This window comes from Eucalyptus grandis, chromosome 5 (assembly GCF_016545825.1).
Source record: "Eucalyptus grandis isolate ANBG69807.140 chromosome 5, ASM1654582v1, whole genome shotgun sequence".
NCBI classification, from domain to species: domain Eukaryota; kingdom Viridiplantae; phylum Streptophyta; class Magnoliopsida; order Myrtales; family Myrtaceae; genus Eucalyptus; species Eucalyptus grandis.
Genome location: NC_052616.1, coordinates 42,513,674 through 42,585,762, shown reverse-complemented (window position 1 = coordinate 42,585,762; position 72,089 = coordinate 42,513,674). Strand labels below are relative to the sequence as shown.

General features: G+C 37.4%; 3 protein-coding genes across 3 annotated transcripts; 1 reads left to right on the top strand and 2 right to left on the bottom strand.

Annotated features, from left to right (window-relative positions):
* Window positions 1-16,224: 16,224 nt before the first annotated feature.
* LOC104428999 (ervatamin-B) lies at window positions 16,225-17,606 on the bottom strand. The gene is made up of 2 exons (XM_010041905.3): window positions 17,144-17,606; window positions 16,225-16,962 (listed from the first exon to the last, which is right to left on the bottom strand). Exons 1-2 carry the CDS (start codon window positions 17,460-17,462, stop codon window positions 16,376-16,378), a joined length of 906 nt encoding a protein of 301 aa, XP_010040207.2. The 5' UTR covers window positions 17,463-17,606; the 3' UTR covers window positions 16,225-16,375.
* Window positions 17,607-37,422: 19,816 nt separating this feature from the next.
* On the bottom strand, window positions 37,423-42,121 carry LOC104428995 (ervatamin-B). The gene is made up of 3 exons (XM_010041901.3): window positions 41,836-42,121; window positions 38,409-38,699; window positions 37,423-38,255 (listed from the first exon to the last, which is right to left on the bottom strand). Exons 1-3 carry the CDS (start codon window positions 42,119-42,121, stop codon window positions 37,669-37,671), a joined length of 1,164 nt encoding a protein of 387 aa, XP_010040203.2. The 3' UTR covers window positions 37,423-37,668.
* Window positions 42,122-67,115: 24,994 nt separating this feature from the next.
* LOC104428994 (zingipain-2) lies at window positions 67,116-68,656 on the top strand. Its single transcript, XM_010041900.3, has 2 exons — window positions 67,116-67,596; window positions 67,825-68,656. Exons 1-2 carry the CDS (start codon window positions 67,149-67,151, stop codon window positions 68,409-68,411), a joined length of 1,035 nt encoding a protein of 344 aa, XP_010040202.2. The 5' UTR covers window positions 67,116-67,148; the 3' UTR covers window positions 68,412-68,656.
* The last annotated feature ends 3,433 nt before the right edge of the window (window positions 68,657-72,089 follow it).

The window sequence follows — 72,089 nt, the reverse complement described above, 5'->3', positions numbered from 1 at the left end:
GATCCGACGACACCGGAGCCCCGCTGCTCCCGATCCGCGCAACCCGACGCCGGCAACCCACTAGTACCGGCTATGACGCCTCTACCCACCAGTCTGCTCACCGCCGATTCCCCTCACCAGCCCGGAGCTCCGATTGCGACGCCCTCCGACGATCAGAACCCGCTGCCCAAAGATCAGCCGCACGAGCAAGCCATGGGTGAAGAAAGCAGGAAAAGAAAAAAAAAAAGAAAAGAAAGGGAAATTAGGTAGTTTTTTTTTTTTTTTTTTTTTATCTATTTCTTTTAAGTTTAGTTGTTATTGTGTAAATTTGAAGTGATATTCATTTCATGAATTTTGTAGGCATTATCCGGGGTTTTCCCTAAAATTATTATAATTATTAATTTGACCCGTAAGATTTCGGGTCATTTTTTTAATTATATTAATTCTTGGGATTTGTTGTAGTATTTTAAGTGTTGAATCAATGTAACTATTAATTTGATCCGTAAGAATTCGGATCAGATTTTTAGTTATTTTGATCTTTTTGTCGTGATAATTAGGGTTAGGATAATCATTAATTTGACCTGTGAGACAACAGGTTATTTTTTCGATTATTTTAATCCTTTATTTGATTGAATATCTTGATTGTTTAGATTTAATGTTTAGTTGATAATTGCTTATTTTTTGAAAACCTAGAAAAAAATCTAAAAATATTTGAATTAGGATTCATTTTGTTTTGGAATATTCCTTGTTATCTTGCGTATCTAGAATAGGGATTTTATTCCGAATTTAGAAAAAAAAAAGTGCATTCATTTAGGTTGTTAGTTTTATCATTATTTGAATTGCATGTGAAATTTTAATTTCGAAATTAATATAAAAACACAAAAAAATCATCATGCATATATCATGTTGAATTAGGGCATTCTTTGCGCGTCATTGCATATTAGATAAATTGCATGTTAGATTAAGATAATATCTTAGTTTAAATTAGGATTTAATGTGACTTGATCCTTAGTTTAAATTAGATAGAATTTTAATCTAGCTAGATCATTTTTGCATAGAAATATCAAATGCACGTCATTTAGTTTTTATTAGGTTCATTTAATTAGAACTTCCTCGTCATTAGACTAAGTCATTTAATAAATGTCGCATGACATATAACCCGCATACTAAATTGAATGTTGCGTGTCATCTAGTTTAAATAATTTTGTATGTCATCGCATCGCATTGCATGTCATTAGAATTAGGTCATTTAGACTGCATTTAATTATTGCATTTCTTCATGTCATATAGTTTAGGTCATGCTGCCATGTCATATTGGATTATTAGCATGCATCGCATGATTTTCATTAAATAAAGGGAAAACAACAAAAAAAAAATTGAAATTGCGTGTTAATTAGAAACCATATCTAGGGTTGTTGATGTGGATTTTAATTTAATACTGCAGATGCTTGCTTTTGTTGCTTTGAGGTAAGTCATGCATTATTTAAGTGATTTCTTGAGTGTTAAATTGGTGGTATGCGCACATGTATGATCACCTCACATGTTAGGAAGATAAATTAAAATCAATTCAATTGCCAAACATTTCTTTGAAAATGAAATAAAAAGGTACCGAAATGGCACTAGGATAGTCTGGTGTAATCAAGTCCCCGAACTCATAAATCTCTGGTTCGTAGGAGTAAAGTAAATCTCCTGTTACTTTACTTGGGTTTCTAATTGACCCACCAAAAATAGATTAGTGGCGACTCCTGATTGAAAATCATTTGCATGTTAAGAATTCAAACCTAAGTCGCGAATTGGTATGGGCTTGGGAGAGCCCGAGCTAAGCTTAAAGACTTAGTAATCCATTAACCTAGTTTTAGGTGGTGAACCCGAAAAAATTTGGTCGCGACAACCTTTCTGCATTTCAACGCCTTTATTAACCTAGACTTATAAAAATAAGCAAAAGCAACGCGCGCGTGTGTAAGGAATAGAGACGATTGCGTGCATAAGGAAGAGAGATGATTGAGAGAGAGAGAGAGAGAGAGAGAGAGAGAGAGAGAGAGAGATAGAGAGAGAGAATTAAGTGAATGATTAATATTGATCAAAAGTTTTATGTGCCTCAACTGACATTTATCTAACAGAAAACTCCATAAGCTTTACAAAATTATGAATATTGACAACTAGATTTGCAAACGATTTTTTTCTTTCTATTCTAAACTTTAATAGAATTTTGAATTTCAATAGAAAAGTAATTAGGTAATATGTTTCACTTAATATAAGCCAAAACACATAACAAATACCAGACTAATCAACGGTACTAACAATATCTCCACATTTAGCTAAAATGGAGGCCTATCATGTTCCATGTTGAGATTGTATCAATTAGAGGGTCATGTTTTACTCCAATCCCAATTAATTGAAAGTTCATCTAACTAATTTTTAATTGATGGGTTATAAATGTAGATACATATATGTATGTGTGTGTATGTTTGGTCAAGTTCGCATATGATTAATATATACAATTATTTTAATTTTCTAATCGGAGAGTTCAACTTCCTCTAACGAGGGATGGATGGCAAATGTGACCCTATACCCCCTCCACTTTGGTCGCTTTGAAAATCTTTTAAAAACACAATGCATGGATATTTATTATCAAAACCTCATAAACCCTAATAGATCCTAACATTTTTCTTCACTTTTTGTCACGCCCTAAACCCCGAGCACGCAACAACCCTTTCCCTTGGTCGATAGAAAGTGACGTCCCAGGACTTGTCGACAATGATTCATTTTAATTTTTCATTAAGCGGAAAGCGAACCATCCCCCAGTCAAACAGACAATCAAATAATCAAATAGGGATAGAGGGATGAATAGCAAGAACAACAACTACTACTTGCATATATACATTTTCATTGGATTAACCAATGGAGAAGGATCATTTCTGATTTACAAGCCCACCAGAGGGGCTGATCCATCCTCTAAGCCAAACCACAAAGAAGCTAGGCTAAGCTAATCCAACTATACAAAAAGAACCCTCGGGTTCGACACCACTATAACTCAAACCCATTGGATTCAAACTCGGGTCAATCACTGGTGGAGCGGGGGCAGGATTCTCCACTGCACCGTCAGGAGGGTTCAGCTCCATAGGATCCCAATTGGCGTCCTTGGGGCTCCTACCAAGCGGCCCATCAAAACCTCATAGAGGAACAATCAGCATATTGTCCTCCCGGATGTACCACGCTAGAAACCGATGGGGTATCCATTGCCCTGACCTTGCATTCACCCAGATGGTGGAGAGATACTTCTCATAAAGATGCACCCGACCCGGGAAGTGGTGACACGTCACGACAATCTCCCAATCCTTAGGGATCCCAAATCGCACCGGCGGATGCGCCATTCTAAGGGCCTGAAAGTGGTTATACAATAACCGGTGAGATAAAATCTCAATGAGTCCTCTCCAGAACCACCCAACAAGCAAACCAATAACCAATAACCAACAATCAACAAATAACAACAGCCAGGGCCAACCAACAATCAAATAGTCAGTTCACATGCAACCTTACTAGTATGCCATACCTTGCACTTTATATCTTAGTACAATACACACAATGCACATGACCATTAGATGATGTAATTCATCAATCACATACAAGTCGCATCATAAGTAATCTCACCTGGCCATTGCCACACCCTGCACATTATCGATTCATGCGCGCGTGCCATAAACAACGTGATCAACTCATGCACAATCGGAACCCATGATGCCATGTTTCTCATACACTCTTGCATCCACATGTGTTCTAATTATTACTGCCCCTCAGGGCTACAACCAAACCTTTGCTAGTGTCTACTAGCATAACTAGGCATCGCCCTACCCCGTGAGGCATTGCGACATCGTGGGTCCCCCCCAAAGACGGCATTCCCGAAGGAGCATGGGCCCGGCCTCTATCGCTGTCATGCCCAATCCTCAAGCTCGTACCTATCCATCAATGGTCGATTATATTGTGACATCTCAAGACGTGTCGCCGACCCATTTTATTCATTTTAATGCGCATGCAGAAGCGTATAAATAAATCTCCAGACAACATAAAGATGGGATAAAAAAGCAGAGCCACAAATGCATAATCAAACCACACACCTTTATACACAACTAACTAGTTTATTTACAATACTAGTCTATACACAAAGGTCTACAAAAGCATAAGGTCTACGAGAGATTGGTTCTCAAAACGAAGCTATCCTAAGACTAGCTAGTTAGACTCATTCGCCGATTCTTCTGTCTCCACAGGCTCCGAGGGCTTCGGGTCCTCCACCACACCATCAGAAGGGTCAGTTGCATCATCGTCTAGAGTAGCATCAACTACCGTAACGGGGATTTCAAAACTCCTAAGGGGACCCACCTGAATCCATTAGATCCGTAGCGAAACCACCCTCTAAATCGATGAGGTACCCCATGAGGTAGGTCATCTTCGACCTACACGGTGGTCACTACCAGTTCATAGACCCAATGACTTCCGGGATCGGGGTAACTAAAAACCCGCTCGGTAACCCTCATGGGCCGGCCAAAACGCTCTGGAGGAGTAGCCATCTAAGGACCTGAAAAGGTTGAACCCACTACGGGGTGAAATAATATCTCAACAAGTTCACCCCTTAAACTCCGACTAGAAATGAAATACGCCTAAAGGTAGTCTATGCACACACAAGACAGATGACTTACCTTGCCTCAGTTCCTTCCTGCAAGTTAGTATAATTCATATACTCAACCAATCAATTCAACTCAAATCATCGATCAGCTAGTCAATTGACTTAATTCGATACAATTGATTTAGTCCATACTATCTATCAATTCAATACGACCACTGCTCACACAAGCTAAAATAGGTGGTCATAGCTCTCACAAGCTGATATAGATAGATAGTAGCTCACACAAGCTAATATATATAGATCGTGCTCTCACAAGCTAATAATAAATCATAGCTCACACAAGTTGATAAGGTATACTGCTCTCACAAGCTGACGTGCAAAAGGACTCTCACAAGCTGATAAAGTATATTGCTCTCATAAGCTAATATATCAAGCGCACATAGGTGGGTATAATATACTGCTCTCACAAGTTGACGTGCAAAAGAGCTCTCACAAGTTGACGTGCAATATCTTTCTTTTAGAAAATCTCACTATTCATATAGTCCACAAACATATTTTCGGTGTTAAAAACTGACGCCCAATATTTTCTAATTAAAATACCGAAATTCCCTATTTTTGAATAATTAACCAAAATTACCAATTTCACTCAATTTGCACAAATTAGCACTCAATTAAATAAACCAAGCATACCATTGCAATTAGCACAAAATTCCGATCACCGACTATCCTGGTATAATTTCTGGAAAATAATAAATAATTAAATAAATACAATTAAATGCAAAAAAATAGAAACTTAGGCCGGAAATGCCTAATTAAATATCGAAATTGGCACGAAAAATTTCCGAACCAATCTAGATAAATAATACGATCTATCTAGTCTCTAATTAAGCCGTTCTAACTACCTAACATGCATAAACGAATAATTAAATTGCTAATCCATTCTAACTAACCACCTAAACTATACTTAGCCTAAACTAATCAACCCTTAAGCATCATTAACTTTCCAAGCAGAGTTTAGTGAGTAAACTCGCCAGTTTAGCAGTGATCCGGAGAGTCCACAGCGACGGCGTCGCGAAGACAAGCAACAAACCTCCTAGCGGCGAAGCCAAGTGAGGCCTAGAAGAGGTCTGAAATGGGCCTTGAAGCTCATGATTGAGCTGGACTACTCAATTTTGCTTTTGCTAGACGAAGCTACTACGGGTGACGGTCGAGGCAAAAATAGGCTAGGTAGGCGGCTAAGTGGGCAGGCGAAGGTTTTTGACGGTTGGACAGGATGACAACAACCAAGGCGATAGTGGAGGAGGCTCAAACACGAGCTAGGGTTGTGGGACAGCAAGCTGGGGTCACATCTAGAGCAGGACGAGTGGGCTGGCATGCGGAGCTCACGGGCGGCGAGCAAGTGATCCTGGCGGCTCGGTGGTGACTTGGGACAGCAGGGGGAAGACTGGAGGCTTCTCTGTAACTTTGGAAGCTCCAAAACACTAAAAATGGAGAAAGCAAGCTTCAAAGAAGAAGAAGAAGCCATCTGCACAATTAAGGGACCCTTTGGCCACAAATATCCCCCTCTTGATCATTACATGGCCCCCCACCATGTTTTCCCAATCCTCAGCCAAATAGCAACCAACAATCTTCTCTAGCAAGCCAATGAAGTGGTCCAAATGTGGTGGAGGCCATGGCCAACGAATTTTGGGATAAATTCTCCCAAATTGAGTTCAATTGGATTCAATTTGGTCCCCATAAATTCCACCAAGGTGTCCTTGACCAAATTGACATTTTTCCTTATGAATAGAACCAACTTGCATCGTAAAAATGCGATAAAAAATTGTTCCCTAAATTTTCCAGACAAAAACGACCATATATTGAATTTTCGCTAAAAATCTCGGTTTGCAGAAAAATCTTTAAAGGATGAGTCAACGATCCTAAAATAAATTGTGACATGATAGAACTTTCAATTTCTGAAATCGGATTCAAATTCGTAGTTAACTTTTTGTGCAATTGACCCGTGGTCGATTATTTTCAAGCCACATTGTACATTTTCAACATATTGGTGACTCTCGATTGTCGTGAAAATCTCAAAGTTTCAAATGTGGACACAGGGTACCAAAACAACAACAAAAATCAGTTTAGTGCCGATACGAAAATTTTGTAATCCTGTGGAATCACCCACACTTTGATTGCGTATCTTAGTCAAATTGACCTATCTTTGATCTCGGTCGATTTTTAACTGCGCCGTAATGACCCTTGCAGACAAGCACGGTCAAGCAGTCGATTTCTAGTCGAATTCTCAAATCTATTGAGTTAAAATCCCTTAACAGCTTCCCCAGATAGACTAGTTATTTCGTGAGTAATCAGCTCGGAGAATAGAACTATAGGCGTGTCGATGAAATGCCCAATTTATTCAATTGAAAACAGAACCTAAAATTCAGGATATCACAACCGTGACTCCACATCCAAACCTCACCGAAATCGGACCATCACCCCCCCAAACTATGGTTGGGGCGGCAGGTCCAACTTAGTGATCACGCAAGCACACCCCTAGAACCCACTTTTTTTTATCTTTGAGCATTAGTCAATGCACTCATGCTTGCATATACAACTTCAAATCATTTTCTCATAAAAGCAGTCCATTTCCGATGTCCCTCAGACAAATCATTTTCCCCTTTTTGTAAAAGCCATATGATTCATGTGGATGTTCATGCAATGACATATCTCATTCACATCATAGGACCAAAGTACATGAAACAAGGCAATTTTTCACTTTCTGATGAATAGTACACGTGAACAAGAATTTGTGAACAATGCAATATGAACAGTATAATTTTAGAATTCAATCAGTTAATTAAGGCTAATTATGCTTAATTAATCAAAAACCACAATTAATTAACAAAAAGCAAGATTAACCTAAACTAATCTTAACCATTTATCTAACCACCTATCTTAGGGCTAATACAACTTAATTAAACCCCATAAACTAGAATTAGCCCTAACTAAACCAATCCTAAGCGAGTTTAGGCACTAAACGAAGGATTATAGGCTAAACTCACTCGACGATGAATCCGACGACACGAGCACGATTGCGGCGGTGAGGGCTACGCATGGTTACATCCAAAATGTCATGGAGGTGGTTTCCGACAGAGGTGAAAACTGCGAGGGAGAGAGAGAGAGGCGCGGCTTGGGTGGCCCCGGACGGGTGGCACCACTGTAGCACGGCAACTCCAAAACAGCAGCAAGACGGCCAAGATGCCGGGTGAGGGTGGTCCAGTTGGTCAAAGGGGCATCCAAGGGGAAGAACCATGGAGAAAACAAGAGGAAAAGAGAGAAAATGAGAAGAAAAAGTGAGGAAGAGAATGAGAAACGAGGAAATGGGCTGCAAAATGGGGAGGGAGAGAAATGAGAGAGAGAAAGAGAGCAACAAGCCAAGTCCAATTTTTCTTTCTTTACATCATTTGCCTTCGTAAATTTCCTTCGACTTTTCGCTCTCTTTGTCCTTCAACAATAAATGCCACTTCTAGAATGAGTAAAATGGTAATTTCTCAAAGTATAGTATATCGTACTATATGTGTATACAGGCCAAGATTTTATACGGGTTTGAATAAAATTGGTTTGGACTCAAATTGTGGAGAAATGAGCTAGAAAATGCAATTGGACTCAAAGGCTTGAAATTGGACTCACTTGGGCTTGGTGGGCTTGGCTTGGGGCCCACTCAGCTGAACCTTAATGGGCACAAGGCCCATTGGGCCTTCGGTTGGCCCATCTCCTCTTGGTTCCAATTTTTCGGCCCATTAAATCATTTTCCGATAAATTTCGGGCTTACCGATAAATTCGAGAATCAATTAGGTAACGTCCAATATTTTAGTCTCGACATCCTTGAAAATTCAATACCCGAAATCGGATTGAAATCCATGGTTAAAATCGATCACTCGCAACTTTAGTACAACCTAACTATCGGGCGGTGTTTAGGGGTTCTTGCGCGTTTGACCTGTGGTTGATAGCTTTTCAATCCATGATCGTGCCTATTCAAATCAGGGCGATCCTCGATTGTCATGTAATCATGAGAGGTTAATTGCTCACGCTGAGTACAGAGCCAAAAAGGAAATCGGTTTAACATCATTCGCAGTCAATATCGAAGTCGTGCGAAATCACCCGCAATCTGACCTTGTATTTTTGCCAAATCAATTTATTTCCATTCGATAATTGGACTGCAACAATGTGGTATCATCCCCCTTCGATCCTTATGGTCGAGTGGCCTATCCCTGATTGAATTCACTAGTCGTACGTGTATCGATCCTTTGTTGCCTTTCTGACTAGTCAGTTAACTCATGAGGGGCCAGCTCAGAGTAAACGTAACTAATAGCGCATTGATAAAATAACCATTTCACATATCCCGAGATGGGTTAAAACTCAGGATGTCACACTTATTGTAGTGATAAAGATGGGTAGACGTCGGAGATGGGCAAGAATCATCGCGTGTGTCAAGCAATCACGGGACCCACGGATTCAAATCACTTCCCTTTTTCACTTTCGTGTGGTTTAAGCGACTCCACAACTTGATATAACATCATCTAGAAGTTTGTCAATATCAAAACCCTTTTCAAGTGTCCAATGCACGGATTCTCTTCCCTTTCACGTCCACAAGTTGTCATAGTTTTTTTTTTTTCAGATAGATGTTCAAAACTTTTTATGGGTTCGAATTTCACTGAGATAAACTTTTGAAATCCATTTAATTATAATTTTGTTTTGTTAGGATGTTAGCCCCAAAACGATTGTGATATGGCTTAAAGTAAAGAAGTTGGGACTTCTCAGCTCAAGCCCATCCTCTCGGGAAAAAAATAAATATAAAATTAATAAATCAAGCCCATAGTGTTGATTTTGATTCTTCTCTTTAGGGAAAAAAAAAGTCATATGGAATGCTTGGTTCAAAGGAAAACCTTTTGTAAATTTCAGAGTTTTCAAGTTTTATACCGTAAGGTTATTTGTTTTAGATACAAAAATTCGCTTGCCAAGCGGATGTATGGGTGCGTTTTTGTGTAGATGTCATACGGAATAGATCATGGCAACGTGTTCGGTTTCCGATCTCAAGTTGACCACTTCATTCCATATGCACACAAGAGTTATTTTAAAACTGTAATTTCGAAGCATATTGATTTCGGTGGTTTAAAGTCGTTTCAATTCTAATGTTTGAATTATTTAAATGAACAAAAGAAAAGAGACCATCATGTCTTCTCTTTTTTTTTTTCTTTTGTCTTTTTTTTTTTATCGTGCCCGAATACAAAGATAGAAATACCGGTTCCTCTCCATTTTCCATTTCCCATTTTATTCCATGACCAACTTCATCCTGTCGGTTCAAATGTAGGCCTTTCTTTAAAAACAATGAATTTACCCATTGAATTTCTAAATCAACACATATTTTGGTTTTAAATGCTTGATTTAAATACTAATTTATTATAATTGATCATAACCCTTTGCAAACTCATTTTGTAATTCCTGCTACTCGAGTTGACAAAAGTATCTATGAACTTTTAGCATACAACTTATTCCACAAAACATCATAGGTTGGCCAATGACCTATATATCTATGGTTGAAAAAGAAGAAATTCACCATACCACAATTAAATCCACAATAACTCACAATGACCCTTCTAGCAAGGGAACATTGAATCGGCCACGGTAGAGTTTGGACACAACACTTGGCCTTTCAAAGTCAAAGTCAACGTGGGTCGCCCCTCTTGCTCCTACAATCACGGGGTAGACGGTTTGAAATAGAGCAGTGCCAAGCATATTAAAACTAGTCTCTATGAATTGGGGATTCTTATTCAGTACCCTAATGGTGTACAAAAGATTAATTACCCAAGTAATCTATAAACGGTATTTTATTTTGGCAAATGAATTCATTCCATTAATAAATGCAAATTTCGATCTATGTAATCAATATTTTACATTGATGATGTACTTGATATAAATCTATATAATCTATACATTCAGTAATGTAATAAACTGTACAAGTGGATATTTAAGTATAGCACGTCACAAGTCCCATGTTATTGAATAGAGTATACCCTCAAATTCAAAGTCTAAAGGTCAGTCCACACGCATGAACTAGAAATTGTTGAATAAAAACAAGAAATGAGAGATAAAAAGAGAGAGAGAGAGAGAGAGAGAGAGAGCTTTAGTAGTATGCGAATGCCTGAACAAGACTTAGGTGTGGAACCTAAAGTTTTAAAGTTTTAGGTGTGGAACCGACTTTCATTTTTAACTTTTACACTTTATTTAACTTGTCATTCAGGCAAGTTGACATTTATCTAAAGATACCTGAACAAGACATATGAATAATGACAACTAGATTTTGTTCATAATTTTTTTTTTTTGTAATTATAAAATTTGATAGAAAAGTCATTAAGTAATATCTTGCTTAAAATAAGCCAAAACGCTTGATAAAACACAAACCAATTAGGTCCTATTATGTTGTTCTCATGGAATGATTTCGCAAAAACTTATGAGAATATCAATTAGCAAATAAATAAGTAAAATTCGTGGATCTTCAAACAATCATCGAGTATTAAAAAGAAGTAATTTCTTGAGATGAACTTGATAAGCTTTGTTTAAATATTTGAGATTAGGCGAAGAAAAAGGTGATGAGTTTATTCTGTGTCAATGCAACTCGCCCGTCAAGCAAAGACTATGTTAGCATAATAAGTCCATAGAGCTTATTACTCAAGTTGGACATTATAGGGAGATAGGAACAATTAATTAGCATCCATATCAAGTACCATAAAATATCATCAACATAGACCAATATTGGTTTATACAAATTAAAACTGTAGGGATTCTACGAGGACAATCTACCTTTTACTTATTTTCGAGGACTTCGTGAAACTGTTGATCTATTAAATTACAACATCTCTTGTTTAGAATGATCTTGAAGGTCACACCCATCGAGTCTCACCTAATGTACTCAAATATAATATAATCATGACCTACCTTTTCTGTTCGGAGGGAAAAAGATAAAAAAAATTAGTGGTGTTGCCTAAAAGGCAGGCCTATGACCCTCAATTAGGCACAGGCCCTCCCAAACTCATCTCTCGCGCAATGTTGAGGTATTCAATTTTAGCTTCAATCAACACTGAGGATTTTTTAATGAGAAATCACTACTAGCCTATTACGAGATCGGCTAGAAACCAAGTGAGGCATGGGAACATACCTCACATCCTATGCAACTAGAGATGTAGGGTCAAAGAATTGATTACATTAATTAATCAACTAATGCCCTCTCGACACTTAGTCTCGTTCATTTCGAGAAGATGTTTGTCGGACAGTTTGGATTGATTTTAAATCTATTCACTAACATGTGAGGCGATTATGTGAGTGCGCAATTATTGAAATAACAATTAGCAATTAATGAAACATTAAATAAATTGCAAGGCAAAGTGAGAATCAAATGCTAAGAAATAAGAAAAAATGACATTCCTAACTAGACTAAAGGGAAACCATGATCAATATATTGATGATGCGTGATCAAGTGATAATCAAAAAAAGATTTGTGTTGTTTTTAAGAACATTCAACCTTTGGCAAAGCAAAGCTTGTTCAATTTTGAGCATAATTTTTTGCTCACCCTTTTTCCACCCGTTTTTTTGGCTTCTTACATCCCCTTTCCACCTTGAATCAACTAAATTATCCCTCATCAATCTTAGTGTTAAGATTGTTTCTTACCTATTTTTTTCTTTTCTTTCTTTGGAAATTCTTACACATTTAGAATTGACAAGACATATGAACTTGCAAATGGTTCGAATGGTTTGTCTTATAATGCAATTAAAATTGTAATAATTCTATTGTCAATAACTAATTATTTCATGTAATCAAGGCAATGATAATATTTCACATAACTTTTTAAGATAATAATGGATGTTTAGAATTTTTTTATGGAGTTAATATTTTCATATTTTGAAATCTTTTGAAAATATCTTTTAAAAAGTTGTGCAATGTTGGTAAGAATAATAATAAAAGCTGGAATATCAGATTCACCAAATTCATTCTTTAAAACTAGTCGATGATTTTTTATTTTTTTTTTTACTTTTACTTGTACTTTGATTATTTTTAGAATAATGGTTTACTAGTTTAAAAAAAAAAAAAACTATACAACTGATTAACACAACAACTTGTTAGTTATCTACCAAATAATTTTTTTTTGGAAAAAAAAAAGGACACCAATTTCGACCCAAATGAGAGAAAAAGAATATCAAAAAAGAAGAAAAAAATGTAAGAAATAATCTTAAATCAAGAGTAAGCCTCGTATTCAACCTTAATCTTTATTGTTTGAGTTGAACATGGTAGATTTGTCATTTAGTAAATTTCAAATCAAACAAAAAGAAGAAAAAATGTAAGAAATAATCTTAAATCAAGAGCAAACCCATAATGGATAATTTGTTCAATTCAAGGGGTGTCAAAAGCCAAAAAAGGGTGGGAAAGTGCAAGCCATCACTATTTCTACCACTCATTGACTTACGACACCCTAATTTACGTTAATTGGCTACACTATTCCTTATGGCCACGTTTGGCACTCAGGATAAAATTTGGCATAGAATAAAATTTATCATATCCTGTATTTAGTGCTTACTTAAGACGAGATGAAGTCGAATGTAAGAGGGATATGGGTTGCATAAATTTATCCCATGGAGGAGGTGGAATAAAGATAAATAAGATCTCTAGTATCCATAATGAAAAGTTATTTATCTCAAATAAAACTTATTATATTAACAATAATGAAATTATATTTTAATATAAATAATATTTGAATTATAATTTAAGAAATTCAAAATGACAAAAAATAAAATTTATTTTTAATTTAATATTATTTTTATTTATGCATTCATCTTTAATTCTATCTTAAAATATAAATTCAATATATGAATATAAGTATGTAATTACATTTATTACATATTTTAGGTATTTTTGTATTTTAGATATATTAGTACAGTTTACTATTTAATAAAATTTTATTAGAGAATGATGGAAGGGGAAAAAAAGAGATAATAAACAAAATGATTAAAAAAGAGGGGAAAATAAAATAAAAATAAATTAGGGAATAGTGCTGTGAGAGATTTTTACCATCTTTATTTGTGAACTTTTAGGTTCCTTTATACTAATATGATATTTATACCAAAAAATGTGCTTAATATAATATAAATATATTTGACTTCATTATTACGATTCACCAAAAAGTAGATAGGATATAGCAAAATCCCATTATTTCATATCATATACTATCCAATTATATCTTGCTTAAAAATCCGGATGACCAAACATAACCTAAGGGTCCCAACTGATTTAAGATTATTTCTTACATTCTTTCTTTTTCTTTTATTTCAATTTTACTAGAGAGAAAACTACTCATGCTTCTCTCAAGCAACATTTACTAAAGTTAAATGTGGGGTCACTTTTGATTTAAGAATAATGTTTGCCTTTTTTTTTTTTTTCCCTTTTTGGCTTTTTTTTCCTTTTCTTTATCCATTTGGAACAAGACTAATGTATCTCTTTTCAAAAAAAAAAGTTTATTTGGTAGATAGCTAACTAATTATTATGTTTCCAGCCAAAAAAAAAAAAACTAATTATTTTATGGGAAGATTTCAAAAAGGGCTTGAAATGCTTTAGTTTTTTCAAATAATGACTCAAAATGGACATTATTTTAAATAAGGGTTTGGAGTGGGAAAATCATCTTAAATAAGGTCCATTGGTTGACGATGACTTTTTCTGCCATCAAAGAAGGGATATCTTGGTCAAAAAAATTGTAATTATATTTTTAAAAGTTTTTTATTTGTTAACCTTTTTCTTTTTTCTTTTTATTTTCTTTTCTTTTTTCCTCATTCCTTCCATGGAAATGGTCGTCAACGGCTAGCAGAGGTCACCCTCACCTGGCCCTTGCTTGAGTCGAGTGAGGGCGTCCCTCGCCAAATCTAGGGAGGGCAACCCTCGCCTGGGCTTGCGAGGGCAAGGGTGGCCCTCGCCAACATCAGGCGAGGGTTGCCCCCACCTAGGCGAGCAAGGGCCGCCCTCGTTTGAGTCAAACGAGGGTAGCCTTGCTAGATCTGGCGAGGGCAACCCTCTCTTGGGTTGGCAAGGGTGAGGGGTGCCCTCACCAACGTCGAACGAGAGTCGCCTTCGTTGGTGCTGGTCGAAGGCAGCCCTTGGCGAGGTTGGGCAAAGGTGTCCCTCGCTTGATCCTCGCCCTCACCTGAGTCTGACTTTGCTCCGCCATGGCCGGCGGAGGGAAAAGGGAAAAAAATTAAAAAGATAAAAGACAAAAATGCTCTTCAACCAAAGAGGTTATGCCCTTTTTTGAAAATTTTATGCTCACTTCAAGCTTTATTCAAAACAAGTTACATTTCATGTCCTTATTTAAGACAATTTGGTCATTTCATGCCCTTATCTGAAACAACATCAACTTTGGACCCTTATTTGAGAAAATGAGAGAACTTGAGGCTCTTATTTTGAATTTTCCCTTATTTTATTAATGATTTGTATATTTCTATTAATGATTTGTATATTTCTTTCTTTTTTCGATACCATGAGACTATTATTCAAAAAATAACATAAGCATAAGTAAGAGGATAATCTTGAGGAAATTGCATATAATGCCTACATCAACCACAATATTCAAATTTTAAATAAATTCTTATAAATTTGTACCAAAAATCAAAGTAAAAAATCCACGTTCATGAGGATACTCTATGGAAATGAACCAAACAATTTGCACCTAAAATTAACATTTCTTTACTCTAATATATAATTAGGGCTTGCTTAAAGTATAATAATGGAGAATAAGTTCATAACAAACATCAATGATAGATTAACATGTAAATGGGTCAAGAAGAAGCGGTTAGGATAAATAAAAAAGTATTTTGGAAGGGACCTTGCTAAGTTTTTCCTTTAGTGAAATTGAAAAACTAAGAAGAAAAAAGGTGAGTAATAATGTGGGGTTTACAAGAGATGATGTAGTCAATTCAATATGACAATAGGTATTGAGAACCAATAAATGGATGGAAATAGGGTGAGCCTATAAAGAAATTGGCAAATTTTAGCCTCTGCCTAAAAAAGTACACAAAAGTTTATAAAAGGTAAGATTTATAGAGATGAGATAAGTTAGTGAGTCAAAAAGCCAAATAAATGTTAGCCACCGTTCCAAATAAGTGATGATAATATAGAATTGACAAGTCACTCAATCAGAAAAAAGTTGATAAGACTTGGTAAACAAAAACAAGTAGGCAATTTAATAGGAGAAAAGCAGATAACTCACCAGACTGAATATTGGTAAATTCATAGCAATTGATAGATTTAATGCGCTTAAAAAAAAAAAGAAAAAAAAAACATGACAAATGATACTCTGACAAAATATGTTAATAAATTTAAATGAACCAAGTAAATTTTGTCAAGTAACCCAGATGAGAGTCGGAAGCATCAGGTATTGAGGACCACCCATACACATGGTTCAAAGTCTCAAAGAATGCTACGATGTGTTTGCTAACAACAAAAACTTCAAGGACCGTCTTCAAATCCTCTTCATTCTCATTATCATAAACACGCACAAGAAACTTTAGTATAAGAAACCCGGCAAAGGTCGCGGGGATCCAACTGAAATTTAAACAGTAAATAGACGAGATTAACTATAGTAATTAACCCGAGATATTTCGACTTATACTAAGCTCAGTTCATATCGACCGATTTTGCCCTACTAACGCACATGAACCACATGAACTCGAAGCCGTAATCTCTCAGACGAATACTTATGCGACGGGATAAGAAACTTTGGAGGCAATTCCACAAAGGCCACCTTCGACCCCAGAATCCCTCTGAATTCTCATGTACCCGCTCTCCCCCCAGGAGACATCCCAAGAGTTCCTTATCAACCAGTACTTCATCCCATCCGTATCCGTCCCGTACCCGACGACCGTCACCGCATGGTCCAGATCGGTCCCGCATGGGCCAGTAAAGACACCGCCTGCATAATTCTGGAACGCGGCCCCACTCGAGTCGAGTGCTACCGACACCGGCTGCATTGCCACGGCCTTCAGCATGTCGTCCTCGTTCGGGGGGACGTCCCTGTATTCTGATATTTTGGCCTCGGCAACAGATGAGGCCTGCACATCGCAGGTACTGTCGACCCCAACGTACGGGTAGTTCGTCTCGGAGCTGATGCCATTGTTGTTGATGATGTACTCGAAGCCATTGTCCATCCAGCCGCCTTGACAGCCCTGGTTCCCGTCAGTGGCGCAGTCTATGAGTTGCTGCTCGGACAGGTTTGGTAGCACGCCAGTGGTGATCTGTGTGATTGCTTCGACCGCCGCCACCACGGAGAACGACCAGCAAGATCCTGTACACATAAGGTAGAGAGTTCTGCAGTGATTATAATTCAATGATGAAAACTTCTCAGAAAAATTAATTTGTTTAGTGTTTCACAGTGTAATATTTTATGACAAGTGGATTTAAACTGGGCAATGCAATTGCTCGCATATCTTAGTATAGGCTTCAATAGTTAGCAGTAAATTTCTTACCACATTGGCCTTGGTTCTTTATAGGGTTGACAGCACCTTGTTTTACCCAATCGACGCTCTCCGGGATGCTATTCGAACCTTGGTACTTAAAAGAATTGACTTGGGACGAGTTCCTGCGTGTTGATGATGGCAATTTGTATCCGGTATATGCTGCCACAAATTCCTCGTTGGTCAAGTCCGAGAACTTGTTCAATCCAACCTTGTAAGTCCGGTTCACCGCGCCGTTGAACTCCTCGATGAACCGCAGGTTTTCCAAGAAAATATTCAAACGCTTCGCCTTCTCGGCGACATCTTTATAGTCGCGTTCGTGCCGACTCATCCACTCCTCAAACTTTTTAGTCGCAGATGGAATGTCGTAGGCACGAGACGCAGCACTTGACGCACATGCACATGCACACAAGACAAGTATCAACCATATGGAGAAATTTTTGCAAGCTTCAAACCCATTTTCTAATGAATAGATATGTTTGTGGTGCAGAGATTGAGTGAATCCGTTAGGTGTATTTATAGAAGGAAAAACTACACGAGTGAACCCTAAGTTTTCGCCTAATGTGCAATATTGTCCCTAAATTTTTAATTTGTTCAATGCGGTGCCTGAATTTTTTGTACATGTTTAATTTAGTCTCTAAATTATATGAAAATGTTCACGTTATCCTTCTATTAATTCAAGTTATTGAAAATTGCATTTGGCTTCCAATTTGGTATGTTTGAATATGGACTAAAAATAATGTTACATCAGGATTATCCACATAAGATATTCTACTCAAATTAGAATATAATAATCATTTTAAGTTGTTTAACTTGTTCAACTTGGACAAATGATTTTTCATTTGATTTGTAGGTACAAATTATTATATCTTGAGTTGAATATCTCATATGAATAATCCACATGTAACATTATTTTTTCAACCACGACTCAAACTTACTAAATGGGAAGCCAAATTAGCAAATTCCGTTAAATGAATAAATGGAAGGAAAACATTGGAAAGTTCTGTGTATCTAGAGACCAAATTAAATAGTTACCAAAAGTTTAGGGATGATATGTATATTGGGTCAACGTCCAGAGTCCATTTGTGTAGTTGCCTCCGTATAGAAGTGAATATGAAATTAATCTATTTGAGCAATTTAAGGGCAAAGAAAGTCGGAGACAGAGCATGGTCAATGTCATTGTTTACTCAATTAGTGCGTGTTGCACATGATGTCCAAAGCTAAAGAGAAAGATGCTTGTATGGTCCTTGATCTTTCTCTGGCTTCACTTAGGTTTCTGTAACCATGGTGTACACAGCTTTAGGGTTTCTGTAACCATGGTGTACACAGCTTGAGGATTTACTCGGTAGGTTCTTTTAAAGCTAAGCAGAACTAGATTGGTTTGAAAATGTCCCTAACTATATTTTACTTTTCTTCGTGCACCTTTCTACATTTCAATGCCTTTATTGACCTAGACTGATAAAAATAAGCAAAAGTAACGTGTGAGGAAGAGAGATGATTGTGCGCATGTGTGTAAGGAAGGGAGACGACTGAGAGAGAAACAACGGTAAGTGAATGATCAATATTGATCAAAAGTTTTCCGTGCCTCAATAGACATTTATCTAACGAAAAACTTCCGAAACTTTATAAAATTACGAAAATTGACAACTAGATTTGCGTATGATTTTTTTTTTTTTTTTGTTATTCTAAACTTTAATAGTATTTTGAATTTTGATAATAGAGTACGCCAAAACGCACAATATATGACAAACTAACCAATAGTATCAATAATTAGCTCAATTGGATGCCTATGGTGTTCCATTTCCAAGATGGTATTAATTATAGGATCGTCTTTTACTCCAACCTCTATTAATTGAAAGTTCATCTTACTAATCTTTAATTGATGGGTTTCAATCGTTGACAACACACACATATTTTGGTCAAAGTTTCCATATGATTAATACACATGATTACTTTAACCCGCCAATCGGAGAGTTCAACTTTCTCCAATGAGGGATGGGGGGCAAATGTGGCCCTATACGTCCTCCACTTTGGTTGCTTTGAAAATCTTTTCAAAAGACCGTGCATGGATATTTATTATCAAAACCTCATATACCCTAATTGATCCCCATATTTTCCTTCACTTATTGTAGTGATTAAGATAGATAGACGTGGGACAAAGGCAAGAATCATCCCGTGTGTCAAGCTGACATGGGACCCACAAATTAAAAGCCACTTCCCCTTTCACATTCCTAGAGTTTAAGTAACTCCACAACATGATGTAACATCATCTAGAAGCTCGTCAATATTGAAACTCGTTTCAATTTCCAAACGTCCGTTGCACGGAATCTCTTCCCTTTCATACTCTCTTTTCTTTTAGATTGGCAGAATTTTATCCGGACTCATAAGGACCTTTCTAGCAAAGGAACATTGAATCAGGCATGGGTATAATTTGGACACAAAGCTTGGCTTTTCAAAGTCAAGTCGACAGGGTCGTCTCTCTTGCTTCTACAATCACGGGGTGGATTCTTGCTTCTACAATCACGGAGTATGCCGTCAAATTTAAAGTGTAAAGGTCAGTCAACCCATTTGGTTAGTCCACATGCTTGAACTTTATCGGGAATTGTTGGAAAAAAAATGGTCAGAGAGAGAGAGATCTAATTGTAAGAGAATGCTCAATATTGACAGAAAGTTATAGGTGTGGAACCGACTTTCATTTTTAACTTTTATTATTTTTTCTACTTGTTATTCACGACATACCAAAAATAAAAACTTGTTATTCACGTAAATTGACTTTTATCTAAGGGGAAATGCCTAAACAAGACGTATGAATATTGACAACTGGATTTTCTTCATATTTATTTTTTGCAATTCTAAAATTTGATCTTTTTTTAAATTTTGAGAGAAATGTCATTATGTAATTTCTTGCTTAATATAGGCCAAAATGCATGATAAATCACAGATTAATTAAATAGCTATCATGGTCTATGCTCGTGGAATGATTCTGCAAAAACTTATGAGAATATCAGTTAGCAAAAACTCACGGGTCATCAAACAATTATCGAGTATTAAAAAGAAGTAATTTCTTGAGATGAACTTGATAAACTTGGTTTAAATATTTGAGATTAGACAAAGAACAAGGGGATGAGTCTATTCTACGTCAATGCATCTTGTCATCAAGCAAAAACCGTGTTTGCTACCCAATTTGCCACTTGATTGGATTCTCAAGGAGAGTGGGCTATGGTCACTTTTCTAAGTTGGGCTAGAAGGGCGTTACATTCTTCGAATTGATGACTGAAGGCCCATGGTATGCTATCAACAACTGATAAGCATGAGATAATCGATGTGCTATCAGTTAGCAAGTCCACTTGCAGATTGTGGTGTAATCGGAATTCAGGTTCCTCCCTCAAAGTCAACAATGCTCTCTTTGCAACAAGGGTTTCCCGCTCAAGTACAAACAACGCTTGTTCCTTTAGGGCAAAGCCCATGATTATAGATCCCCAAGAGTCTCGACAAACTCTTGCCACCAATCTCTCTTGCTCGCCTTCGATCCAAGAGCAATCGACATTGAATTTCCAGTCCCCAAGTTTCAAAAGCATCCATTGCCTAGGTAAAGCATTCCTTTTTCCTTGCCTAAACTTCTCACTAGGGAGCCATTGATTATGATTATTACTTACCAGAACAGCTTTGTCAACAATTAACTCCAGTCTTGGCTGCCATTGTTGATATACAAAGCCATTTCGCCCATTGCATATCAACCATAGTACATTCACAATCAACTCTTGAGGGGGGAAATTCGAACCCGGGGTGAGTACTTTCAACACCCATTTGTTTATTGTCTATATGTTCACTAGAGATACCGATAATTTAACTCGGTCTACCCAAATATTTTTGGACCAATCACATAGTAAGAAGAGGTGTTCCATGGTCTCTGGGATTTTTTCGGCTGAACAAACAAAGCGGATCAAGTACCATTTTCCTTTTGTATAGATTTTATTTCGATGGTAAAGCATTTTGGCTCACACTCTGTCACGCCCCGATCTTTGAGCGCGCACCCATCCCTCACTGGTCGATTAAATAGCGACATTCCATGACGCATCGCCAACCCATTCATTTTAAATACACATGCAAAAGTATAATAAAATCCCCAGACAATAAAATAATGAGATAGGAAAGTAGGGCCATAAAATTTCAAACTACACCAACCACACTCATATATATAACACCACTAGTCATATATGATACAAGCCAAACCAAACTTTGTTTATCCAAATACTTAAGGTTTAACAAACAGGGGTGGAGGTTTAACAACCACGGCTACTCATCATCGCTAAACTCCTCTTGCTCCACATCATCGTCCCTATTTGAGTCATCTGCCGAGTACACCGGGGACTCTGACTCTTCGAGCTTTGGATCCTTCGCATCCTCTACCGCTCCACCCTCAAGGTCTGCTGTACATTTACCAAAGGCAACCTCCAAAACGTACAGAGGTACATTAGATTCCAGCACAAGGCCCTCCCTTCGCCCATCATGATAGTGATAATACCATGACCGGTACTTATGGGGTACCTTTTCGGGTTCACCCACATCAACCTAGATGATGGATTTCACCAGTACATACTCAAATCCTTTAGGGTGGGGGTGTATCGAAATGTGATAACTTATCTCAGTGAGTTCCTCTGGTATACCAAAATGCTCGGGAGGAGGTGGAGGTGCTGCCTTCTAAGGACCTGAAATGTTGTTCCACAACGGGGTGAGACTATGTCTCAGCAAGTTCTACCCTCCTAAGACCTAATTAGGAAACAAATACGCCATAAGGGCTGCATAAGCACAACACGGGTCAAAGGACTTACCTTGGCTTCAGTTCCATCTTGCAAATCATTATCATTTACAGATGCCTCAAATCACATCAATCAATCAATTCATAACATCATATCAAATCATTGATCAATCAACCTAGTCGATTACATGCTATCACGACCTCTCTCCAGTCGACCAAATCAATATTATCTAATAAGTTCGATCATATCAGGACTGCTCACTTTAAGCTGATATATCTTCTTCTTTTTTTTGGTAAGGACTAAGCTGATATACCGATAATATAGCTCTCGCTAAGCTGATAAATAGTGTATTACTCTCACTAAGCGGACATATCAAACCCTTGAGTTGATATAGCACACTAATAATGCTCTCGCTAAGCTGATTAGGTATACTGCTCTCGCTAAACTGACATATCAAAATACATAGGTTGATATAATATACCGTTATACTGATCACAATCTAAGCTAACATATCACATGTACGTTGATATAGTATACCACCCCAACCATTTAACCAATTTATCGTTTTTATTATATCCGATAAAAATAGCCGTGTGTGGGTACACGGTCGGCCTTAGCCAAAATACCGTAATTTCACTTTTGATCTTCCCACTACTTTCAATAGTCCAAAATTAGATTTTTGGCGATGTATACTGACGCCCAGTAATTTTCCAATGGATTGGGATTGGGTCAAGCCCACTCAAGGGTGGGCCAAGTCCAAAACCCCATATATACAATAGAAATTACCCAAGCATAATATCCATTATTGGACCTAAGTAAGTTCTTAAAAAAGCTTCGAGAGCTCCAAGATGTAAAGTAACTAGAGGGTATTCTCTCCTCTAGGGAAGAGAAAATACAGAGAGGCATAGGGGGGAACAAGACATGTGAGCGCTCGCGCGTAAAATAAGAAAAGTAGTCCGATAGCCCACCACATAAATGGGCAGGTACAAACGGCCCCTGCTAGAGGAAAACCCCGATTCTTGGTGAGATAACCTAATAACCAACATCAGGGATCCAAGGACTGCCTGGAACTTTCAGATGGATACAGGTTGGGATTGGGTCAAGCCCAATAAAGGGCGGCCCAACTCCAAAACCCTGCAAATACCATAGATATTTCTCTATCGTTATACCCATGGCATTTGTATGTGAGGAATGCATTCTAGAGATAGAGAAAATCGTACATTGAACACGCCATGTCTATAGCTCTGGAACTCCCGCCCGCTTGCTGCGATAACGACCGCAACTGGTTGTTGGGCGATTGCCTTCATGAGCCCATCCTCACCGAGCGGCACATCTGCAAAACCCTTGATTAGCACCGTGTGTTCTGCTGCTTTCGTTGCATTGCAAATCCTGTCCATCCCATGGTATGCATAGGTATTCTGGGACGCAATTCCTTGGTTTTGGATAATGAACTTGAAAGCATTGTCTGGGTAACCGCCTCTACAGCTGTAGCTCGTGGCATCACAATCTATCAATTGTTGCTCAGAGAGCACCAGTAGTTTACCGCTTGTGATCCCCACGATTCCTTCTACTGCTGCTACAACTGAGAATACCCAGCAGGATCCTACGTAATAGTTATTGACCTTATAACTATGTGAAATTACCCTATTCTGTAATTGTGATACATTGATGTCTGGCTTCTCATTATAATAAGCCAGGCATTTGTTTGGTGTAGATGTGGCTGTGACGTAGTTGTGTTGCACTGTAGTTGTGCTATGATGAGTAGTTACATATATTTTAAAACTATAGAACCTCAAAACTGGGTGAAACATCTTCCTAAAAGCTGTTATAAATTGTTGCAGCTATCGAGAGTTCATCAAACAATTTAATAAAAGATGTAGAACTCCTATTTCAAAATTGCAGCTACCTAAAGAGAATTATACCAAACAGGCTCTAAGTCACTCAAATAACGTAAATTTTCCAGAAGTACATATGTTTTGTGTAATGCCAACTCATTTACTTGAAAAAGAAAAAGAGTCAAGACGCAATCGCAATGTTTGTGCTTACCACATCTGCCTTTATACTTAATATGGTTTACAACACCTTTCTCTACCCAGTCAATGTCATCAGGAACATCATCGGCCAGATTTTTGTGTCGGCCAGATTTTTGTGGCTATACGACGTCATTTTGGCAGGCTCTTGTTGCTTGGATGCCAAGTATCCCATATGGTTTCGGACGAACTCATCATTGGTCAGGTCTGAGAATTGGTTGAAACCTAACTCAGAAGTTCGACTCCTAGACCTTTTGAAATCCTCAATGAACCGCAAGTTCTGGGCGAAAATCGCCTGGCATTTTGCCTTCTCCTATGGGTCCTCGTAGGTCCGAAATATTCAGCCATCCATTGCTGGTGCTGCTCTGCAATGGTGGGCTCTTGCAACATGCGGACTGCAATCGCTTGCCATGCCTAAGCACCAAAAATTAGAGCAAGAGAGATGATGGATTCAATCTTGAACATAAAAGGCATTAAAGTGGATGTGAACATTTTCTTTTGTGAATGTGTTTTCTTCTTCTCAGTGCGATATTTGGAAGTGGATGTGATGAGATAGCTGCAGCAGAGATGTATATTCTTAGGCTCTTCATAATCAGGCCATACGAAAAAAAAAAAAAAATGACGTGCAGACCCCTCAAGTGCCATAACTTTGCACAAAGGGACACTTAAGTGCCATAACTTACGAAAGGTACAGTTAAGTGCCAAAATCGGAGTAAAAGAGATCACTTGAGTGCCAATCTAGCCAAAGTCTGGCCAAAATGCCGACGTGGCATTTTTCCGGCGAATCGAGCCCAAAACGACGCCGTTTTACACCCTGACGTGGTCAAATAATGCAAAAACAACGTTGTTTTGGGCTGACGTGGTAAAAAAATAAAAATATTAATTAAATTAAATTTAAAATTAAATTTAGTTAAAATATTTATAAAAAAAAAAAAAAAAAAGGAACGAGGGGGAGGCAGGCGGGGATCAGCCCTTAGCCGCCGCCGCGCCCCCGCCGCCGCGCAAGGGCTGGCGACGGCGTGGGGAGGGTCGGCCGGGGATGCCAAGCCCTAGCAAGAGCTCGCGAGCCCTTGCCCAAATCTAGAGAGGGTCGGCGGGCAACGGCCCTTGGCTCGGTCGGGCGAGGGCCGCCGACCCTCCTCGGATCTAGGCCAGGGCCGCGAGCCCTCGCTGCTGGCCACGAGATCTAGGGGAGGGTTGCGGCCCTCGCCGCCGATCGGCCGAGGTTGCGGCCCTGGCTAGGGCCCCGACCCGGCCGACCCCCCCCCGTCGCCGTCGCTAGCCCTTCCCGGCGACAACGGGGTGGCGACGGCGGCGGCGGCGCGCGAGGGCTAATCCCTCGGCCCCCCCGGTTCCCTTTTTAAAAAAAAAATTTAAAATTTTTTTAGTTTTTTAATTATTATTTTTATTATTTTAACTAAATTAAATTTTAAAATTATTATTTTAATTAAATTAAATTTTAAAATTATTATTTTTAAATATTTTAAATAAATTTAATTTAATTATTTATTTATTTATTTTTTTACCACATCAGCCAAAAACGACATCGTTTTTGCATTATTTGGCCACGTCAGCATGCAAAACGGCGTCGTTTTGGGCGCGCTTAGCCAGAAAAATGCCACGTCGGCATTTTGGCCGGACTTTGCCCGGAGTGACATTCAAGTAATCCGTTTTTCTTCAAATGTGACACTTAGGTGTACCTTTCGTAAGTTATGGTACTTAACTGTCCCTTTGGGCAAAGTTATGGCACTTGAAGCGTTCTTTTGCCGAAAAAAAAAATTGTGTCAATTTTAAGGTGGAAAATTTGTTCCCAATTCCATATTTTCTATGGAAATATGAAGCAGAAAGCCATGCATGTTCTAATACGAGTGATTCTTGCGCATACACCACCGCAGGCAAAGACTTTGTCACATTTTTTGACTACTAAGAGAAAAATATCGCATCTCCATATTACATGATATATGCACTAATGGACCACATCAAATTTTCCTATACAAACATCATGAAATTACGCGTACATTTTGCATGGACTCTTAATCAAATCCTATAGACCTGCAACTTGATTTCTCAAATATCATTAATTTGAATGAGACTAGAACTGTCACTAACCTATACTAGGCTGGTTAAGAGTCAAGTAAAGTGTGGGAGTCTGCCTTAACGTTGCGAACCAGAATCAAGTAAGGAAGACTAGTTTTAGCTAGCGCCCATTACAAATCCCTCTTCTTCTTCTTCTTCTTTTTTACGAGAATACTCTTTCATGCAATCATTATTTATTTATTTTTATGTTTAGACACACAAGTGTAAAGTGGACATCCATAAATGCACAAACAATATTATAAAGTCATCGTTAACAATCGGATAGATTATTCAAACAATATAAGAAAACAATAAAACCGTATAGGGCAAAATTAATACAAGACCTTATTATAATGCGCCAATGCAAGAACCCTATGAGCAAAGCAACAAGTGCTCTAGGAAGAATTAATCATACCAAACATGCAGGTGCAATGTACAAGGAAAATAAATAAAAAATTTAAAGAAGGTGACCTAAAACTATTCTACGTGTAAGGCAAGCCTAAACCTAATGCAACGGATGCGCTTTTTATATTTCATGTATTAAAAATGAACTATTCTAAATGATAAAATAGTGCATGGTTTAATCTATATGCATTTTTATATATTCTTTTTTTTTTCTTTTAATGGAGATGCTTTATAAATGACCAAGCGTGCGCATGGTTTTTATTTATTTTTTCCTTAATGCCGTGCAGATATAGACTTGACTATAATGAAAATTGTAATAGGATAAATAAATAACCGAAATGATTCTAAATGCGTAGCGAAGCACTTATTTATGAAGAAATCTAAATCTCTCTTGATTTTTTTAATTTCTTTAATGCAGTGCAAACATGAAAATAGTAATAAACGAATTGATTTGAAACTCACCAATAAATGAAAAAATATATATATGAACCTTTTTTTCCCTTTTCATTCTCATTGGTACCGTGAATTGGTTAAAGATCAACAAATTTTGAAAGGCAAAAAAGGAAGAAGAAACAAAAAGATGGCCGAAAGAAAAGCAGAAACAAAAGATATGCATATGTGCAAATGTGAAAATAGTGATAAATAGGTGTCATAGCATTTATATATGGAAAACTCTAAATTTCCACATGAATTTTTGTCATGCAATATTATGTCTTTTTTCATTGCTAATGGTCAAACTACTAAAACATACCAAAAAGCAAAAATAGATGGAATCAATCCTGTTGTGTGTACATGAATGAGTAGCACAAATTAAATTGCAAATAGTATGTTGGAAGCTAAGTGGAAAAGTGTCTACTTGAACGTAGCAAACCATGTGACATTCACGATGATAAGAATTCCAACAAGAATTAAGAGATGGCTAATAGGCTCACTTCATGAATAACTTGGTATAACTCGAATCACTCACCTCAAACAAAATGTCGTGCAAGGATTAAGTGGACAACTCCAAGCTTGGTTAGGCTAGAACGAAAATTCAAGGCGACATGGTGGGCCACCAACACAACGGTGAGCACTCTTGATTCACTATACTATTCTCTGAATTCTTTCCTCCGGGCAACATTTCTCATTCATATTATTGTTCTCTTTCTGTTGTTTGGTCCCCTTAGACTCCGTGAGACTCCCCATTTATGGGGTTAGACCTTCCATATTTCCTTCTCAAAATTGAATTTGAATTTCACCCCCAAATAACCCTTTGAATAACCCCTAAATCTCTCTAACCACCTTATTATTCTAACGAATTAACAAATTGATTTTACTTCGGTGGATTTGGGGAATTAGGCGTGATTTTGCACCTGAAGAATGAAGACTCATTCTTACAAATTTTGGTAAAACCGAAGGGGATATCTCGGCAACTTTTGAAGAAGAATCGAGCCCATTTGGACCTGATCTTCTGTTCCAGGCCAGAATGCGCCCGATTTGCATGAGGCCAGTTTTGGGCCTCAGTTGTTTAGACCAGCCCATCCGACTTGGCTTTAGCAAACGAGGCCCGTTTGGACCAAGTTCGCCAGACCATGCAAAAAAACAATAAATAAATAAATAAATAAAGATAAATACAAAAATATTGTAAAATATTGTGTTGCAAATATATAATAGAGATAATAAATAGTTTAAGAAGAGAAAGTAGGTAAACACCAAAGATAGTAGAGAAAGCCAAATACCATAAATCGTAGAGAAAGTTAGAAGAGAAAATTTTATCTCCAAAGTATATCACTTTGTATATCTACGACAAAAACTAAGCTCATATTTATAGGAAAACAATGATGTACTTATCATTAATATCAATGTATTGAATAATACATACATTTGATAGGGAGATGAAAATTCATTGTATAGGGAGATGCATTTAGAATGTATGATAAAAAAAAAAAAAAATATTTTTGGCTGCGTAATCAACCTAGAGAATTTTTATAAATGGCTAAAACAAGAATTGGCAACTGAACATTAGTTATTGGAAAATTGTCCAAAACATTAGTAATTGCTCACATATCTTAGGATAGGGTTCAATAGTTAGCAGTAAATTTCTTACCACATTGGCCTTGGTTCTTTATAGGGTTGACAACACCTTGTTTGACCCAATCGAAGCTCTCCAGGATACTGTTCAAACCTTGGTACTTAAAAGAATTGACTTGGGAGGTGTCCCGTGGTGATGATGGTGATGATAGCAGTTTGTGTCCAGTATATGCTGCCACAAATTCCTCGTTTGGTTAAGTCCGAGAACTTGTTCAATCCTACCTTGTAAGTACGGTTTGCCGCAGCATTGAACTGCTCAACGAACCGCAAGTTTTCCGAGAAAATCTTCAGACGCTTCACCTTCTCGGCGATGTCTTTGTAGTTGCACCTATGCTAACTCATCCACTCCTCGAACTTTTTATTCGTGAATGGAATTTTGTAGACATGAGACGCGGCATTGATCCTAAATTTTTGCTACATGTTCAAATTAATTCCTTAACCATATGAAAATGTTCATATCGTTCTTCTATTAATTCAAGTTAAAGGAAATCTGTATATGGCTTTCAATTCAATATGTCTAAATAGTGGACAAAAAATAACATTACATGTGGATTATCACTTTAAGACATTCTATTCAAATTAGAATATAATAATCATTTTAATTTGTTTAACTTGTTCCATTTGCAAAAATTATTTTAATTTGATGATATTAATTATTATATTCTAACTTCAATGACTCACATGAATAATTTACTTGTAACATTATTTCTTTACCCACCATTCAAACTTACTAGATTGGAAGCCATATCAGCAAATTCTATTAACTTGAATTAATGAAAAGATAACATAAAAAAAATTATGTAGTCTAGAGATTCAATTGAATGGTTACTAAAAGTTCAGAAATCACATTAAGCAAATTAAAAATTCATAAATGACATGTATAGTGGGTCAAAGTTCAAAGTCCATTTGTGTAGTTGTATCTTGATAGAAGTGAACATGAAATTAATTTATTGGAGCAATTTGATGGCAACGGAAGTCAGTGACAGAACATGGTCAATGTCATTGTTTACTCAACGAGTGCTTGTTCCACATGATGTCCAAAAGCTAAACAAAACGGTGCTCGAATGGTCCTAGATCATTCCCTGGCTTCAACGAGGGTTTCTGTGACTATGGCGTATACAGCTCGAGCACTTACTAGGTAGGTTCTTCTAAAGCTAGACAGAACTTAATTGGTCTGGAATTGTCTCTTATTATATTCCAATTTTCTTCGTGCACCTTTCTGAATTTCAACGCCTTTATTAACCTAGACTTATAAAAATAAACACCTTTCTGAATTTCAACGCCTTTATAAACCTAGACTTATAAAAATAAACAAAAGTAACGTGTGTGTGTGTGTGTGTAAGGAATAGAGACGATTGCGTGCGTAAGAGAGAGAGAGAGAGAGAGAGAGAATTAAGTGAATGATTAATATTGATCAAAAGTTTTATGTTCCTCAACTGACATTTATCTAACAAAAAACTCCATAAGCTTTACAAAATTATGAATATTGACAACTAGATTTGCAAACAATTTTTTTTTCTTTCTATTCTAAACTTTAATAGAATTTTGAATTTCGATAGAAAAGTCATTCGGTAATATTTTTCACTTAAAATAAGCCAAAACACATGACAAATACCAGACTAATCAATGGTACTAACAATATTTCCACAATTAGCTAAAATGGAGGCCTATCATGTTCCATGGGGGTATAGGGTCGTGTTTTACTCCAATCCCAATTAATTGAAAGTTCATCTAACTAATTTTTAATTGATGTATTATAAATGTAGATACGTATATGTATGTGTGTGTGTGTTTGGTCAAGTTCGCATATGATTAATATATACAATTATTTTAATTTTCTAATCGGGGAGTTCAACTTCCTCTAACGAGGGATGGACGACAAATGTGACCCTATACCCCCTCCACTTTGGTTGCTTTGAAAATCTTTTCAAAACACAATGCATGGATATTTATTATCAAAACCTCATAAACCCTAATAGATCCTAACATTTTTCTTCACTTATTGTAGTGATAAAGATGGGTAGACGTCAGAGATGGGCAAGAATCATCGCGTCTGTCAAGCAATCATGGGACCCACGGATTCAAATCACTACCCTTTTTCACTTTCGTGGGGTTTAAGCAAATTCACAACGTGATATAACATCATCTAGAAGTTTGTCAATATCAAAACCCTTTTCAAGTGTCCAATGCACGGATTCTCTTCCCTTTCACGTCCACAAGTTGTCATACTTTTTTTTCTCGGATAGATGTCAAAACTTTATATGGGTTCGAATTTCACTGAGATAAAATTTTGAAACCCAATTAATTATAATTTTGTTTTGTTAGAATGTTAGCCCCAAAACGATTGCGATATGGCTTAAAGTAAAGAAGTTGGGACTTCTCAGCTCAAGCCCATCCTCTTGGGAAAATAAATAAATATAAAATTAATAGCCCATAGTGTTGATTTTGGTTCCTCTCTTTTGGGGAAAAAAAGTCATATGGAATGCTTGGTTCAAAGGAAAACCTTTTGTAAATTTCAGAGTTTTCAAGTTTTATACCGTAACGTTATTTGTTTTAGATAAAAAAATTCGCTTGCCAAGCGGATGTATGGGTGCGTTTCTGTGTAGATGTCTTACAGAATATATCATGGCAACGTGTTCGGTTTCTGATCTCAGTTGACCACTTCATTCCATATGCACACAAGAGGAGTTATTTTAAAACTGTAATTTCGAAGCATATCGATTTCGGTGGTTTAAAGTCCTTTCAATTCTAAAGTTTGAATTATTTAAATGAACAAAAGAAAAGAGACCATCATGTCTTCTTTTTTTTTTTTTTTTTTTTTATTATTATTATCATGCCCGTATACAAAGATAGAGATGCCGGTTCCTCTCCATTTTCCATTTCCCATTTTATTCCATGACCAACTTCATCCAGTCGGTTCAAATGTAGGCCTTTCTTTAAAAACAATGAATTTACCCATTGAATTTCTAAATCAACAAATATTTTTGTTTTAAATACTTGATTTAAATACTAATTTATTATAATTGATCATAATCCTTTGCAAACTCATTTTGTAATTCCTGCTACTTGAGTTGACAAAAGTATCTATGAACTTTTAGCATACAACAACTTATTCCGCAAAACATCATAGGTTGGCCAATGACCTATGTATATATGGTTGAGAAAGAAGAAATTCACCATACCACAATTAAATCCACAATAACTCACAAGGACCCTTCTAGCAAGGGAACATTGAATCAGTTACGGTAGAGTTTGGACACAACGCTTGGCCTTGCAAAGTCAAAGTCAACGTGGGTCGCCCCTCTTGCTCCTACAATCACGGGGTAGACGGTTTGAAATAGAGTAGTGCCAAGCATATTAAAACTAGTCTCTATGAATTGGGGATTCTTATTTGGTACCCTAATGGTGTACAAAAGATTAATCACCCAAGCAATCTATAAATGGTATTTTATTTTGGCAAATGAATTCATTCCATTAGTAAATGCGAATTTCAATCTATGTAATCAATATTTTACATTGACGATGTACTTGATATCTATACATTTAGTAATGTAATAAATTGTACAAGTGGATATTTAAGTATAGCACGTCACAAGTCCCATGTTATTGAACAGAGCAGAGCAGAGCAGAGCAGAGGAGAGAGAGAGAGAGAGAGAGAGAGAGAGAGAGAGAGCTTTAGTAGTATGTGAATGCCTGAACAAGACTTAGGTGTGGAACCAAAAGTTTAAGGTGTGGAACCGACTTTCATTTTTAACTTTTATGCTTTATTTAACTTGTCATTCACGCAAGTTGACATTTATCTAACGAAAAATACCTGAACAAGACGTTATTGACAACTAGATTTTGTTCATAATTTTTTTTTTTGTAATTATTAAATTTGATAGAAAAGTTATTAAGTAATATCTTGCTTAAAATAAGCCAAAACGCTTGATAAATCGCAAACCAATTAGGTCCTATTATGTCGTTCTCACAGAATGATTTCACAAAAACTTATGAGATTATTAGTTTGCACACAAGTAAGTAAAATTCGCAGATCATCAAACAATCATCGAGTATTAAAAAGAAGTAATTTCTTGAGATGAACTTGATAGGCTTTGTTTAAATATTTGAGATTAGGCAAAGAAAAAGGTGATGAGTCTATTCTATGTAAATGCATCTCCCCGTCAAGCAAAGACTTTGTTAGCATAATAAGTCCATAGAGCTTATTACTCAAGTTTGGACATTATAGGGAGATAGCAACAATTGATTAGCATCCATATCAAGTACCATAAAATATCATCAACTTAGACCAATGTTGGTTTATACAAATTAAAACTGTAGGGATTCTACGAGGACAATCTACCTTTTACTTATTTCCAAGGACTTCGTGAAACTGTTGATATATTAAATTACACAATCTTTTGTTTAGAATGATCTTGAAGGTCACACCCATCGAGTCTCACCTAATGTACTCAAATATAATATTATCATGGCCTACCTTTTACATTTAGAGGGAAAAAGATATAAATTTAGCGGTGTTACCTAAAAGGTAGGCCTATGACCCTCAATTAGGCACAAGCCCTCCCAAACTCATCTCTCATGCAATGTTGAGGTATTCAATTTTAGCTTCAATCAACATTATGAGGATTTTTTAATGAGAACTCACTACTAGCCTATTAGAGAGTCGGCTCGAAATCAAGTGAGGCATTGGAGTATACCTCAATGCAACTAGAGATATAGGGTTAGAGAATTGATTACATTAATTAATCAACTAGTGCCCTCTCAACACTTAATCTTGTTCATTTCGAGAAGATGTTTGTCGGACAGTTTGGATTGATTTTAAATCTATTCACTAACATGTGAGGCGATTATGTGAGTCCGCAATTATTGAAATAACAATTAGCAATCAATGAAACATTAAACAAATTGCAAGGCAAAGTGAGAATCAAATGCTAAGAAATAAGAAAAATCACATTCCTAACTAGACTAAAGAGAAACCACGATCAATATATTGATGGTGCGTGATCAAGTGATAATCAAAATAGATTTGTGCAAACAACAACCTAACATTTGTCTTAAGAACATTCAACCTTCGGCAAAGCAAAGCTTGTTCAATTTTGAGCATAATTTTTTGCTCACCCTTTTCCCACGCCTTTTTTGGCTTTTTACATCCCCTTTCCACCTTGAATCAACTAAATTATCCCTCATCGGTCTTAGTGTTAAGATTATTTCTTACCTTTTCTTTTCTTTTCTTTCTTTGGAAATTCTCACACATTTAGAATTGACAAGACATATGTACTTGCAAATGGTTCCAATGGATTGTCTTATAATGCAATTTAAATTGTCATATTTTTCTTGTCAATAACTAATTATTTCATGTAATCAAGGCAAAGATAATATTTAAAATAATTTTTTAAGATAATAATGGATGTTTAGAATTTTTTATGGAGTTAATATTTTCATATTTTTAAATCTTTTGAAAATATCTTTTAAAAATTTGTGCAATGTTTGTAAGAAAAATAATAAAAGCTGGAATATCATATTCACCAAATTCATTCTTTAAAACTAGTCGATGATTTTTTTTACTTTTACTTGTACTTTGATTATTTTTTCAATAATGGTTTGCTATTTTTTTTTATAAAAGCTGTACAACTAATTAACACAACAACTTGTGAGTTATTGGCCAAATAAATTAATTTTTAGAAAAAGAAAAGGACACCAATTTCGACCCAAATGGGAAAAAAAAGAATATCGAAAAAGAAGAAAAAATGTAAGAAATAATCTTAAATCAAGAGTAAGCCTCATATTCAACCTAATCTTTGTTGTTTGAATTGAACATGGTAGATTTGTCTTTTAGTAAATTTCAAATCAAACAAAAAGAAGAAAAAAATGTAAGAAATAATCTTAAATCAAGAGCAAACCCATAATGATAATTTGTTCAATTCAAGGGGTGTCAAAAGCCGAAAAAGGGTGGAAAGCCATCACTATTTCTACCCCTTATTGACTTATGACAACCTAATTTACGTTAATTGGCTACACTATTCCTTATGGCTATGTTTTGCACTCAGGATAAAATTTGGCATAGAATAAAAATTTTCATATCCTGTGTTTAGTGCTTACTTAAGACGAGATGAAGTCGGATGTAAGAGGGATATGAGTTGGATAAAATTATCCCATGGGGAGATGGAATAAAGATAAATAAGATTTCTAGTTTCCATAATGAAAAAGTTATTTATCTCAGATAAAATTTATTATATTAACAATAATGAAATTATATTTTAATATAAATAATATTTGAATTATAATTTAAGAAATTCGAAATGACAAAAAAATAAATTTATTTTTAATTTAATATTATTTTTATTTATGCATTCATCTTTAATTCTATCTTATAATATAAATTCAATATATGAATATAAGTATGTAATTACATTTATTACATATTTTAGGTATTTTTTATTTTAGATATATTAGTACAGCTTACTATTTAATAAAATTTTATTAGAGAATGATGGAAGGCGAAAAAAGAGATAATAAACAAAATGTTTAAAAAATAGGGAAAATAAAATAAAAATAAATTAGGGAATAGTGCCATGAGAGATTTTTACCATCTCTATTTGTGAACTTTTAGGTTCATTTATACTAATATGACCTTTATAAAAAAAAAAAAAAAATGTGTCTAATATAATATAAATATATTTGACTTTATTATTACGATTCACCATATAGTAGATATGATATAGCAAAATCCCACGATTTCATATCATATTCTATCCAGTTATATCTTGTTTAGAAATCTAGATGACAAACGTAACCTAAGGGTCCCATACTGATTTAAGATTATTTCTTACATTATTTCTTTTTCTTTTTCTTTTTCTTTTATTTCAATTTTACTAGAGAGGAAACTACTCATGCTTCTCTCAAGCAACATTTACTAAAGTTAAACGTGGGGTCACTCTTGATTTAAGAATAATGTTTCCCTTTTTCCCCCTTTTTGGCTTTTTTCCTTCTTTGTCCATTTGGAACAAAACTAGTGTATCTCTTTTCAAAAAAAAAAAACAAAAAAAATTCTTTGGTAGAGAGCTAAATAATTATGTTTCCAACAAAAAAAAAAAAAACTAATTAATTTTCAAATAATTACCCAAAATGGACATTATTTAAATTAGGGCTTGGAGTGGGAAAATCATCTTAAATAAGGTCCATTGGCTGATGATTACTTTTTTGGCCATCAGAGAAGGGATATCTTGGTTGAAAAAATTGTAATTATATTTTTAAATTTTTTTTTTGATTTGTTATCCTTTTTTTCTTTTTTCTTTTTATTTTCTTTTATTTTTTCCTCTTCCCTTCCATGGACATGGCCGTCAACGGCCAACAGAGGTCACCCTCACCTAGCCCTTGCCCGAGTTGAGTCAGGGCGTCCCTCACTAATGTTAGGCAAGGGTTGCCCCCACCTAGGCAAGCAAGGGCTGCCCTCGCTTGAGTCAAACGAGGGTAGCCCTTGCTAGATCCGGAGGGCAACCCTCTCTTGGGTTGGCAAGGGCAAGGGTGCCCTTACTAGTATCGAACGAGAGGCACCTTTGCCGGTGTCGGTCGAAGGCAGCCCTTGGCGAGGTCGGGCAAAAGCGTCCCTCAGCAGATCCTCGCCCTCACCTCAGTCCGACTTTGCTCCGCCATGGCCGGCGGAGGGAAGAGGGAAAAAGAAAAGAAAAATATCTAAAAGAAAAAGACAAAAATGCCCCTCGACCAAAGAGGTTATGCCCCTTTTTAAGACTTTTATGTTCACTTCGAGCTCTCATTCAAAACAAGTTACATTTCACGTCTTTATTTAATACAATTTGGTCATTTCATGCCCTTATTTGAAACAACATCAACTTCGGACCCTTATTTGAGAAAATAAGAGAACTTGAGGCTCTTATTTGGAATTTTCCTTATTTTATTAATGAGTTGTATATTTCTTTCTTTTTTCAATACTATGAGACTATTATTAAAAAAATAACATAAGCATAAGTAAGAAAATAATCTTGAGTAAATTGCATATAATGCCTACATCAACCACAATATTCAAATTTTAAATAAATTCTTATAAATTTGTACCAAAAATCAAAGTCGAAAATCCACGTTCATGAGGATAATCTATGGAAATGAACCAAACAATTTGCACCTAAAACTAACATTTCTTTACTCCAATATATGATTAGGGCTTGCTTAAAGTATAATAATAAGTTCATAACAAACACCAATGATACATACATGTAAATGGGTCAAGAAGAAGCGGTTAGGATAAATAAAAAAGTTTTTTGGAAGGGACCTTGCTAAGTTTTTCCTTTCGTGAAATTGAAAAACTAAAAAGAAAAAAAGGTGAGAAATAATCTTAAATAGTGTGGGGTACAAGAGATGATGTAGTCAATTCAATATGACAATAGGTATCAAGAACCAATAAATGGATGGAAATAGGGCAAGCCTATAAAGAAATTGGCAAATTTTTGCCTCTGCCTAAAAAAGTACACAAAAGTTTATAAAAGGTAAGATTTATAGAGATGAGATATAGAATTGACAAGTCACTCAATCAGAAAAAAGTTGATAATTACTTTAATTAGGATTGGTTGATAAGCAAGGCAAATAAAACTTAATAAATCAATAGAAAGTTGGAAAATTGGAGAAAATATAAAAAAAAAAAATTGTGAGTAACTAAAATGAGACTTGGTAAACAACAAGTGGGCAATTTAATAGGAGAAAAGCAGATAACTCACAAGAGTGAATATTGGTAAATTCATAGTAATTAATAGGTTTAATGCGCTCTAAAAAAAAAAGGACAAATAATACTCCGACAACATATGTTAATGGATTTAAATGAACCAAGTAAATTTTGTCAAGTAACCCAGATGAGAATCGGAAGCATCCGGTATTGAGGACCACCCATACACATGGTTCAAAGTCTCGAACAATGCTACGATATGTTTGCTAACAATAAAAAAATTCAAGGACCGTCTTCAAATCCTCTTTATTCTCATTATCATAAACACGCACAAGAAACTTTAGTATAAGAAACCCGGCAAAGGTCGCGGGGGATCCAACTGAAATTAAAACAGTAAATAGACGAGATTAACTATAGTAATTAACCCGAAATATTTCCACTTATAATAAGCTCAGTTCATATCGACCGATTTTGCCCTACTAACGCACATGAACTCGAAGCCGTAATCTCTCAGACGGATACTTATGCGACGGGATAAGAAACTTTGGAGGCAATTCCACAAAGGCCACCTTCGACCCCAGAATCCCTCTGAATTCTCATGTACCCGCTCTCGCCCCAGGAGACATCCCAAGAGTTCCTCATCAACCAGTACTTCATCCCATCCGTATCCGTCCCGTACCCGACGACCGTCACCGCATGGTTCAGTTCGGTCCCGCATGGGCCAGTAAAGACACCGCCTGCATAATTCTGGAACGCGGCCCCGCTCGAGTCGAGTGCTACCGACACCGGCTGCATTGCCACGGCCTTCAGCATGTCGTCCTCGTTCGGGGGGACGTCCCTGTAGTCCGATATTTTGGCCTCGGCAACAGATGAGGCCTGCACATCGCAGGTGCTGTCGACCCCAACGTACGGGTAGTTCGTCTCGGAGCTGATGCCATTGTTGTTGATGATGTACTTGAAGCCATTGTCCATCCAGCCGCCTTGACAGCCCTGGTTCCCGTCAGTGGCGCAGTCTATGAGTTGCTGCTCGGACAGGTTTGGTAGCACGCCAGTGGTGATCTGTGTGATTGCTTCGACCGCCGCCACCACGGAGAACGACCAGCAAGATCCTGTACACATAAGGTAGTGAGTTCTGCAGTGATTATAATTCAATGATGAAAACTTCTCAGAAAAATATTTTATGACAAGTGTATTTAAGCTGGGCAATGCAATTGCTCGCATATCTTAGTATAGGCTTCAATAGTTAGCAGTAAATTTCTTACCACATTGGCCTTGGTTCTTTATAGGGTTGACAGCACCTTGTTTTACCCAATCGACGCTCTCCGGGATGCTATTCAAACCTTGGTACTTAAAAGAATTGACTTGGGACGAGTTCCTGCGTGTTGATGATGGCAATTTGTATCCGGTATATGCTGCCACAAATTCCTCGTTGGTCAAGTCCGAGAACTTGTTCAATCCAACCTTGTAAGTCCGGTTCACCGCGCCGTTGAACTCCTCGATGAACCGCAGGTTTTCCAAGAAAATCTTCGAACGCTTCGCCTTCTCGGCGACATCTTTAGTGCCGACTCATCCACTCCTCGAACTTTTTAGTCGCGGATGGAATGTCGAAGGCACGAGACGCAGCACTTGACGCACATGCACATGCACACAAGACAAGTATCAACCGTATGCAGAAATTTTTTGCAAGTTTCAAACCCATTTTCTAATGAATAGATATGTTTGTGGTGCAGAGATTGAGTGAATCCGTTAGGTGTATTTATAGAAGGAAAAACTACACAATCGAACCTTAAGTTTTGGCCTAATGTACAATATTGTCCCTAAATTTTTAATTTGTTCAATGCGGTGCCTGAATTTTTTGTACATGTTTAATTGAGTCTCTAAATTATATGAAAATGTTCATATTATCCTTCTATTAAATCAAGTTATTGAAAATTGCATTTGGCTTCCAATTTGGTATGTTTGAATATGGACTAAAAATAACGTTACATCAGGATTATCCACATAAGATATTCTACTCAAATTAGAATATAATAATAATTTTAAGTTATTTAACTTGTTCAACTTGGACAAATGATTTTTCATTTAATTTGTTGATACAAATTATTATATCTTGAGTTGAATATCTTATATGAATAATCCACATGTAACATTATTTCTTCAACCATGACTCAAACTTACTAAATGGGAAGCCAAATTAGCAAATTCCGTTAAATGAATAAATGGAAGGAAAACATTGAAAATTTCTGTGTATCTAGAGACCAAATTAAATAGTTACCAAAAGTTTAGGGACGATATGTATAGTGGGTCAACGTCCAGAGTCCATTTGTGTAGTTGCCTCCTTATAGAAGTGACTATGAAATTAATCTATTTCAGCAATTTAAGGGCAAAGAAAGTCGGTGACAGAGCATGGTCAATGTCATTGTTTACTCAATGAGAGCGTGTTGCACATGATGTCCAAAGCTAAAGAGAAAGATGCTTGTATGGTCCTTGATCTTTCTCTGGCTTCACTTAGGGTTTCTGTAACCATGGTGTACACAGCTTGAGGATTTACTCGGTAGGTTCTTTTAAAGCTAAGCAGAACTAGATTGGTTTGAAAATGTCCCTAATTATATTTTACTTTTCTTCATGCACCTTTCTACATTTCAATGCCTTTATTGACCTAGACTGATAAAAATAAGCAAAAGTAACGTGTGAGGAAGAGAGATGATTGCGCGCATGTGTGTACGGAAGGGAGACGAATGAGAGAGAAACAACGGTAAGTGAATGATCAATATTGATCAAAAGTTTTCCGTGCCTCAATAGACATTTATCTAACAAAAACTTCCGAAACTTTATAAAATTACGAAAATTGACAACTAGATTTGCGTATGATTTTTTTTTTTTTTTTTTGGTTATTCTAAACTTTAATAGTATTTTGAATTTTGATAATAGAGTAAGCCAAAACACACAATATATGACAGACTAACCAATAGTACCAATAACCACTAGAATTCGCCACCCTTTCAACATGGAAGGGGGAGGTGAGGGGTTCAAATCTCCACCTTCTCAGAGGGGGGATGAGGTGGGGACACGTAAGTTTCAGGAGTGGGTTTCGACTCCCACGCCCTGCAAGAGGCAGGGCAAAAGTCTGAGAGTGAGTATAGAGTAAGAATAAAATAGGACTGACCAAAAAAAAAAAACCAATAGTACCAATAATTAGCTCAATTGGATGCCTATGGTGTTCCATTTCGAAGATGGTATTAATTATAGGATCATCTTTTACTCCAACCTCTATTAATTGAAAGTTCATCTTACTAATCTTTAATTGATGGGTTCCAATCGTTGACAACACACACATATTTTGGTCAAAGTTTCCATATGATTAATACACATGATTACTTTAACCCGCCAATCGGAGAGTTCAACTTTCTCCAATGAGTGATGGGGGGCAAATGTGGCCCTGTACGTCCTCCACTTTGGTTGCTTTGAAAATCTTTTCAAAAGGCCGTGGATAGATATTTTTTTTATCAAAACCTCATATACCCTAATTGATCCCCATATTTTCCTTCACTTATTGTAGTGATTAAGACAGATAGACGTGGGACAAAGGCAAGAATCATCCCGTGTGTCAAGCTGACATGGGACCCACAAATTAAAAGCCACTTCCCCTTTCACATTCCTAGAGTTTAAGTAACTCCACAACATGATGTAACATCATCTAGAAGCTCGTCAATATTGAAACTCGTTTCAATTTCCAAGCGTCCGTTGCACGGAATCTCTTCCCTTTCATACTCTCTTTTCTTTTAGATAGGCAGAATTTTATCCGGACTCATAAGGACCTTTCTAGCAAGGGAACATTGAATCAGGCATGGGTATAATTTGGACACAAAGCTTGGCTTTTCAAAGTCAAGTCAACAGGGTCGTCTCTCTTGCTTCTACAATCACGGGGTGGATTCTTGCTTCTACAATCACGGAGTATGCCGTCAAATTTAAAGTGTAAAGGTCAGTCAACCCATTTGGTTAGTCCACATGCTTGAACTTTATCGGGAATTGTTGGAAAAAAAAAATGGTCAGAGAGAGAAAGAGAGAGAGATCTAATTGTAAGAGAATGCTCAATATTGACAGAAAGTTATAGGTGTGGAACCGACTTTCATTTTTAACTTTTATTATATTTTCTACTTGTTATTCACGACATACCAAAAATAAAAACTTGTTATTCACGTAAATTGACTTTTATCTAAGGGGAAATGCCTAAACAAGACGTATGAATATTAACTGGATTTTCTTCATATTTATTTTTGCAATTCTAAAATTTGATCTTTTTTAAAATTTTGAGAGAAATTTCATTATGTAATTTCTTGCTTAATATAGGCCAAAATGCATGATAAATCACAGATTAATTAAATAGCTATCATGGTCTATGCTGGTGGAATGATTCTGCAAAAACTTATGAGAATATCAGTTAGCAAAAACTCACGGGTCATCAAACAATTATCGACTATTAAAAAGAAGTAATTTCTTGAGATGAACTTGATAAACTTGGTTTAAATATTTGAGATTAGACAAAGAATAAGGGGATGAGTCTATTCTACGTCAATGCATCTTGTCATCAAGCAAAAACCGTGTTTGCTACCCAATTTGCCACTTGATTGGACTCTCAAGGAGAGTGGGCTACGGTCACTTTTCTAAGTTGGGCTAGAAGGGCGTTACATTCTTCGAATTGATGACTGAAGGCCCATGGTATGCTGTCAACAACTGATAAGCATGAGATAACTGATGTGCTATCAGTTAGCAAGTCCACTTGCAGACTGTGGTGTAATCGGAATTCAGGTTCCTCCCTCAAAGTCAATAGTGCTCTCTTTGCAACAAGGGTTTCCCGCTCAAGTACAAACAACGCTTGTTCCTTTAGGGCGAAGCTTATGATTATACCGAGAGTCTCGACAAACTCTTGACACCGATCTCTCTTGCTCGCCTTTGATCCAAGAGCAATCGACATTGAATATCCAGTCCCCAAGTTTCAAAAGCATCCATTGCCTAGAAAGCATTCCTTTTTCCTTGCCTAAACTTCTCACTAGGGAGCCATTGATTATGATTATTACTTACCAAAGCGGCTTCGTCAACAATTAACTCCAGTCTTGGCTGCCATTGTTGAAATACAAAGCCATTTCACCAATCCCATATCAACCATAGTACATTCACAGTCAGCTCTTGAGGGGGGAAATTCGAACCCAAGGTGAGTACTTTCAACACCCATTTGTTTATTGTATGTATGTTCACTAGAGATACCAATAATTTAAGTCGGTCTACCCAAATATTTTTGGATTAATCATATAGTAAGAAGAGGTGTTCCATGGTCTCTAGGATTTTTTTGGCTGAACAAACAAAGCGGATCAAGTACCATTTTCCTTTTGTATAGATTTTCTTTCGATGGTAAAGCATTTTGGCACACACTCTGTCACGCCCCAATCTTCGAGAGCACGTCTATCCCTCACCGATCGATTAAATAGCGACATCCTAGGACGCATCGCCGACCCATTCATTTTAAATACGCATGCGGAAGTATAATAAAATCCACAGACAATAAAACAACGAGATAGGGAAGTAGGGCCATAAAATTTCAAACTACACCAACCACACTCATATATAAATATATATATGTATGTATATATGTATGTATAACACCACTAGTCATATATAATACAAGCCAAACCAAACTTTGTTTATCCAAGTGCTTAAGGTTTAACAAACAGGGGTGGAGGTCTAACAACTACGGCTACTCATCATCGCTAAACTCCTCTTGCCCCACATCCTTGTCCCCATTTGAGCCATCTACCAAGTACACCGGGGACTTTGACTCTTCGAGCTTTGGATCCTTCGATTCCTCTACCGCTTCACCCTTAGGGTTGCGTACATTTACCAAAGGCAACCTCCAAAACGTATAGAGGTACATTAGATTCCGGCACGGGGCCCTCCCTTCGCCCATCATGATAGTGATAATACCATGACTAGTACTTATGAGGTAACTTTTCAAGTTCACCCACGTCACCCGGATGGTGGATTTCACCGGTACATACTCCAATCCTTCAGGGTGGGGGTGTATCAAAATGTGATAAAATATCTCAATGAGTTCCTTCGATATACCAAAATGCTCAAGAGGAAGTGGAGGTGCTGCTATCTAGAGACTTGAAATGTTGTCCCACAACAGGGTGAGACTACGGCTCAGCAAGTTCTACCCTTCTAAAACCCAATTAGGAAGCAAATACGCCCTAAGGGCTGCCTAAACACAACACAGGTCAAATGACTTACCTTTGCCTCAATTCCATCTTACAAATCAATATCAGTTACAAATGCCTCAAATCACCTCAATTAATCAATTCATAACATCATATCAAATCATTGATCAATCAACATAGTTGATTACATGTTATCACGACCACTCTCCGATCGGCCAAATCAATACTATCTAATAAATCTAATCATATCAGGACTGCTCACTCTATGCTGATATATCTTATTTTCTTTTCTTTTTTTGGTAAGGACTAAGCTAATATATCGATAATATAGCTCTCCCTAAGCTGATAAATATTGTACTACTCTCACTAAGCTGATTAGGTATACTGCTCTCGTTAAGCTGACATATCAGAGCCCATAAGTTGATATAGTATACCGTTATACTGATCGCAATCTAAGCTAACATATCACCTGTAGGTTGATATAGTATACCACCCCAACCATTTAATCATTTTTTATTATATCCGATAAAAATAGCCGTGTGTGGGTACACAGTCGGCTTTAGCCAAAATACCATAATTTCACTTTTGATCTTCCCACTACTTTCAACAGTCTAAAATTAGATTTTTTGCGCTGTATACCAATGCCCGGTAATTTTCCAATGGATTGGGATTGAGTCAAGCTCACTCAAGGGTGGGCCAAGTCCAAAACCCCATATATACAATAGAAATTACCCAAGCATAGTACTCATTATTGGACCTAAGCAAGTTCTTAAAAAAACTTCTAGAGCTCAAGGTGTAAAGTAACTAGAGGGTATTCTCTCCTCTAGGGAAGAGAAATACATAGAGGCATTGGGGGGAACAAGACATCTGAGCACTCGCACGTAAAATAAGAAACATGATCCGATAGCCCACCACATAAATAGGTAGGTATAAATGGTCCCTGCTAGAGGAAAATCCCGATTCTTGGTGAGATAACCTAATAACCAACACCAGGGATCCAAGGACTGCCTGGAACTTTTAGATGGATACAGGTTGGGATTGGGTCAAGCCCAATAAAGGGCGGCCCATCTCCAAAACCCCGCAAATACCATAGATATTTCTCTAGCATTATACCCATGGCATTTATATGTGAGGAATGCATTCTAGAGACAGAGAAAATCGTACATTGAACACGAAATTGATTCACATTTTGTTGGAATTAATACGTTGTCCGCCTCATAACTCGTGGCTAGACTCTACGCTTAAAAGCAGATGACGATAGCTAAAAACATATGATTAGAAGAAGCAACTCGTACTCATGGGACGCTTAAGTTCTGGGCATGTATGTTTTAAGTGTTATTCTTAAGCAATGGATTAGAAGCTTCCGATGCGAGTCCGCACATTCCTTTAGAACCACCACCGCCTCTCTGAATCCTCATGTAACCACCTCCACCCCATGCCACACCCCAAGAGTTCCTAATCTTCCAGAAAGCGATTCCATCCTTGCTTTTCCCGTACCCAACGACGACAACAACGTGGTCCAGCTGCGAGCCGCAGTCCCCATTGAACACGCCATGTCTATAGCTCTGGAACTCCCGCCCACTTGCGGCAATAACGACCGCAACTGGTTGTTGGGCGACTGCCTTCATGAGCTCATCCTCACCGAGCGGCACATCTGCAAAACCCTTGATTCACACCGTGTGTTCTGCTGCTTTCGTTGCATTGCAGGTCCTTTCCATCCCATGGTATGCATAGGTATTCTGGGACGCGATTCCTCGGTTTCGGATAATGTACTTGAAAGCATTGTATGGGTAACTGCCTCTACAGCCGTAGCTTGTGGCATCCCAATCTATCAGTTGTTGCTCAAAGAGCACCAATAGTTTGCCGTTTGTGATCCCCACGATTCCTTCTACTGCTGCTACGACTGAGAATACCCAGCAGGATCCTACGTAATAGTTATTGACCTTATAACTATGTGAAATTACCCTATTTCCGTAATTGTGATACATTGAGGTCTGGCTTCTCATTATAATATGTCGGGCATTTGTTTGGTGTAGCTGTTACTGCGACGTAGTTGTGTTGCACTGTAGTTGTGCTATGATGAGTAGTTACATATATTTTAAAACTATAGAACCTCAAAAGTGGGTGAAACATCTTCCTAAAACTGTTATAAATTGTTGCAGCTATTGAGAGTTCATCAAACAATTTGATAAAAGATGCAGAACTCCTATTTCAAAATTGTAGCTACCTAAAGAGAACTATACCAAACAGGCTCTAAGTTACTCATATGATGTAAATTTTCCAGAAGTATATGTGTTTTGGGTAATGCCTACTCATTTACTTGAAAAAGAAAAAGAGTTAAAACGCAATCGCAATGTTTGTGCTTACCAAATCTGCCTTGATACTTAATATGGTTCACAACACCTTTCTCAATCGGGAACATCGTCGGCCAGATTTTTGTGGCTATAGACGTTGTTTCGGCTGGCTCTGGTTGCTTGGATGCCAAGTATCCCGTATGGTTTCGGACGAACTCCTCCTTGGTCAGGTCTGAGAATTGGTTGAAACCTAACTCAAAAGTTTGACTTCCAAACCTTTTGAAATCCTCAATGAACCGCAAGTTCTGGGCAAAAATCGTCTGGCATTTTGTTGGGAAAATATAGCTTCAAATTGGGTAGAATAATGAAAACGGATCTTTAGAATACTCAAGTCGGACTTTGAGACTTGATATCACTTTCTTTAAGAATTTATTTACCCCACAATGTTGCTAATAATCACCGGCAAAAATCCTCCAAGATACAACAAAGTCTCAAATGAGAATACTAGATAGGAATTCTAGTATTTCTCCAGAGTTTCTCTAGGAAACAATCGAAAAATGGCTGCATTCCAGAAAGAAGGCTTGAAAATGATCACTCTTGTACTTCTGAAAATTGACAAGTATATATACAAAACAGTCTTAAAACACATGCAACTCTTCATGAAAAATTACCAAAAACAAACAAATGTGTCCTTTCGAAAACTACCCAACTAAACAAAGGCATCTATTTATAAAAAGTTGAAAGAACAACCAATTGCAACCCTTCAGAAAAGTTGCAAACTAAACGAGCATCTTTCCAAAGGTTGTCTTAAAAAACACAAAGAAAAATTTGGAATAATTTCTTTTTTATAAAATAAAATTTCGAATTTTTTATTTTAAATAATTTCCGAAAATTCTCAAAACAAAAGCAACATTTGAATTGATTAAAATTAATAACAAAAAATAACAGAGGGATTAGTGCTAATTAAACCGCGGGCATGCGAAGTGCTAAGTGCGCCAAATAATCACACACCCGCATGCAGGTATGGTACCCCACCCAATCATTCCTTTAGCTACACAAAGGAAATCTCACACTTAGTCCACTTCTTCCCACTTAATTTGTTTTTACAAACAAACCTCCAACACATTTTGCTTTCTCCTATGGGTCCTCGTAGATCCGAACATATTCAGCCATCCATTGCTGGTGCTGCTCTGCAATGTTGGGCTCGCGCAACATGCGGAATGACATCGCTTGCCTCACCCAAGCGCCAAGAATTAGAGCAAGAGAGATGATGGATTCACTCTTGAACGTAAAAGCCATTGAAGTGGATGTGAACACTTTCTTTTGTGAATGTGTTTTCTTCTTCTTCTCAGTGCGATATTTTGAAGTGGATGTGATAGATAGCCTGCACCAGAGATGTATATTCTTAGTCTCTTCATAATCAGGCCATATGAAAAAAAAAATGCGTTAATTTTAAGGTGGAAATTTGTTCCCAATTCCATATTTTCTATGGAAATATGAAGCAGAAAGCCATGCATGTTCTAATACGAGTGATTCTTGCGCATACACCACCGCAGGCAAAGACTTTGTCACATTTTTTGACTACTAAGAGAAAAATATCGCATCTCCATATTACATGATATATGCACTAATGGACCACATCAAATTTTCCTATACAAACATCATGAAATTACGCTTACATTTTGCATGGACTCTTAATCAAATCCTATAGACCTGCAACTTGATTTCTCAAATATCATTAATTTGAATGAGACTAGAACTGTCACTAACCTATACTAGGCTGGTTAAGAGTCAAGTAAAGTGTGGGAGTCTGCCTTAACGTTGCGAACCAGAGTCAAGTAAGGAAGACTAGTTTTAGCTAACGCCCATTACCAATCCCTCTTTTCTTTTACAAGAATACTCTTTCATGCAATTATTATTTATTTATTTTTATATTTAAACATGTAAGTGTAAAGTGGTCATCCATAAATGCACAAACAATATTATAAAGCCATCTTAACAATCGGATAGATTATTCAATCAATATAAGAAAACAATAAAACCGTATGGGGCAAAATTAACACAGACCTTATTATAATGCGCCAATGCAAGACCCCTATGAGCAGAGCAACAAGTGATTTAGGAAGAATTAATCATACCAAACATGCAGGTGCAATGTACAAGGCAAATAAATAAAAATTTTAAAGAAGGTGACCTAAAACTATTCTACGTGTAAGGCAAGCCTCAATCTAATGCAACGGATGCGCTTTTTATATTTCATTTTTTAAAAAAGAACTATTCTAAATGATAATATACTGCATGGTTTAATCTATATGCATTTTTATAGATTCTTTTTTTTTAATGGAGATGCTTTATAAATGACCAAGCATGCGCATGGTTTTTATTTATTTATTTTCTTAATGCCATGCAGATACAGACTTGACTATTGTGAAAATATTAAGAAGATAAATAAATAACCGTAATGATTCTAAATGTGTAGCGAAGCACTTATATATGGAGAAATCTAAATCTCTCTTGATTTTTTAATTTCTTTAATGCAGTGCAAACATGAAAATAGTAATAAATGAACTGATTTGAAACTCACCAATAAATGAATATATATATATATATATATATGAACCTTTTTTTCCCTTTTCAATCTTATTGGTACCTGAATTGGTTAAAGATCAACAAATTTTGAAAGGCAAAAAAGAAGAAGAAACAAAAAGATGGCTGAAAGAAAAGCAGAAACAAAAGATATGCATATGTTTAAATGTGAAAATAGTGATAAATAGGTGTCGGAGCATCTATATATGGAAAGCTTTAAATCTCCACATGAACTTCTTCTTCTTCTTCTTTTTGGGTAAGGGTTTCCACATGAATTTTTGTCATGCAATATTATGTTTTATTTTCATTGCTAATGGTCAAACTACTAAAACATACCAAAAAGCAAAAAAAGATGGAATCAATCCTATTGTGCGTACATGAATGAGTAGCACAAATTAAATTGCAAAAGTATGTTGGAAACTAAGTGGAAAAGCGTCTACTCGGACATAGCAAATCATGTGACATTCACGATGATAAGCATTCCAACAAGAATTAAGAGATGATTGATAGGCTCATTTCATGAATAACTTGGTATAACTCGAATCACTTACCTCAAACGGAATGTCATGCAAGGATTAAGTGGACAACTCAAAGTTTGGTCAAGCTAGAATGAAAATTCAAGGCAACATGGCGAGCGACCAACACGACATTGAGCACTCTCGATTCACTATACTATTCTCTGAATTCTTTCCTCCAAGCAACATTTCTCATTCATATTCTTGTTCTCTTTCTGTTGTTTGGTCCCCTTAGACTACGTGAGACTCCCTATTTATGGGGTTAGATCTTCTATATTTCCTTCTAAAAATTGAATTTGAATTTCACCCAAAATAACCCTTTGAATAACCCCTAAATCTCTCTAACCACCTTATTCCATTTCAATTGCAGCGGGTCCATACAACCTTGGGGTTTACATATTTTTTTTTTCTTTAATCGGTCCCTTGCGCAATTCATATAGCAGAAGCACATCCATTAACTCCCTTCTCTATATACAGAAATGATGCACACCTACTAAACATTTATAGGTAAAAGCCGTACACTTTTTATTTACTTACATCAGATGGACATCATTCATCGGTACATCAAAATGCCATAGTCTTCTATATTCGGCTACACTCCAAAAGATGACCGATGTTTCCTCAAACAGTCATACACTTTAAGTCCATCGATCAGTATTGGCGTCCAAAAGCTCCTTTCCTTGCTATCCTCCTCCTCACGGTCACATCCAACCGTTCAAACCATCTACTAATCTGAAATGTCGGTCCCCAAAAGGGGTGAGTACAACCACTCAGCGGTAAGGAATCAATAACCACTCAATGCATCATACAAGTCATACATGCATTGCAAGCATTACTTACCTTTAAGCCATGCACATACTATCATGCATCATCATATCAATTTATAACACATACATGTGTATCATCATCGTATCATACATGTCATCATCATCATGACATCATTACCTTACACATGTCATCATCATCATGGCATTATCACATTACACATGTCATATCATATATCATCATCATTATCATCACCATGCATATCATCATGCATATCATATCATGGGTGATTATCATTATTTCACATCACATATCATCATCATCATCATCATCATCATCATCATCATCATCATCATATCATGGGTGATCATCATTATTTCACATCACATATCATCATCATTACCATGCATCCATGCATGTAACATCATCACCATATCCTCATATCACATGTGCCATCATCATTACCATGCATCCATGCATGTAACATCATCATCATCATGCATATATCATCATGCATAATTTAATTTCAATTTCATTTTTTGGCTGCCGCATTTCTCTTTTCCCGGGATCAATGTTTGCATCCCACATTCATCACTCGCGCCCATGACCCTAGCATTGCGAGGACCATCCGGGCATGTATCCAAGATACAACCGGGCATCCGGCACCCCACATTCGGGCATCTCGTATCCCAAGCGGCATCACGAGGCATCCGGGCATGTATCAAGATACAACCGGGCATCCAAAGGGCATCGACTCATTCGAACCTCGGGCATCTCGCACCCCACCCGGCATCACGAGGAATCTCGGGGCTCGCCATGAAAATGGTTACCCTTACCCTCCGAGCATGCATAATGATACAACCCCTCACCCTCCGAGTATGTATCATAATACAACCGGGCATCCCGACACTCCCGGGAAAACCTGCGGGCATGTATTCATAATACAACCAGGCATCCAAAGGGCATCGACTCCTTGAACCTTTGGGCATCCCGACTCCCGGGGCATCGTCGGCTCACACCTCCAACGGTATCATCATCACCACGATGCATATTCTCATACATCTCATTTCTCATTTTCCACATTTACCAATATTTTGATCTCAATTTAACATGGCACATATCGTGACATCAAACAAGTCATACTTGGCATAGCATTCACACATGCATCACAATTCAATGTCATACATACACCAATATCTCATCATACATGCTACAATGTATAATTATTTATTAATAAATTCAATGGAATTTATGGCCAATAAAATAATCCATTTTATTTTATTATTATTTATTATTTTTTTAAATAAATAAATATTAAATTCAATATCTATAAATTCCCAAAATTATAAAAATTCAAGCAACTACAAACCAATAGAATTACATGCAAAATTCATGGCCAAATCGAATTTCACAAAATTTCACAATTTCCACAAAACAGCCCATAATATTCGGATAAAACCAGAATGCACAGTTTCCGTATAAATTCAATTAAAATATCTATACGGCATCCAAAATTACTAAATTTTACTGAGTTATAGCCAAGACATTTTCGTACAACTTTCATGAAGAACTCCAAGCCAGATTATGTTTAGATTATTTTATACAGTCTCACGAAGCTTCTGGATCCATTACCGCATCGTCCAGTGCACACATCTCCGAAATACTGAGGTTTCACCTACCTATTCTCTTTCGTTTTCTCTGAAATTTTGGTATGTTATACATCAAGATATCCTTTACAAGTTTCATGAAGAGATCTAGGTCAAATAACCAGATTATAGTCATCATTTAGGTCCTTGAAGTCTCGGGTGTCTCGGAACACATCACCAGAATCATCGTCTTCAAGATCTAGTTGATTTACCAAGCTATACTTGTTATTTTCACTTCCAATTTGAGTATGTTGTATTTTAAGATGTTCCCTACAACTTTCATGAAGAAACTGAAGTGATATTCTCAACACAAACCAACATGCAACCACAAATCCAACCAAAGGTCAGTAAAATCTTTCCAGATCTGGGGTCTCCGTGTAATGAGAGTTTAACCCCTCAAATATCCATCATTTTCCACGAAATTTCAGTATGTTGTAGTTTAAGATGTTAACTACAACTCTCATGAATATAGCACAGCAAAAATCTAACTCTAAACATGCATGCAAGCTCTCACAACATTCTGACTCAAACAGTTCATAAGAAAATATTCCAGATCTAGCATCTCCGTAGGATGAGGGTTTGACCTCTCAAATATCCATAATTTTCCACGAAATTTCATTATGTTGTAGTAAAAGATGTTAGCTACAACTTTCATGAATAAATTGAAGCCAAAATCGGACTCTAAACACACATGCAAGCTCAAACAAATTTCTGACTCCAAACAGTTCATGCGAAAACATTGGTGCAAGAGTAGAAAGTGGATTCCCAACTTGCCTCTAGACCTCACGAACAGCACGAGCGGACGGCACACGGCGGCGAACGGGCTCCTTTCTCTCCCTCTCGGCTTCCTCTCTCTCTCGCACGATTTTCTCTCTCTCTCCCTCACTTGGCTGAATGGCTAACCAGCCATTCTCTCTCCTCTTCTTCCCTTTTATATTGCATGCACTCTAGGTTTGCATGAGGGACAAGTGTAATTGTGGAGGAAGGCAAGTGTCCACCATGCTTCACCTCCTCCATGCCACTTGTCCTATTGCATGCATCATGGGCCTTGGAGTTGGGCTGGTCGACCACTCCTCTTGGACCTCTATTGGGCCGGCCAACTTGGCCCATTAAAAGCTTAGGCCAAATGGGCTTAAGGCCCATTCGAAAATTAACCCCTTTTCCCCCTTCTTTTTTTTTTTTTGAATTCCTTGAATTTCTGGGATGCCACATTCTAGCCAATTAACAAATTGATTTTACTTCGGTGAATTTGGGAATTAGGCATGATTTTGCACCTGAAGAATGAAGACTCATTCTTGCAAATTTTGGTAAAACTAAACGGGATATCTCAACAACTTTTGAAGAAGAATCGGGCCCATTTGAACTCGATCATCTATTAATGGACGGAATGCACCCGATTTGCATCAGGCCAATTTTGGGCCTAGTTGCTTAGACCGGCCCATCCGGCTTGGCTTTAGCTGAACAAGGCCCGTTTGGACCAGGTTCGCCAGACAATGCAAAAAAACAAAAGAATAAAGATAAATACAAAAAATATTTTTGGCTACGTAATGAACCTAGAGAATTTTTATAAATAGCTAAAACAAGAATTGGCAACCGGACACTAGTTATTGGAAAATGCAAAAAATTAGTAATCGCTTACATAACTTGGGATAAGGTTTAATAGTTAGCAGTAAATTTCTTACCACATTAGCCCCGTTTGGTTTGGTTTTGGGAATGGGCTTTGGCATTTGGTTTCATTTTTTGGACGACTTTGGCAAGATGCAATTGCATCTCCAAAAGACTCTAAGGGCCCTTAGTGCAAAGCAGGTTTAGAAGTCTTTTGGGAACTTGCATTTTTGGAATGCAAGTTCGGTTACTATTCATCTTCTCCGATAGAGAAACCGATCGAAGGCCGACGACCGACCCGGCCAAGAGATCGTGCATGCCGACAACCACCACCTGAGAGTTGCCTAGCCCCGGCAACCGTCATCGAACCTCAAGCGACGCCTAAATCGCGCAATTCTAGGCGACCGATGGCCTGGAATCGCACAACCCGGTGGCCGCTTGAGGTCATGCGACCTCGGGCGACGGTCGCCAAGGTCGAGGTCGCAACCAGGCAGCCGTCGCCTCGGGGTCGCACGACCTCGGGCGACCGTCGCTTGGGGTTGCGTGACCTCAAGTAGCCGTCGCCTGTGGTCTCCCAACCCCGGCGACTGTCCGGGGGCCAGATTTGGCCGCCAAATCCGGCGGTCCGGTGACCAAACCTCAAAAAAAAAAAAATACAATTTTTTTTTTTTTTTAATTTAATAAAAGTGATTTACAAATGCAAATTTTATCAAACGGTATTTTGGCCAAAATTGTTTTTCAATATAAATTTTTCTAAATGTTATTTGCATTTTAGAAAACCCATTTTCACCTAAAGGTATTTGCATTTTTGCAAATGCATTCTCCAAAAGCCGAACCAAATGACCTTGCGATGGTTGATGGGATGTTATATAAATATCGATTTGTGATAAGCTTTTTAAAATGTATTTGATTTGATTTGGTTTGTAAAATTGATTTATGAGGTGAGTCTTGAAATTATTTGCGAAATATTTTGGTGATATATGAAATGATTTACGAATATTTTGGTTTTGTGAATTGTGGATGCCGTTGTTCTAAATTGATATTAATGCTTAATATCTTTGTGAGTCCAACGAGGGCTTGTGGGTATGCGCATACTAGTGTAGGATATCCTTATGGGCCGAGTCACCAGCTAATAATAGGTGAAGACCTTGCCAAAGGGGGAATCTTAGTCGCCTCGTCACCAAGCGTTGTATCGTGATCATGGTTTGATATTGAGCAACGAATTGATCAATGGAGTAGACAATTGACATGTGATATGAGTTTGGTCGATAGAATGGGCTATTGACGTGTAATTTGAGTTTAGTCGATGGAATGAACTATTGGCGTGTGAATTAATGAGATTAATCAATGGATTAGACCATTAATGTTTATTTTGATGTTATTTTAATATTATTATTTTGCTATAAATTGTCGCAGCCAAATTTTCGGGTGCACCACCTAGGGTTTGGCTAATGAATTGTTAAGCCTAAACTTAACTCGGGCTCTCCCAAGCCCATATCAATTCGTAACTTTTGGTTCAAGTTCTTAACATGCAAATTTTTTAATTAGGAGCCACCACTAACCTATTTTTGGTGGGTCGATTAGAAACCCAAGTAAAGTAACGGGAGATTTACTTTACTCCTACGAACCAGAGATTATGAGTTCAGGGACTTGGTTACGCTAGATTTCTCTAACGCCCTTTCGATACCTTCCCTTTTTTTATTTAAAAAAAAAAATGTTAGCCATGCAGTTTGAATTGATTTTAAATTATCTCCCTAACATGTGAGGTGATCATGTAGATGCAAACCACCAATTTAACATCCAATAAAAGCAATGAATAAAATTGCAAGACTTACTTCATAGCAACGAAAGCATCTGCAGTGTTATATCAGAATTCATATCAAGAACCTAGATATGATTTCTAATTAACACGCAATTTCTTTTTGCTTTTACTTAATTAATGAGAATCGTGCTTTATGCAATGCAATTAACTAAATGACATAATTCTAATGACATGCAATTTTTAATTGAATAGACCTAGCAACAACTACTAAATGGCATGCATTTCATGAATCTAATCCTAATGACGTGCACATGACATTTTTCTTTTTTCTTAATAAGTATGCAATCTACCCTAATATGCAATGACATGCAAACAATGCTCTAATTCTAATTTTTTCTTTTTCTTTTATGAACTTTGAAATTAAAAATTGCCAAATAATTAAACGAGCAATTCAAATTTAAAACTAACATCCTAAATGCATTTATTTTTTTTTTTAACAAATTCGAAATAGAATCCCTATTCTAAATATGCAAGATAATAAGAGATATTCTAAAACCAACCCAATCCTAATTCAAACATTTTATGGATTTTTCCTTTTACAAAAATAAAATTGATTCAAGCAACATGACAGCAAATCAGATAAGATATGATTGATATCCACAAATTGGCGAACCGTATCTCACGCATGAGATCGGGTTGGCCAATTTCTAAATAAATCGCAAATCGAATCTCAAGCGTGAGATTGGATTGGCAATTTTCCGTGCGATTGCGAGTTGGATTTCGGGCGCGAAAATCGGACTGTCAATACTTCTCAAATTTCGAATATCAGTCGGGGATTTCATACGAGAGAGCAATCTCATAAATTAGGCAATAAAAATATATGAAGATCAATTTAATAAAAATTATTACCTAAATTGCAATATCACTCGGATACCGTTTCCAAACTCAGACAGACAAATCATGCGAATTGCGATGGTGATGGCTCTGAGCTCGGTGGAGGACTCGTCGGAGCATCGAGGGTCATCAATATCACTGGACCGATCTGGTGGTGCCGAGCAATGATGATGGGTCAAGAAATTTTTTATGGGTGCTTGAAATTCTTGGAGATGGGCCTGGCTCACGAAGGTTCTCTTGGACTTCAAACTGACATAGTGCTTTTGACCGGGTTCACGTGTCCCTCTGACCCAAATAACCTGCACACAGACAAATTCCACACCGCAAGCAATGGAAAACAAATCTTCAAATTTAAAGCCAAGCCTTTGTCGAGAATCCTTCGGCTTGTTGCCGTAATTATGTGAATTTTGAGGCTCGGATGGCGGTGATGGACAGCGATGTTGATGACGATAGTGTGAGCGGCGGTTTATGGACTAGATCGCCAACGATGATGGACCGAAAGTTGATTGTCCAGGCTTGACCTTGACTCAACAATGCTGGGCTGATGTTGAATAACCGCTCGGGATTGCTGGAGTTCAGTTAAAAGGCCTTCTATCTTGCCTCTAAGTTGTCGACAGCAACGACTCGAATAGAAGAAAGTCGATGTCCCTGGTATGTTGCTGAGGAGGTGAGAAACGTTGGAGCAACTCACGTCAGGGCTTTGTGGCTCAGCACGGAGTCACGGACGGAACGACGAGGCACTCGAGAGTGGCGTAAGAGATCGTCTGGATCTGCTGAATTATCTCTGGAAGCTCGATTACGTCAATTGATCAAGATTTGACTTGGCAATCCCTAGCTCAGAAAAATTATCTCCAAGAATGGGACCGGCAAGGAATGATGTAAGGATGAAGACGAGGACGAGTTCACGGATCCATGGTCAACTCGACACAACTCAGCAATAGCAGCAGGCAATAAACAACAGCGATCGTTGCGGGAACTCGGCAATTCCAATTCGATCCTACAAGGCCAGAAATTCCATGCACGCGTGCAAGTATAAAGAGGAATTGTCGGTGCTTGCTGAGCAGTGTCACCGGGTCAGTGGAGCGTTGGGCGTACTCCTCAAAATTAATATCTAAGATCGCTTGTAAGGTGTCCGAGGATGATGACGAGATGCACTAATGATGTGATGAAGTGATCTGCGCATTCTTGATGGCGTGGCCACATGTGGGACTCCTTTTTGTGATGACTCCTTGAAAACGTGAACTAGATGTAATGATTATGCTCTCTCTTTGAACGAAACGTGGCCAGCGCTTCGCCGCCTTCTCCCTTTTGTTATGCGAACAGGATTCTCTCTCTGCGATCTGGTCTTTTGACAAAACCGTCGAGCTTTTCTCCGATCTCTCCCGGTATATCTCTCTTTCTCCAAAACCCTTTTTGTTGTGCGGCCGTATATTCAATGTGTGGCCTCCTAAACCCTAGGTACGTTTTCTTATATATAGGGCACGGATTAGGGTTTTTTAAATTTTCCAAATTCATATCCACAAAGATTTCTTATCGAAACGCAATATTTGTTTTTTCCAAACGTAATATTTCCTTTTGAATTGAACTCTCTCACAAAGATAAATCCGTAAAATATCTCCGAGGATACAAGCTTGGACCGATTTACTTTCTTCGTGGGCTTAGCCCGACTCATCAACTTAAAGTTTCTGAACCATCAATTCGAATCCATCCGTCACCGGTCTAATGTAAAAATAAATGCACTTAAAACTATATGCTATGCGATTAACTATTTTTTAGGGGTAAAATTAACCCCTAATTTTTTAATACGATAAATGACTAAATGGGTCGCCAAAATTTAGATGTCAACATAAATATAACTATGTTGAAGCGTATGTAACTTATTATTTTACTGTATGTTTGTTATATTCTGGATTTGAGTTAAGAGAGTAGCGGTTTAGTTTTGTAAATATGCATAGTGGGTATTCGATTCGCTTAGAAGAGATACACTACTCATTGAGGAGCTGTGGTTGCTCACCCCTTTATTTGCCAATATTTTTCAGGTTCCTCAGCTAATGATAAGTAGTACGAGAGCAATATTGACAAATAAACTTTTGAGAGTTGGATTTTGGGAGCTTTCAGATTGCATCCTTTGAGTGGAAGGACGGCCATGTCATCTCCCATTCATGAGGGTTTTGGGGTGTGATAGGTCAACCTCACACACCAGCCACTGGTGAGGGTGAGCCTTGCCCACCAAGGGCGAGCCTCAACCTTGACGTCGCTATGGCCTTATCACCAAACGACACCTTATCAACTCTCCTCCAGCTCTTGTTGCTCCAGGTGGGCTGCTGAGTGGCATACTCGTCGGCGGCACCTGAAGGTAAGACGAGGGTGGGGATGGTGTAATTGGCGCTATGAAGACGGAATTGGAGTCGTTGTGATCGCAGACTTCTTGAGCCTCGGCCGAATAGGGATGGAGCAAGAAGGGGGGTGAGGTGAAATTGGATGGGCGGGGGCGCGAGTGGAGGGCGGCGAGAGTTTTCAGCGTTCGCAAAGTCTTCATCTTTATTGTGGGCTCAGGGCGGCTTCTCCAAGAGTCTCATGAATCTGAAGAAGACAGTGGGTAACTTAAAGGAAGAGAGAAGAGAAGGCTTGTGAGGTTTTCTGGGTTTTCTTTCTGAAGCTTTGGCCTTGCTTGCTTGCTTCAGTTCAAAAGGTTTTAGGGGTTTCTCCATGGTTGGGCAAGGCCTGCCCTCATCAGTGGCCAACGACTGCCTAGAGGAAGAAGGGAAGGATAAAAAAGGAAAAAAAATAAAAATCAAAAAAATATTAAAAATTGTTTATATTAACGCTGACTATGTTATGTAGAACTGCTGGCATCTATGTTAACGATTTTCTACTAAAATTAATTGAAATTGACATAAATGCAAAAATTTTATAACTCAATTAATAGAAATAAAATATTTAAGATTGAATTTGCATAATTGTAATATGTTTATTATTTTTTTTTTTATAATTTTCATGATGAAAAGTGAAGTGTAATTACGGGGAGGAGCGGATGCCTTTTGAGGTTTTCTTTATAACTAATTAATTATATTTTCACAACCTTAATAGGTTCTTTCACGCCTCTTATAAAATTATTTTACATATTAAGATTCCGTTTGTTCTGAAAATGAACTTTTTTGGAAATTATTTAAAAGAACGTATTTTCGTTATATGAAACTTCTTACAAAAAAAAAAAAAAAAAAAAAAAACGCTCATTTTTTATTTTATTTGGTCGAAAAATATAAAACGCTCATTTGAAAAGAAGTCTCGAGTACCATCGGAGGTCTTGGACTTGGGCATTGGGAACTCGGGCTTGATTGAGTGCCTGGGGTCTTGAGTTTTGGGTCCGACTGTCTGGAATTAAGACTTGGCCTTAGGAGTCTCAAGCCCAAGCCCCAGGATCCCTAGTTTACTTTTAAGTGAGAGCACCCTGGATGGATTCGACTTCAGACGCCAAGGTCTCAGGTCCAACAAGCCAAGGTCCAGTCATATTTTGAAAATCGTTTTTCATTGGGCGAAAACCACACAAATACCTAATTTTTTTTTTTATGTCACAAAAAATCCAAACTTATATATGTGTGACACATATACTGTTTATCTCAATTTCATTCAGGGAACATTTGTTACGTTGGTATAAGTTTGGAGATTTTATATGACGCAAAAAAAGTTTGGGTTATTTATGTCATTATGGGCAAGTTCAAGATTTTTAGTGACATAAAAAAGTCTGAGGTATTTGTGTCAAAGTGGGCATAGTTTAAGGTTTTTTATGATATCAATCCCTTTTATCTTAGAGGAGTAAGTGATTTTCTTGCATTTAAGTACATCTTTTTTGTCGGCTGTGCAAAAGATCTTGCCTTGACTCATTTTTCCCAAGTGACTCAGTCGGAAAATTGAGCACGATATTTTTTTGAAATTAAATTTTCCACGGAACAATTGACTTTAAAAAGTCCCCGTGAAAGAAGCTATTATGTCATGAAAGAAAAGATTCTAGATAATAAGGGTGCGAATGGTAACGTTTCTGTTCTTTTTTTGTTCCAGGGAACAGAAACAAAAAAAAAGTGTTTTTGTTCCGAGGAACAATTTTTGAACAAAAGAACGCGTTTGGTAACGTTTGTTCTTGGAATAAAAAATGAATAGAAACACGTTTGGTAAATTTTATTCTTTTTTTATTTCTTTTAATTTTTTAAACATTTTTATTTTATTTTTCATTTTTTCCTTTCTTTTTTATTTTTTCTTTTTTCGGCCGGTCACCGGCCTCCCGGCGATCGGCCGACGGGGGGCAGCCTCACCAGCCACGGCGAGGCCGTGTTGGGCAAGGCTTGGCCTCGCCCGGATCCGGCGAGGCCGAGCCTCGCCGTGGTTGGGCAAGGCTTGGCCTCGCCCGCATCCGGCGAGGCCGAGCGTCGCCGACCCCGGCAAGGTTCGGCCTCGCCGAATCTAGATGAGCTCGAGCTCGCCCAGCCATGGCGAGGCTCGGGGCCTCGCCAGCGCCGGCGACGCCGGGCCTCGCCTTGGCTGGGCGAGCTCGGGCTCGCCGGATTCCGGCGAGGCCGAACCTTGCCAAGGGCCGGCGACGCTCGGCCTCGCCCGCGCCGGCGACACTCGGGCTCGCCGGGGGCCGGCAACGCTCCGGCGAGGTCGCCGACCCTCGAGGGCGTCGCCGGCCCTCGACGACCGATCGCCGGCCATGGCCGAGGCCGGTGACCAGCGAAAGAAAAAAGAAGAAAAATAGAAGAAGAAAAGAAGAAGAGAAGAAGAAGAGAGAGAAGAGAAAAACGTTTCTTCATTTTTGTTTTTGGAACAAGAAACAACAATTTGTTGTTTCTTTTTTTGTTCTTATTTTGTTCGGAAACAAAAAAAAAAAAAGAACATAAACACAACCAAACGCGTTTCTGTTCTTTTTTTGTTCCCAGGAACAAAATCCGTACAGAAGTGTTCCAGAAACGTTTCTTTGGAACGTTTCCATGCACGCCCTAAGATGCCAAAAAAGTTATTATTATTGTCTAAATATCATTATCCTTTTTCATAGGATTTATATACTGCTTCAGTCTTAGACATTTTACTAATTTTTGGGGGTTGCTACGGTGGATGGACAAAATCTTTCAAACATACCTTAAGTGACATGTCAACGTTAATATGATATCGTGTATTCCTTCTCCATAACATGCGAAGAAATCACGGTAAGCGAGGACACTTAATGGGAGTGCGTGAAAGGAAACTCCATAAAAGATTTGTTCCTAAACTGGCCCATTAAATCAAGTGGTCGAAACCCAACAAACTTGATAATGGTCACAAAGGTCAAGCCTTCTTAATTGTTGATCATGGGAACCTCACGATGGAACCTATAGAATTAGCGGCTGAGATTACATTGGTCTACATGATTTGCAAAATATGCAATAACTTCTTGTGGTAGATGGATTGTTGGTGTCCGAGAGAGAATCGAACACGAAAATGTTAAATATTTAAAAAAGGACCTACACTGGTAGCTCGATAATTTATTCTTGATTTAACGACTAAATTATGATGATTCATTGAAAGGGGAAGGCCGAGACTTCAAATCATAATGAAATTAGGGAAAAAAATGAGTCCGTTAGAAATAAAAGGGCATTATTAATTGGATTTTTATATAATACACGACTTGTGTAATCTATCTACCATACATGCCACATTCATCACCATCAGTAAAATACTTATATTTTGAAACTTTCAAATCAATAGTGATGGATGTGAATTTGTAAATAAATCATCGTGTTGTGCATTCAAGATTAATCCAATCATAAAGGGAGTACTTTTCGATTGAAAATATCATGAATAATCGAATATAGTCCAACTTGTGCCCCCAAAATAGTATAAGTAAAGATCGCCTATATGAGATCCACAAGTCTTTAACCTGTCTCTCTCTTCTAATTTCGACTAATGATTCATTTGACATTTTCTTAAATACACCAAGGCATGCCTAATCGGTAGCTGAATAATCGATCTCTGATGGATTACTTCACTATTAATGGCTCAACTTCATATATCTAATGTCTATTTGATGGCATATGGCGCACGCATCCTAGAACGAACACACTTTCTTGTCAACCTATTTTGTACATACATACATACATACATACATACATACATACATACATATATATATATATATATATATATATATATATATATCTTTCATCAAATTTGATGGCCTACTGAATTTCTTTTATCAATTACTTTCTTTAGAGTGACAAAGAAGTGGTGATAGAGCAATTTCTTCATTTTTCGATCCCCCGGAAGAGACCAAAGAAACTTCTTGTTTTTCCTTCGACATTCCCGATCTTTTAGTGGATCTCTCAGTGAGATTCGAATCCACTTTAATTTATGATAATTAGTTCAACAAGAAAGGAAAGATTACGACAACTTATGGAAGTAAAAGGGAAGGGACTCTGGGAATTGATGCTTGGAAATTGAAAAGGGTTTTGATATTAACTATTTTCCAAAGAGTGTTAAAGAAGCGATGATAAAGCAATTTCTTTATTTTCCGACTGCCCGGAAGGGACCAAAAAACATCTTGTTTTTTCTTCGACAATTCCCGATCTTTAGTAGATCTCCCAGTGGGATTCGAACCCACTTAAAATTCTGAGTATCAGTTCAAGAAGAAAAGAAAGAATACGACAACCCATGGAAGTGAAACGGAAGAGATTCCCATCATGTTGTGGAGGTACTTAAAGCCCTATTATGTGACAGGGAAAATGATTTTAAATTTCTGGGTCCCGTCTCTGCTGACACAAGGGATGATTCCTATCCCTATTGGTACGTCTCCCATCTTTATCACTTCAATAATTAAAGAGCTATATGAAATCGATTAGGGTTCATGAGGTTTTGTCAATAAATATCCATGCATTGCCTTTTAACATTATTTCCAAAGCAACCGAAGCGGAGGTGTAGGGCTACCTTTGCCCTCCATCCCTTGTTGTAGGAAGCTTCACCCTTCGATTAGTAGGTTAAAATAGCTGCATTTATTAATTATATGCAAACTTGACTAAACATAAATATTAGTGATGTTTATGTTTTTAGCCCATCAGTCAAGAATTAGTTGGGTGAACTTTTTGTTAATCAGGGACAGAGAAAACATGATCTTATGATTAATAACATTGTGCACGTAAGGACATGATAGCCATCCACTTTAGCTAATTATAGATATATTATCAGTCCCACTTATTAGTCTATGGTTTATCACGTGTTTTGGCTTCTTTCAAGCAAAAGAAACGAAATATTTGTGTACATTAATCGTAAGCAAAAAAACTTATTCTATGATTTATCAGCACCACTGATTCGATAAATGTCAATTGACGTGAGTGACAAGATTTGGAAAAATATAAAGATGTGAGAAATAAAAAAGTCATTCCACACGGAAAACTTTCGATCAATCATGAGCACTACCTTACCATTAGCCCTGTCTCTCAATCATCTCTTTTCCTGACACACTCATTACTTTTGCTTGCTTTTATCAGGCGTTCAAACGCAGAAAAATGCCCGATGAAAAGTAGAATATAATCAGAGATACTTTCAGACCAATCTAGTTCTGTTTTGCTTTAGAAGAATTTACCTAGTTAAGTGCTCAAGCTGTATACACCATGGTCACAGAAACATCTTTTCCTAGGTGTGAACAAAACCCTAATTGAAGCCAGACAAAGATCAAGGAACCATTCACATACCTTTATGTTTAGCTTTTGGACATCATGTGAAACACACTTCTAGAGTAGACGGAGCTGTACACACCAGGGTCACAGAAACATCTTTTCCTAGGTGTGAACAAAACCCTAATTGGAGCCAGACAAAGATCAAGGAACCATTCACATACCTTTATGTTTAGCTTTTGGACATCATGTGCAACACACTTCTAGAGTAGACGATAAACACTGACCTTGCTCATCACTTTCTTTGCAATCGTACTTCTGCTATCAATTAATTTCACATTCATTTCTATCAAAAGATAATTACACAAATGATCCATAAATTTTGACATAATATTTATTGTCATCTCTAAATTTTTAATTTATTCAATGTGATCTCTGTATTTTAATTCAATATACAATAATTTCTCCAAATCTTTAATTTGTTTAATGTGGTCCTTAAACTTTTAATAGTTGTTCAATCTAGTCCTTAGACTTGTATAACCCAATATGCAACGCCGTACTTGAATTTTTAATTTACTCAATGTGATCTTTAAACTTTTGATAACCATTCAATTTAGTCCCTTGACTATATGAACATTTTCAATGTTGTCATTTCCTTAATTCAAGTTAATAGAATTTCCCAATTTGGCTTCCAAATTCAGTAAGTTTGAACAATGGAGAAAAGAATAATGTTACACACGGGTTGTCCCTATAAGATATTCAACTCATAATATAATAATTCAAATTATCAAATTAAATGGATAATCATTTTCCAAATTGAAAAAGTTAAACAAATTAAAAGGATTATTATATTCTAATTTGAGTTGAATGTCTTATGCTGATAATTTACATCAAAGTTAATTTTTTGTCTTCCATTCCAACATATCAAATTGGAAGCTAAATCAACAAATTTTGTCAATTTGCATATGTACCAAAATTAGGGACCACATTGAACAAATTAGAAGTTTATAGATGATATTGCATATTGGGCCAAAATTTAATGATCATTTGTGTTATTTTTCCTTCTATAAATACACCTAATGTAGTCACTCATTCCCTACATCACAAAACATATCTCTCCATTAGAAAATGGCTTTGAAACTTGCAAAAAGTTTCTCCATATGGTTGATACTTATCTTGTGTGCATGTGCATGCACATCGAACACTGCGTCTCGTACCTACGACATTCCATCCGCGACTAAAAAGTTCGAGGAGTGGATGAGTCGACACGGGCGCGACTACAAAGATGTCGGCGAGAAGGCAAAGCGTCTGAAGATTTTCTTGGAAAACCTGCAGTTCATCGAGGAGTTCAATGGCGCAGCGAACTGTACCTACGAGCACGGCCTACTCGACGTTCGGCGGTCTTCTGGTGTAGCTAAGCATCGTCTCACCCCCATTGACCACGGCAACATCTACCTCTAGATGGTAATCCTGAAGGAGCATCAGTCCAGCTTTTACTGTAACCGGCATCCGTTGACAAGGGCAACCCATATAGGGGCATCGTCCACCCGACTCACATCGGTTACGGATTCTCATAAGTGATCACACACAACCAACCTCGGCCAAGGATATCGTGTATTCCACTCAAATGCCTCAATTAAAATAACGAACTTGACATATTTTCTTCATATTAAAGTGTGTGGGTATACGGTCAGCTTGAACCAGAAAATTGATATCATTCCTAAAAGGGGAGGGATTATGGGAATTGATGCTTGGAAATTGAAAAGGATTTTGATATTAACTATTTTCCAAAGAGTGTTAAAGAAGCGACGATAAAGCAATTTCTTTATTTTCCGAATGCCCGGAAGGGACCAAAGAACATCTTGTTTTTTCTTCGACAATTCCCGATCTTTAGTAGATCTCCCAGTGGGATTCGAACCCACTTAAAATTCTGAGTATCAGTTCAAGAAGAAAAGAAAGAATACGACAACCCATGGAAGTGAAACGGAAGAGATTCCCTTCATGTTGTGGAGGTACTTAAAGCCCTATTATGTGACAGGGAAAATGATTTTAAATTTCTGGGTCCCGTCTCTGCTGACACAAGGGATGATTCCTATCCCTATTGGTACGTCTCCCATCTTTATCACTTCAATAATTAAAGAGCTATATGAAATCGATTAGGGTTCATGAGGTTTTGTCAATAAATATCCATGCATTGCCTTTTAACATTATTTCCAAAGCAACCGAAGCGGAGGTGTAGGGCTACCTTTGCCCTCCATCCCTTGTTGTAGGAAGCTTCACCCTTCGATTAGTAGGTTAAAATAGTTGCATTTATTAATTATATGCAAACTTGACTAAACATAAATATTAGTGATGTTTATGTTTTTAGCCCATCAGTCAAGAATTAGTTGGGTGAACTTTTTGTTAATCAGGGACAGAGAAAACATGATCTTATGATTAATAACATTGTGCACGTAAGGACATGATAGCCATCCACTTTAGCTAATTATAGATATATTATCAGTCCCACTTATTAGTCTATGGTTTATCACGTGTTTTGGCTTCTTTCAAGCAAAAGAAACGAAATATTTGTGTACATTAATCGTAAGCAAAAACTTATTCTATGATTTATCAGCACCACTGATTCGATAAATGTCAATTGACCTGAGTGATAAGATTTGGAAAAATATAAAGTTAGAAATAAAAAGTCAGTCCACACGGAAAACTTTCGATCAATCATGAGCACTACCGTACCATTAGCCCTGTCTCTCTCTGTCTCTCAATCATCTCTTTTCCTGACACACTCATTACTTTTGCTTGCTTTTATCAGTCTAGGTTAATAAAGGCGTTAAAACGCAGAAAAATGAACGATGAAAAGTAGAGTATAATTAGAGATATTTTCATACCTATCTAGTTCTGTTTAGCTTTAGAAGAATTTACCTAGTTAAGTGCTCAAGCTGTATACACCATGGTCCACAGAAACATCTTTTCCTAGGTGTGAACAAAACCCTAATTGAAGCCAGACAAAGATCAAGGAACCATTCACATACCTTTATGTTTAGCTTTTGGACATCGTGTGAAACACACTTCTAGAGTAGACAGAGCTGTATACATCATGGTCACGGAAACATCTTTTCCTAGGTGTGAACAAAACCCTAAATGAAGCCGGAGAAAAATCAAGGAACCATTCACATACCTTTATGTTTAGCTTTTGGACATCATGTGCAACACACTTCTAGAGTAGACGATAAACACTGACCTTGCTCATCACTTTCTTTGCAATCATACTTCTGCTATCAATTAATTTCACATTCATTTCTATCAAAAGATAATTACACAAATGATCCATAAATTTTGACCGAATATGTATTGTCATCACTAAAATTTTAATTTATTCAATGTGATCTCTGTATGTTAATTCAATATGCAATGATTTCTCCAAATCTTTAATTTGTTTGATGTGGTTCTTAAACTTTTAATAGTTGTTCAATCTAGTCCTTAGACTTGTATAACCCAATATGCAACGTTGTCCTTGAATTTTTAATTTGCTCAATGTAATCTATAAATTTTTTTATAACCATTCAATTTAGTCCCTTAACTATATGAAGATTTTCAATGTTGTCATTTCATTAATTCAAGTTAATAGAGTTTCCCAATTTGGCTTGCAAATTCAGTAAGTTTGAACAATGGAGAAAAGAATAATGGTACACAAGGGTTGTCCTTATAAGATATTCAACTCATAATATAATAATTCAAATTATCAAATTAAATGGATAATCATTTTTCCAAATTGAAAAAGTTAAACAAATTAAAAGGATTATTATATTCTAATTTGAGTTGAATGTCTTATGCTGATAAGTTACATCAAAGTTAATTTTTTGTCTTCCATTCCAACATATCGGATTGGAAGCTAAATCAACAAATTTTGTCAATTTGCATATGTACCAAAAGTTTAGGGACCACATTGAACAAATTAAAAGTTTATAGATGATATTGCATATTGGGCCAAAATTTAAGGATCATTTGTGTTATTTTTCCTTCTATAAATACACCTAATGTAGTCACTCTTTCCCAACATCACAAAACATATCTCTCCATTAGAAAATGGCTTTGAAACTTGCAAAAAGTTTCTCCATATGGTTGACACTTATCTTGTGTGCATGTGCATGCACATCGAACACTGCGTCTCGTACCTACGACATTCCATCCGCGACTAAAAAGTTCGAGGAGTGGATGAGTCGGCACGGGCGCGACTACAAAGATGTCAGCGAGAAGGCGAAGCGTCTGAAGATTTTCTTGGAAAACCTGCAGTTCATCGAGGAGTTCAATGGTGCAGCGAACCGTACTTACAAGGTCGGATTGAACAAGTTCTCGGACTTAACCAACGAGGAATTTGTGGCGGCATATACTGGATACAAATTGCCATCATCAACACCCAGGAACTCCTCCCAAGTCAATTCTTTCAAGTACCAAGGTTCGAATAGCATCCCAGAGAGCATCGATTGGGTCCAAAAAGGTGCTGTCAACCCTATCAAATACCAACGTCAATGTGGTAAGAAATTTACTGCTAACTATTGAAGCCTATCCTAAGATAGAAGAGCACTTACATTGCCCAGATTTATGCCACTTGTCATAAAAGATTAAATCTTATTAGCGAAACAATAAACAAATTAATTGGTCCGCCACCATTTTATGGCATCGTATAGCCATGTGACCTTCAGCTTGAAGTTTTCTCGATTGAGTCGTAATCACTGCACGACTCACCATCCTCTGTGTACAGGATCTTGCTGGTCGTTCTCCGTGGTGGCGGCAGTAGAAGCAATCACACAGATCACCACTGGCGTGCTACCGAGCCTGTCCGAGCAGCAACTCATAGACTGCACCACTGATGGGAACCACGGCTGTGAAGGCGGCTCAATGGACAATGGCTTCGAGTACATCATCAACAATAACGGCATCAGCTCCGAGACGAACTACCCATACGTTGGGGTCGACGGCACCTGCAATGTGCAGGCCTCCTCTGTCGCCGAGGCCAAAATATCAGACCACAAGGACGTCCCCTCAAACGAGGATGACATGCTGAAGGCCGTGGCGATGCAGCCGGTGTCGGCGGCAATCGATGCAAACGGAGACGTGTTCAAGCACTATGTAGGTGGGGTCTTTATTGGCCCGTGTGAAGCCAATCTGAACCACGCAGTGACGGTCGTCGGGTACGGGACGGACACGGATGGGACCAAGTACTGGTTGATAAGAAATTCTTGGGACATCTCGTGGGGCGAGAGTGGGTACATGAGACTTCAGAGAGATTCTGGGGTTGAAGGTGGGCTTTGTGGAATTGCCTCGAAAGTTTCTTATCCCGTTGCATAAGTATTTATCTAAGAGATCATGGCTCCGAGCTCGTGTGTTAGTAGGCTCGAATCGTTCGATATGAATTGAGTTCAGTCTAAGTGGAAATATTTTGGGTTAATTACTACAGTTAATCTCGTGTATTTACTGTTTTAATTTCAGCTAGACTCCTGCGACCTTTGCTGGGTTTCTTATAATGAAGTTTCTTGTGTGTGTTTATGATAATGAGAATAAAGAGGATTTGAAGACGGTCCTTGAATTTTTTATTATTAGGCCCTATTTGGTAACTATCCTAATAGTAACCAATTCTAATTTTTTGTTCCCGGTAGCAGTTTGAGAACAAAATCACGTTTGGTAAATTTTTGTTCCCAGGAAAAGATTTGAAGTAGAATCAAGAATAAATAAATAAAAAAATGTTGATTATTGTTCTGGGAACAAATCTAAGAATCAAATCTCCTTCCATTTTCTCTTCTTCTTTTTCTCTTTTCTTCTTTTTCATTTACCACCAACGGTTGCCGTCCGCCTCCATCTGCGCCATCGCCGTCCACCGCCGACAAAAGGTCCAGCGAGCTTGCCAGGGCTAGGGCGAGGTCTGGTGAGCTCGCCGGAGGCAAGCCCAACCATCGGTGAGGCGGGCCTCGCCAGGGCTGGGCAAGGCCCGCCTGGCCTCGGCGAGGATCGCCTAGCCCCACAGGTGGCCATACGTCTTGCTTAGGTATTTTTCTTTAGATAAATGTCAACTTGCATGAATAACAAGTTAAATAAAACATAAAAGTTAAAAATGAAAGTCGGTTCCACACCTAAAACTTTCGGTTCCACACCTAAGTCTTGTTCAGGCATTCACATGCTACTAAAGCTCTCTCTCTCTCTCTCTCTCTCTCTCTCTCTCCATTTCTTGTTTTTATTTCAACAGTTTCTAGTTCATGCGTGTGGACTGACTTTTAGACTTTGAATTTACCTTGTTCAATAACATGGGATGTACTTGTGACGTGCTATACTAAAATATCTAATTGTACGGTTTATTACATTATTGATCGTATAAATTATATAGATTTATATCAAGTACATCGTCAATGTAAAATATTGATTACATATATCGAAATTCGCATTTACTAATGAAATCAATTCATTTGCCAAAATAAAATACTGTACATAGATTGCTTGGGTAATTAATCTTTTTACACCATTAGGGTACTGAATAAGAATCCCCAATTCATAGAGACTAATTTTAATATGCTTGGCACTGCTCTATTTCATACCATCTACCCCGTGATTGTAGGAGCAAGAGAGGCGACACACGTTGACTTTGACTTTGAAAGGCCAAGCGTTGTGTCCAAACTATACCGTGGCCGATTTAATGTTCCCTTCCTAGAAGGGTCCTTGGGAGTTATTATGGATTTAATTGTGGTATGGTGAATTTCTTCTTTCTCAAACATAGATATATCGGTCATTGGCCAATCTATGATGTTTTGTGGAGTAAGTTGCTGTATGTTAAAAGTTTATAGATACTTGTTGATACCTAAATTTTGGCGATCTAGTCATTTATTTATTGCATAAAAAATTAGGGGTTAATTTTATCCCTGAAAAAATATTAATTACATAGCATATAGATGTAGGTGCATTTATTTATTGGACCGCTAACGGGTGGATTTGAATTAGTCATTCTGAGCTTTAAATTAACAAGCCGAACTAAGCCCACGAAGCAAGTAAATTGGCCCAAGCCCGTTTTTTAAGTGATCGGAAATTATCTCGTGAGAAAATAAGAATTTGAAATTTTTCGGGATATTGATTTGGAAAAAAATTAAAACCCTAATCGGTGGCCTATAAATAGGTTTGTTCATGTAGGGTTTGGGGGCACACACAATAGAAACACAGGGCCACATAAAAAAAGGACTCATGTCCTCCATGGTGAGAGACGGCGGGGAAGATATAGAGGAGACACGATTCAATACATAGAATTGCAGCGGCGATCCTCTCCGTCCCCAGCTGCATCTAGCCTTTGTGCGCTTACGAGCTTCACCTTCTTGGAGGTTTTCCGGCCATAGTGAACTTCCCCGGCAGTTTCCAACGACTTCGCCGTGCCAGATCGGTCCTCACCGTGGTGACCAACAGTCCGCAATTACCACCGAATCGCTCTTATCTATCGGTGCCCGTCGATATTTTGCTAGCAAGCTGTCCGCCACCTGTGTCCCTGCTCGCGATTCCCGCATGTGCCCCCGACTGTTCCTCAATCTTGCCCTCGTTGGTTTTGAAAGCAAATAAAAACTGGAGCTTGGTGGGGCCAGGGAAGAAGACAAACACAGGCTGCGGAGAAGTAATAATAAGAAGGGGAAGAGAAGCTGTGGAATTTATCTCTTCTTGTTGTGTGAAAGCTGGAAAGTTGACTGAGTTCCCCAAGAGAGACCACGTGGAATTGAAGCAAGAGAAGATCGTGACTTTGTGGTTCAATCAAGGAGTCCCACCGAGCAGCACTCATCACGGCCGAGCCATCGTAGGCCGTGAATTCATTGATTGCCAAACCGCACTAGCTGTGGATTCTTTGTTTTTGTAGGTTCCCTTGGTGTTCCTCGCGGCCTTGCCGAGCACTGTCCTTAGCCGCGCCAAGTTTCCATCATTGGTCCATTCTACCATTCGAATTTTGAAAAAAATTCAATTTAGGTAGAGATTTATTTTACTAGGTTGATTTAGTTTATTGGGAAGATTTATTTTATCTTGTTTTAGTTTTCTTGATATTTTGTCTCTTTGCTTGATTTATCTCTTGATGCATGGTTGAAATTCCCTGATGTAGCATCTAATTCGCAACTGCACGAATTTTTATTCCATCTATATGGCTTTAGATGGAATAATTATTCACGCGAGAGTAAAATTGATATCTTGATCTTTAAGACTTAAGATCAATTTATCGGTTTTATTAGCGAAATAATCAAGTTTTGGATTTCAATTCGAATATGGATAATATTTCTGATGACCATGGATGATTTAGTGTTTATCTCTTAATTGTTTTGTTTATCCCGAAAATACAAAAAAAAAAATAAATCATCATGCGTGTATCATGTAAACTTAGGGCATCATTGGCATGTCATTGCATATTAGGTTGATTGCATGTTTAAGTTTTATTTAGATAGATCCTTTTAGATAGATTGCATTTTAGATTAGAGATTACTTGGTTAAGATAAGAATCTAGTTTAAATTAGGATTTGGCTTAACCTAATTCCTAATACAAATTGAATAGAATCTTAATCTAACTAGATAATCTTTGCATTTTTCTAATTTCGAATTTCATGGAAAATACAAAAAAAAAAAAATTGCATTAGAATTAATCAATTGCATTCTTTATGATAGACTACATTTTATTTATGTCATATAGTTTAAGTCATATTACCATGCCATATCATTACATGTTAGATTAGTAACATTGCATTACATGTAGATTAGATTCTCATTAAGAAAAGCGAAAACAAAAATTGGGTAATTACATGTTAATTAGAAATCATATCTAGGATTGTCGATGTGAATTCTGATTTAACATTGCAGATGCTTTCGTTGCTATGAGGTAAGTTTTGCAATTTATTCATTTGCTTTCTTAAGTGTTAAATTGGTGGTTTGCACACCTGCATGGTCACCTCACATGTTAGTGAATTAAATCAATTCAAGTTGCTTGCAAAACATTTTTTCAAAATAAAAGATAAAGGTACCGAA

Excerpts from the sequence above, each read along its gene's own strand:
- LOC104428999 (XM_010041905.3), bottom strand. The coding sequence starts at position 17,462 with ATGAGTCGGCACGAACGCGACTATAAAGATGTCGCCGAGAAGGCGAAG. Across the intron at positions 16,963-17,143 it reads AAAGAACCAAGGCCAATGTG|GATCTTGCTGGTCGTTCTCC; the intron begins GTAAGAAATTTA and ends TTATGTGTACAG.
- LOC104428994 (XM_010041900.3), top strand. The coding sequence starts at position 67,149 with ATGGCTTTGAAACTTGCAAAAAGTTTCTCCATATGGTTGACACTTATC. Across the intron at positions 67,597-67,824 it reads CAAATACCAACGTCAATGTG|GATCTTGCTGGTCGTTCTCC; the intron begins GTAAGAAATTTA and ends CTCTGTGTACAG.
- LOC104428995 (XM_010041901.3), bottom strand. The coding sequence starts at position 42,121 with ATGTCGATTGCTCTTGGATCAAAGGCGAGCAAGAGAGATCGGTGTCAA. Across the intron at positions 38,700-41,835 it reads CAGTCATCAATTCGAAGAAT|ATGTCGCCGAGAAGGCGAAG; the intron begins GTAACGCCCTTC and ends TCGGCACTAAAG. Across the intron at positions 38,256-38,408 it reads AAAGAACCAAGGCCAATGTG|GATCTTGCTGGTCGTTCTCC; the intron begins GTAAGAAATTTA and ends TTATGTGTACAG.